We start from the raw sequence: 72,089 nt of genomic DNA on the forward strand, positions 1-72,089 counted from the left end.
AAATCAAAAAACATTTTCAAAGTACAGTGGTACCTCGGGTTACATACGCTTCAGGTTACCTACTCCACTAACCCAGAAATAGTACCTCGGGTTAAGAATTTTGCTTCAGGATGAGAACAGAAATTGCACGGCAGCGGCGCAGCAGCAGCGGGAGGCCCCATTAGCTAAAGTGGTGCTTCATGTTAAGAACAGTTTCAGGTTAAGAACAGACCTCCGGAATGAATTAAGTACGTAACCAGAGGTACCACTGTACATAATAGGACAATTTATAGTCATTAAAACAGCAGAACAGCGAATATTGAAATAATTTAAAGTGGGGCTGAGATTTTTTTAAAAAGAATTTCCTGCTGCCTTAAAGTCACCAAAGTAGGAGACAGGTGAAAGGTTTTTTCCTTCATGGGATGAGAACTCCATAGATGGGAATGCAGTGATTGAGGAGGCCCCCATCCATCTAACCTTCAATTGCAAAATAGGGCTCTGCTAAGAGGAAAACTGGAAGACCGGCATGGTCAGCATTGGTGGCTGTGTGCTTGCACTGGCTGTGAGCTCTAGGGCCAGATGAGGATTGCATTATCTCCATCATCTAGCTTGAGAACTCCATTTGTGGTACCAAAATGCCTCAATGAGCCCAGGATGCCATCCTGCGGCTTAGTCAACTGTTGTATCAGTTTATAATTTATCCTGCAGGGTCTTCTTGGATCTCCTGCTGATATATGACTCTTCCTCTCCTCCTACCTTTCCATCCTTCTCCTTTCTTCTTCTGCTCTTGAACTTTTCTGTGCACATATATTTCCCATTCGTGCTTGTGAATACTGCAGGATTTGACCAAGGCAGTGCCCATGAGATCTGCTGCTACACTGCGGTGACAGGAGTCATGGGTTGAGCTGACCACATACATACAAGCTTGCATTACTTTAGTTTATGTGCAACACTGATGGTTCAGATAAAAGACTTCCATGCAAGGAAAGCTTTGATAATGGGCAATACTCCTGAATGAAGGGACTCCTGAATGTTGATTACAGGCCAATTAGTGTTCGTCTGTATATTTTTTTTTTAAATGGCATGGTAATTATGCATAGGTTCTGCATCACAGATTTCTCCTTAGCTCTAAAGTTGTCCTTGAAGGCCATGGAAATCTGCTACTATTTGGCATATTAAACAGCAATATGGTAGAGATACATGTGTCAGAAATTAAATACTGGTTGCTCAGCAGTTTCATTCATCATGTAGGAAACTTGTGTATTGAGGATATAGATCCCATTCAATTGTGGAATTTTCGTTTATTGATATATTTCCAAATGTTTACAGATGCTAATAAGAAATTCATCAACTGCCTTCCCATATTTTCTATGTTGGATCAAGACACAAGTGTTTAGATACATGACAACAACATGGCGGGTGATTATAACTATTTTCCAATATTGTCACAAATTAGACCATTTTGGCTAGTCAAGCATGTTTCAGATCATCAGAACCTTGACTGCAACAGGATTCACACTGCAAATAATAAAATGCAAACTGTTTCACAGTGTTCCTTGGGTTATCTCCAGCAGTTGTTTTAAGCTTGCTGCCTGCATAAACAATGAAGGAATACATTTCTGAGAAAGTGAAATTTTTGAATGATGGTGACAGTGGCCTGGAGGAAGAAATTATGCTGTTATAGAATGTTAAATGTCATGGGGAAGATGAATGTGCCTAAGTCTTTGAAGATTTAAATTGGGCCGATAGAAAGAAAGAAGTGATTAAATGCACTGTTAGTCAGCCACCCACTTTTGTTCCAATGAACATTTAAGTAGGAACTTCAAACAGACAGAGGGACAATGGATTTTCCTATGAGCAATTGTTTGTAAATCATGCATGTGAATTATTTTTGTTGATACATTTGCGATAAGGCACCCTGAATATTCAGATTTGGACTGGCATTTTCTAAACTGGTGCCCTTCAGATGTTTTGAATTAGAACTTTATTAGCCCCAGCTAGCATGGTACTTCTGTCAGGAGTCGATAAATATTTTAGCCCCAAACATCTGGAGGGCATCAGCTAGAGTTGTAGAAAGTTGAGCTAGATCATTGGTACATAAAAAACAAGGTCAAAGTTATAATGGATGCTGGCATGGAGGAGTGAAGCAAATGTGGTTGAAAAAGATAATTAATTGATCCTCTAACAAAAAAGTTTAATTTCTTAAATTGTTAAGACATTTATCTGCTTGTTATTATGACAAAAATGTGGTTGAAAAAGATAATTAATTGATCCTCTAACAAAAAAGTTTAATTTCTTAAATTGTTAAGACATTTATCTGCTTGTCATTATGACAAAAATAAAATCATATAGTCCCAATAAGATATTTAGTGTCTGAAGCAGACTGTCCAAATCACACAGTGCTGGTGGTAAAAAACATAGTAAAACTAGCAATGCCATGGTACACCTGCATCAGCACAATTGGATGCTGTCATCTGCCGCAGTTGCAACAAAACATGTTTCTCCTGTATTGGTCTCCACAACCACAGCAGGTACTGTAACTCTCCAATGGTTTGACTTTATCTCCAGAGGCTTACTCTTCCATTATCTCCCGAGACAGATGGATGCCAACCATTCAACGCACGGGTACAAATACCCCTAACCATTTTGTGAATCTTTGTACTTTTGTCCATTTCCTGTATTTATTTTTCCAGATCTGAACTATAAAATGGTGGTTTTCTTAAGTCAAAATGAGTGTACCCCTAAACATTTTTTAAGAAAAAAAGCACTGCTCCTTTCCCCTCCCCCCAAATCATCAACTTGAAAATATTGCTTAGGTAACTAACTGGCAGAGAGGAGACAGGAACCATGCTCACAAACCTTTTTTTTTTAAAAAAAAGCATTCCTACTAGATTCTTATGTATGGAAGTGAGAGCTGGACCATAAAGAAGACCATTGCCAAAGAATTGATGCTTTTGAATTATGGTGTTGGAGGAAACTCATGAGAGTCCCATGGACTGCAAGAAGATCAAACCTCTCCATTCTTAAGGAAATCAGCCCTGAGTGCTCACTGGAAGGACAGATTGTGAAGCTGAGGCTCATGAGGCCACCTCATGAGGAGAGAAGACTCCCTGGAAAAGACCCTGATGTTGGGAAAGATTGAGGGCACAAGAAGAAGAGGACGACAGAGGACGAGATGGTTGGACAGTGTTCTCGAAGCTACCAGCATGAGTTTGACCAAACTGCAGGAGGCAGTGGAAGACAGGAGTGCCTGGCGTGCTCTGGTCCATGGGGTCACGAAGAGTCGGACATGACTAAACGACTAAACAACAACAACACTGGATTCTTGGGTGGGGTGGGGACCCTTGCTGCTTTTCCACAGGAATGCTTGAAAACCCCAATGGAATTTCAGGGCAAGCTGGAGGAGTCTTTCACATCACTAAGTGAAAAAATTGACAATTTGCTGTTCTTTAATGGAACACAAAAACTGCTTCCTGGAATGACTAGTTTCATGTAGCCTAATGGTAGAGGTGCTACTTGTTTGTTGGTTCCACCCAATGTACACATAGGCTACTCATTAGACAATACTCCTTGTCCATGTGGAACTATGCAGAGAGAAAGCTGTGAAATTCCTGAACTGTGTGCACAAATTATCTTTATCATACATTGATTATGAATGGAAGTTAAACTATTGTATTACATTATTTACCTCCATGTTTTCTAGCCACAGTGACACAGGACTGTGAAACATTTGAATAAAGGCAAACAAATGTATTAACACTTCAGCAGAGGTACTTGGGATTAATTAGTTAATGTTGACCTCAAACAGGTTCAGAGAAAAGGCTTTGAATAAATTCCATGGTATGAATATATTGAAATTAATCTCTTCCTTGGGGATTACTTTGCATTATGCCTCTAAGATAATCACCTTATACACATGCAGCTCCCATAAACCCATATAAAATCTCCCTCTACTTAGTAAAATAACAGCTTCCAATTCTGTTGGTGTCAAAAGCAAAACTTTCAGTGGCTCTGTCTTGGATTTTTATGAGCTTGCAAGAATCACAGAATCTTTCTCAGGGGCTCCTATGGCTTTGTCCACCAACAGTACCCAAGACATCTACAGATGTCATTAGCAACACAAATTATGCTCCAGTGCACTTCTAAATAGGAAATAAACATTGGGAAGTAGACATCTCCATGTCTACACTGACACAGGCGTGCGTGCACAAACAGTTTTCACAAATCATTTCCTCTTTAAAGAGTAACATTGGCAAATAAAAATCAGATAGGGATGAAAGGAAGCTGAATTTACCCATTGCCCCCCTTTTGCTGCTCTTACTGGCTGGGTGGGGGAAGACCTGCAGATCTCCCCCCTCCCACAGTGAAATCTGTGAACTCTGGAACTTGTCAACTAAGTTTGGAATCCATAGAAAAATATAACTGAAACCTGAAGGGTAATCTACATGAAGGGCTTCCATAGAATCCTGTCCTTTTGCCTGCTGGATGCAATAGGATCTCATCCAAATCCCCCTTGTACACTAAGTTGCACATGCAAAGTGAATGTATGCATTGTGATGATGTTGCACTTCTGGACCTCCCTCTCTCCATACTGAGCACCCTAGGGTGCATGGGCTCTGGCAGGGCTATGGTGAGTGTGTGATAGAGGCAGGGGAGATGGTGGTGGGCCCAGGAGAGAGGGCCACCAGTTTATGGGGTTTAGTGCCACCTGTGAGGGAGGAGTTGGAGGGAGGGTCTCAGCAGTGAGAGATGGAGGTGGGGATGAAGGACAGGTCAGAAGTGGAGGAAGAGGCTGTTCAGGCAAGGGCCAGGCTGGTCAAATCCCTACCATCACCGTACCTGCTGGTTCTTAGAACCAGGAGGGGCTTGAAGCGGGAAGCACAATGTTGACTTCAGTGCAGGAGAAGTCTCAGGTTGCGTGCACACACTCCATCGGATGATGGTACGTAAGTCTGGCGGGCACGGTACAGCTTTTGCTATAACAGCTCTGCTGAGCACAGACCTGGAAATGTTTGTGCCAGCTACGTAGATACCTGTGTGTGTGTGTGTGTGTGTGTGTCATGTGCACCTTAGGATAGGGTTGCCCAGTGCTTTTTTTTCCTAAAAAAAGTGTTTAGTGGTACTCTGATTTTGACTCAAGAAAATCACTATTTTGTAGTTCAAATTGGGGAAAATAAATACAGCAAATGGACAAAGTACAAAGATTCACAAAATGTTTAGGTCAGGGGTATGTGTACCCCTGTGTACCCCCAGAAAAAAGCACTGGGGTTACCATATTTCAAATCCCAAAGTTCTTGAGCCTTTTTTAAATAAAACACCAAAAAACCATGATTTTTTGACTGGCCTGCCTAAGATCCAGGACAAAGCGCTGCCTTTCAGAAAGTAAAGGATTAGCTACCTGTCATTTGCTTTCCTTGGCTGGGTGTGCCCAGGACAATAGGCTACTCATGACCACAGGGTTTCATAGTCTTTCCTTGGAGGAGACAGTCCCCCAAGCTGAGCAAGTGATACCTCAATTCCTTTATCTCTGCATGATAATTCCCTGTACTGGGAGCTTTTATATATGTGTTTATCATAAGAGAGGAAAGACAAGATGTGGCGGCAGCAACTTTTTGATTTTTTCCTTCTAATTATAAACTTCATTGTTCTGTCATCTCAAGCAGCAACAGAGCAATTAAATTTAAAAATATAAGTGGAAGAGGAACTGCTGCTTTTTACTAGGTAAGTTCCTTGATTCCTGCAAATTTTATGAATTTCCCTCCCCACCCCAAAACGGCTTAAGATGCTTCTCCGCTTTTGCCACTTGTGAATGGAGCTGTGAGAGGAAGCATTTTCAGTTCAATGATAGACCTTTTGCACTTGTGCTTTAGGAACTGTAATCCTGGGGACCAGCATGGCTGAGAGAACTGCTTGGAAATGCTCCACTTCTATGATTTATGTTCTAAATGAACCTGCGTCTCTGATTGTCTTAGCCTCACTCTCCCCATCCTTTCTCTCTGAAGATTAAATTGTTTTATGGTTCAAGAATTCTTCACTGTGGAAAATTAACTAAGCAGGTGTAAATTGAGCAAAAACTTTAAAAGACTGAAAGGTGTTCCCAGTAGCATCTGGCTTCTTGCTTGCTTCAGTCTGTCTATGAGCCAGCCGCGAAACTAAGACAGCTGTAGCCAACATTTTGGATGACTTCCTTGTGGCATTTGGCAGAGGTGAGACAATATTTCTGAATTTATGTGACCTCCCCGTCAACTTTAATACTTGGCCATTTAGATATTCTAGTAGGAGCTGACAGGCAGATACCAGGCAGCCTCTTCTTCCCAACTGTCTATAGTCCCTTCTATCCTGGGAGCTGCTCTGTCTTATTATTGCTTCTCTGTAGCCTCAGCCGTAACCCCTTTCTTGCTGCATGTTTTACGTCATTAAGAGATTTAATTATTTTCCACACTCAGCAAAACAACAAGAAAAAGACCCAGCAGTCACAGACCCTCTAAGTGTCCCTATTTTCCATCCCTGATTTAGAGAAGCTGTCCTGGTTTCTGATTTGATCATGGAATGTCCCACTTTTCCTTAGGAGTTATCCAACCCCCGAGCTGTCTGAAGGCAATCCTGTATAGGGAAGTTTTTTAAAAACAATGTTTAATGTTTTATTATGTTTTTATATATGTTGGAAGCTGCCCAGAGTGGTTGGGGCAACGCAGTAGGATGTGTGGGGTATAAATAGTAAAATTATCATGATGGAATAGGATGTCCCTATTTTCTTATTTTCTTTTTTCCCCCCTTCTTCGAGCAGTCATCCTCGAAGAAGGCCACGCTCCAATAGGTCTTATTTAGAATAATAAATAATAATAAATTTTATTTATACTCCACCCTCCCCAGCCGAAGCTGGGCTCAGGGCGGCTAACAACAATCAAAATAATCCAACATTCTAAAAACCTTTCATTGTAAAAATTAATTAAAATCAAATTGAAGGCAACCACTAAGCAAAATTCTGTGCAGATTGCCAGAGGAGGGGGTCAGGCTGCGCCCTGACCAAAGGCCTGGTGGAACAGCTCTGTCTTACAGGCCCTGTGGAAAGATGTCAGGTCCCGCAGGGCCCTAGTCTCTTGTGACAGAGCGTTCCACCAGATTGGAGCCGCGGCCAAGAAAGTCCTGGCTCTAGTTGAGGCCAGCCTAACCTCTCTGTGGCTAGCAAGACCAGTGGTCAAGGATGATGGGAATTGTAGTCCAAAAACAGCTGGAGGCCCAAGGTTGGGGAACACTGCTGTACTCCACCAGGAGCCAGTGCAGCTGGTATAGTACCGGATGATTGTGATCTCGCAGCGAAGACCCCATAAGGAGTCTCGCCGCGGCATTCTGCACCCACTGGAGTTTCTGGGTCAGTCTCAAGGGCAGCCCCACGTAGAGCGAGTTACAATAATCCAGTCTAGAGGTGACCGTCGCGTGGATCACAGTGGCTAGGTCAGGGCGAGAGAGATAAGGAGCCAACTGCTTAGCTTGGCGGAGATGAAAAAATACCGCCTTTGTTATAGCTGTAATCTGCGCCTCCACAGAGAGGGAGGTATCAAAGATTACACCCAAACTCTTAACGGATGATGCTGGCACTAATTGCACCCCCGCAAGAGATGGGAGTTGCCCCCTCAATCCCATATCGCCCCGTCCCAGCCAGAGGACCTCTGTCTTCGAAGGATTTAACTTCAACCGGCTCCCACGTAACCATCCAGCCACAGCTTCCAGACATCTGGTCAGTGTGTCTGGGGCCGAGTCAGGATGGCCATCCATCAACAGATAGAGTTGGGTGTCATCGGCATACTGATGGCAACCCAGCCCAAAACTCCGGACAAGCTGGGCGAGGGGGCGCATAAAGATGTTAAAAAGCATCAGGGAGAGAATCGCACCCTGAGGCACTCCACACACCAAGGAGTGGTGCGATGACAATTCCCCCCCAAGCGCCACCCTCTGTCCCCGACCAGAGAGAAACGAGCGCAGCCATTGAAGGACTGTGCCCTGGATCCCCACGTCGGCAAGGCGGTGGTCCAGGAGTTCGTGATCGACCATGTCGAAGGCTGCTGACAGGTCTAGAAGAATCAGCAGCCCTGACCCACCTCGATCCAGCTGCCTGCGGAGATCATCTGTTAGGGTGACCAGAGCCGTCTCGCTCCCATGACCAGTGCAGAAGCCAGACTGGAATGGATCGAGAGGCGATGTTTCATCCAGAAACCTACCAAGCTGTTCAGCAACCGCTCTCTCAATCACCTTACCCAGGAATGGAAGATTCGAAACCGGGCGGTAATTGGATAGATCTAAGGGATCTAATGATGTTTTCTTTAAGAGCGGGCGCACCACTGCCTCCTTCAGTTTCCCTTGGAATATCCTGGTGCCAAGGGACAAATTGATGATATCACCCAGGGGAGCCCGCACCTCGTCTGGACACGCTCTAACAGCTGCAGGTGTTAACGATTTAAACTAGAGATGAAATACAGTAGCTCACAAATGGTCATTATGACAAATTTGTAGCCACAATTCAAATGCAAGTGATTGGTTCTTTTTGATGGCAGATCAAATCAAATTTGGGGAGAATGCCAAGATGGAATTCCCTACCTGTAGGTTGAGGTGGTATAGTCTGTGGTAATATCTCAGGATTCTGCTACATAAGGAGACCAGGCCTAAGCCTAACATATCTAAAACCAATACAGTCTGCTATTTAAATTTGTATCTTGCTGTTCCTCCCAAAGTATCCCAGGAAAGCAAACCACAAAGCAATTTATATTATATTATATTATATTATATTATATTATATTATATTATATTATATTATATTAATTTATCCCTTCCTGCACCATAAGGTCCAAGAGTTGGTTACAACAATTAAAACACAATATTAAAAGCAAAACATCTTAAATAATAGAAATGGGGGGCAGTCCTAAAAATATACATCTCAAGCACCAAAAGCCAAGACAGGTGTGTCTTCAGCATTGACTGAAAGTGGCAACATGAAGGTGTCAGGTGCACCTCTGTGGGGAGGAAAATCTACAATTTAGGGGTTACCAGGGAAGATGTTGTCTAGGTCACCCCACTGAGCTTCTGAGGGTAGTGAAACAACCAAGAGGAAACATCTAAAAAGCAGTCACATATCCTCACAGCTGGTATCTTTCAGCTAGGAAGGTTTTAAATTCCACAGGCAGAATGAAGGATATAGACTTATTTCACCAGGGAGGGCATTCCACAAATGAGTAAGGATCCATTCCACCAAGGAGGACCAACTTGACAGCACTGTGCCATGAAAAGGCATGAAATGCAAGAGTAACCTACCTTTCCTGGGGCATAACCAAAACAATGTTGACATTTCACATCTACAGATATGAAATGCTACTGTATTCAGGTGCTAAGGAGTTGAGGAACAGGGAGACCTCTGTCTTTTTCCTCACTTAATGGCTGCTTGCCAACACTAACTGTGCCAATGGGGACTTTCTCCAGGGAAAGAATGCAAAGCAGGGGTAGCCAGATAGTGTTGTTCTCTAACTCTAGGGATGGAAAATAAATTATAGTCAGTTTGCATTTAAAGGGGAAGCACCCTAATTCACACTTTTGAAAGCAATGCACAAACGAAAAACACATCTGTCTTTCAAAATTTGCACTTCTCTGAAATTTGAGGTACAGTTCACTAGCCAAGTAGTCTACATGAAAATGCAAATGCTAGGCTGAAGTGTGCACAATCATGCATATACTCATGGATGCAGCATACAAAGATGTGTTATATTAGACAGAGCTGCTTTGCAAAAATGTGTATATTAAACAAACTTGCATACAAGTTAATAGAGTTTGTTGAGTTAGTGAGCCTGACGGCCAAAATAAGAAATTATGATGAAAAGAAAACAAGAGGCGAGTGGGAGCATTTTGAAGAATGCTTTGAAAAGAGTGGTATTAAGGTTAACTGGCAAGTGGGATAAGCCTGTGAGCAGCAACAGACAAGACAAAGGAATGGAAAAGGGAAACAATAAAGGGGTGGGGGAGGAAACATAAGGAGATGTAGCAAACTAGGAATATGAAATAGGATGACAATGGAAGATAAGCCAGGAAGTCTATATAAGACATGAATGGATGTAATATGTAAAACAGAAAATGGATAAATAAATATTAGGATAATTTTCATGAAGACATTTTTTTTTTTAAATCCCCAAACTGATACAGAAATGTGGAGGGCTGAATTGTGGAGGGAAAATGAAAAATGGAGAGAAACCAGAATTGACAGAATTTCCATCCCTATCCAGTTCCCATCAGCCTTGGTCAGCATAACCAATGGATAGAATGATGGAATTTATTGCCTAGCAACAACTGGAGGTCAGCAGATGTGCTACCCCAGGTACATAGGAGTGCAGGCTTAAGCAGCTAGCAGCAGCTAGTTATGTCTAACCACAGAGCTGAATCAGCACTGACGGCAATATGAGATACAAATTGCCAAAGATAATTCCAATTATATTTCCAAATTAAGAACACAAGAATTAAATAACTGAACTAGCACAGAGCAACGGAAGGCACCATTTAACAAGATTGTAGAACAAAGGGAATAATTACAAATGTATTTTTTTAAAATCTCTCCATCCATTTCAAAGCAATCTTAAAAAGAAAATATTGATGTTATAATTAAAAGCTGCCAATTCATTCTTCCTATGACCTGTCTGCTCTCACATGCTGTCCTGTTTATAGGGTTTTTGCAAGAATTAGTAGTGGTTGGTTTTAAATGGCTAGCGGTAAGTTAAAAAAAAAAGGATTTAAGATTATTTCATATAGATGTATGAGAGCTTCTTCTAAACAATTATGAAATGTTCCTGCTCCTGACAGGTGCTCATTTCTCTTCAGCTGGTGGAATTTTGAAATGCCAACATATTTTTTTTAAGCTGTTTTCCTTTAGAAAGAGTGGAATGGAAATAGCAACTGCTATATCAGCAAAGCTCCATATTACAGCAGAGAAAATGCAGGATTTTAATAGAGCTTCTGTTCAGCAGTACATTTATAGCACAGAGCAATGAGATTTCCATACATGATTCCGCTTGTGGTCCTTGGAAGTGTGCAATTAAAGTGGCTTTGAAAACTTCCCATGTATTCTATCAGATCAGAAGCACATCTGTTCACACACATTTGGTTAGGAGCACCCACTTATCTTTTGAGTGGTCGCCAGGCAGATGCAGAGGCAATGTCTGTTTGACGTCGGAGTCTTTGCCACTGGCACTAAAACACAGGCTTTCTATTGCTTTTAATTCTACACAGGACTGGTTATTGATCTTTGCCACCCTTCTGTTCCCAAGGGCTCCCAGGACAGATAAAGCGTGACTTCTGATAGCGAAGATACGATTGATTCTGAAATTTATACATTTAATTATAGCGTTACCCAGGAATCTTGATAAGGAATCACTTTACATACACTGATGCTGGCATTTAGGGATGGGGGAGAAGCGGCAGAAATATATATTTCCCTGCTTATCGCTGAACTCAGATAAAAACCTGGAGTATCTCTCTGTCCTCCTGTCAAAAGATGGGGAAACTGAGGCAGTTAGCAAATTGAAAGCTTGAAATAGCAATTGATTCCGCACCCTATCCCATAATTTTTACACATTGATTTTGTACTCCTGCAGGGGGCTCTGTGGCGCAGCCAAACTAAGCAGGAGGTCCTATGTGTTGAGGCTGGGTTTGGTAGCTCTCTGCTACAAACTGTCTTTGGGGACATTGGGGAGGGGAGACGCAAAGCTCTGTTTTGCAAGTGAAAGCAGCAACGTGGAGGAACCCCACTTGCTGCTCTCTCTTGCAAACTGCAATTTCACATCTCCCATCTCCATCCAAGAGCATAGTCTTCTAAAGAGCTTCATGATTTTCACATGGGTTGCCAACAAACCTATGGCCTTCTTTTCTGTTCTGGGACAAAAAAATTGTCCCAGGACAATTTGCATTTTCCTGCCCACGATATCACATCTGCTTCCTCTTCCAACCACACATTGCACATGGGTGATCTGTAAAGAAAATCCATGTGTCAGGGTGCCCACATACCTCAGTTGCCCAGAGCCCCTACATGCAAGCAGGAGCTCATGTGATGCTGCAGGGGTCAGCCACCTAAGGCCCATGGGATGCAAGCTGCCCACGGAGGTCGCTTGACCGGCCCCTGAACGAAGTTGCCCACTCGCTCGCTGCGCTAAACCGGGACTCAATTCCGCAGCGCTGGAAATTGCGTCTGTGCATGTGCGATCTGGCCCACAGAGGGATCTCCGTGGGACCAATCTGGCCCAGGCAAGATAAACCTTGCTAACCCCTGTGTTGGAGTCTCCTTACAAAAAAGTATGGTTGAAAGAGGAAGTAAACAAGGTGTCAGGGATGGGGCAAAAAGAGTGGATATGCATAGGGCTAAATGGTTTTTGAGACTGAGGCAAAGAATCCCCTCTGAAGGTGTATTGGTGCTCATAGTGTGTGTGTGTGTGTGTAAATGCAATTGTGGTATTTTTTTGGGGGGGGATACAGTTTTTTAAAATAAAATACAAATAGCATTTTAAACTTTCCAGGATAACTCATGGTTTATTCATGATTTTGCTGGTTTAAAATCTGTGTTCCTTGTTTATGATGCCATCTGCAGGTGAAAAAATAGATTTCCACTACCATACTTTTATTATCAAGTCAAACCTAATTGTGTATTTGTATAGAGTCTATATGCATAAAGCATTAGGTTCCCCATTAGGATATGGCCTTAGTTTGCCTACTTTTTGTACAAAACCATAAAGGGTTTGTTTGGACAAATAAAAAATTGACCTAAAATTGAAAAAAAACTATTAATAACACTGTGATTCTAAAGTCTAAAGCTGTTATTTTTTTAAATTGCATCCTCATAAGATGAAATAGGAAAAAAAGTGTTAATTTAAACAAAGGTTCTCATGGGAGACCAGTTAACATAACCAAAGTGTCTATTGTAGTTTTTTAATGAGATGCATTCCCTTTTTAATTGGCAATTACTTTATTTTTCTGGGTCGTGGGGCAGGTTAGGGTGGGAGATTTTTAGTGATGGACAACGTTCAGGGTCTGCTTTGTAGTAATGCATACATTTAAAAACGTTTTGCATGGAAAAATAAGTATAAGATTTTCAAAGCTATGCAAGAAGATTAAGCTTCTGCTGACTATGCCGTCTTATCTCCTCTTTGGCTTGGGAAATTTAAGCCCTCCAAGTGTCCATTAAAAAAGCAGCTAATGTAGAATTGATAACATATTTAAGGCATTGGTTGAGTAAAATTCCAAGAAGTTTGGATTGGTTATTACTGTTACCATTATTATTTATTAAATGCATATACCACCCTTAAAACACAAATTAAACCACAAAACATATTTTTATTAAAAAGAATGGCAAACTGCCACATTCAGAACCTTACTTGGATGTGTCTGAAGTCTTGGAAGCTTGACTACCCTACATTCTCCTACAAATGGACCTTGAGCTTGTTTGATGGTTCTAGCAGGGGAGCACAGCTATTGTATATCCTTGACCGAAGCAAAATGGTACACTCTTTCTGTCTGGGATAGTCCTCCTCTTCCACCAAGCTCGCAACTTCAGGGGGAATGCACATGGAGTGGTGAGGGAGGAAGAGGACACCTGCCTATCCAGCCACATCAGCCAAATCAACCCCGGCGATCAATGGGGTGACAGATGTCACAGCCAGATCACCCTCACATTTTAAAATAAAAATAAAAATAAAATAAAATAAAATAAAATAAGAAGCCATAGATTGTTTAATGAGCCAAAGGCCTGGTTGAAAGGCCTGGTGGGATTAAAAACACAATTCCTCATAATACTTCACAAAGAGCTTCCTCTTTCAATTGATCCATGTTTTGAAAACTTTTAATTTCTTTTCCATATGATGTGTACAGGTAAGACACAGCTATCCAGTGCAGGCAAGTACAGTGGTACCTCAGGTTACATACGCTTCAGGTTACATATGCTTCAGGTTACAGACTCCACTAACCCAGAAATAGTGCTTCAGGTTAAGAACTTTGCTTCAGGATGAGAACAGAAATCGTGCTCCGGCGGCGTGACAGCAGCGGGAGGCCCCATTAACTAAAGTGGTGCTTCAGGTTAAGAACAGTTTCAGGTTAAGTATGAACCTCTGGAATGAATTAAGTACTTAACCTGAGGTACCACTGTAATGCAATGAGTGTACGGAGCTAAATGATGCAACAAGGATAATCCAACATCTATAAGAAGAAAATAACAATAGTAAGAAACATTTCTCCCTCCACTAGAATTTGCCTGGAGTCTTCCTTTATTCTTGGATTCTCCCAAATCTTTCGTCCCCTTGACTTTGTCCTTCGGTGTTCAGTAGATCTTTGGACCTGACATCTGGCTTTCTTCTCAACCCTACATTCTGGTTTGTCCTTTGTTGCATACTTACTAACCTAAGAGACTGCCTTTCATTGATTCAGACCACTGGTTCATCTATCTTAGTGCTGCCTGTATTGGCTGGCATTGGATTCTCAGATTTTTCCCATCCCTATCTGGAGGTGCCAGAGATTGGACCTTGGAGATTCAGCAAGCAAAGCATATGCTCAGCCACCAAGACTTATTCTTGCTCCTGACTACTGGCTTATCTCCCAGCTTCTGGCTCACCTCACACAGTGGCCCTCGGCCCACTGGACAACCACACTCTGCGACAGCTTAACTGAAAGTCAGAGTGGGCTAACAAAATTCATGGTTTGCCTGGGTTGAGTGAGGCATGTAAATGGGCTCCGAAAAAGGATAGCAGCAATTTGTTTTTCCTTAGTGAGCGTCTTCTTTTTTGTATTCATCTCTGGGTTCAATTTGCAAAAAGACTGATAGGGGGAAAAAGTAATTTCCAACTCTTTGAAGTGCAATAGTTTGTTGACACAGTTAATTTGCAGCTCAGTGAAGCTATATTGGCTTTGTCTAATAACTGCAAAGAGGATAGAGAAGTATCTCAAATTTCCATTGAGAAGAGTTCTTCTCCAAAGGCTTTGCTTTGGTTTAGAAGACTTAGCGTGTTACAATTTAGCCCTTGATTTATTCCATATTTAAAGTTTATTTCTTAACTGAACTTCCTTTAAAATTTGTGTGTGTGTGTGTGTGTGTGTTTACTGTGGGGAAAGGACATCAAAACTTCACATGACAAAAAAACCTATAGTGTAAGTAGGATGTGTTGATTTTATCTATATCAATAGTGTGCTTTTCTGGTAGTCATCCAGAACACAAAGAATTGAATTACTGTGCATTTCAACTCATTTCAGACCTAGAAAAACACATTTTTGATGTCCTTACACCACAATAAACACACACATACGCACACATCCATCAATACATGAAGTTGCATTGGAACACATAGAAAACCTGTATTTGTGGATGTGTGGATTCTAATTAAACTTGGCACTGAGAAAAGAAAGAATTCGGGCTGACTATTCTGGCAGACATTAAAAAAAATTCTTATCATAGAATTGTAAAGTTGGAAGGGACCCTAAGTATTATCTAGTCCAGCCCCCTATAATGCAGGAATATGCAGCTGTCCTATATGGGGATTGAACCTGCAATCTTGGTTTTATCAGCAACTGAGCTTATCCTAATACATAACAAATATTCAATATTTGTAACTGTTTATACCTGAGGTCCCTTCCATGTGCACAAAACAAGCCTTAATTTGGGGGTGGGAGTGCATGCAGTCCTGTGCTGCCATGCAAGCCCTGTGGGCAGCATGCAGACTTTCCCAGTGGAAAGAGCTTGCCGGTATGGCCATTTGAAATTCTCAAGTCCCTCTGCACAGCAGGCTTTGCCTTGCAGTGGGCAGCGGTTTGGCACTTTAGCCATTAGGGACTGCTTTCCTGCGAGGAACTATGAACAGGCATACAGGCTTGAGATACCTTTGCATGCTGTGATGAAGTTCTACATACTTAGCAGTGCAAAGTCTTCCACTCCTAGTCTGTGTGTGTAACAGTTCACAGAACAGCACGAAGGAGTGAACTTGTTCTGCTCATTCTTTCTTCAACCTGACCTAGCCTGTAAATGAGATAAAGTCCTTTTTGCCTGACATCTGTTTCCAAAACAATGTTTCAAAGACCTGTCAAAAGCACATGCTGTGTCGTACTAATCTGAAAGATGCTGTGCTTGGTCAAGAAGTAGGGCAAGGATAAGTGACTCAAAATTTGTGCTGGGGAGATACCCTATCACAATGACACAAGCTGGGGAAAGAATGACACAGCAGTGAATGACCAAATGTTGCGATGTTCTGATTGCTTTCTCTTCATTTTTCTGCAGGACTAGGTCATCTGTTCCCTGAAATGGTCTCTGCACTTCAGGTGTTCATTCCTGAAGGCCTTTCAGGGTCAGTGTACTGAGAACAGTGTACTGAGAGGGGCAAGTGGAATTTCATTTCTTTTGATGTGGAAATTCATACCCTGACTTTCAAACACTATAACTTGTGGATATCTAGTGAAGCTGAATGTTGGAAGATTCAGGACACATAGAAGGGGGGGAGCAACTTATTCACACAGCTCATCACAGCTCCCACAAAAGGCCGTGATAGCCACCAACTTTGATGACTTTCAAAGATATTAGACTAATTGACAGAGAAGGTTACTACTACTAGTACTCCTCTGCCTCCATGTAATGCTTTTGAATACCAGTTGCTGGAAACTCCATGTGAGGAGAGTGTTCTTGTGCTCAGATCCCGCAGGAATCTGGTTGGTCACTGTGAAAACAGGATACTGGTCTAGATGAGCCATTGGCCTGATCCACCAGGCTCACCTTATGTTCTTAAATCTGTTCTGAGGACAGAGGCAAATGTCAGGCAACCATTAAAGTATGAAGTGTAGTCTCAGGTGTGGTGACATATAGTAAGCAGGTGCATTGATGTTGATCGCCCAACCATTGGCTCTGGCTCTAGTGCTGGTCCACCCGTCCACAGCCCAAGTTGGGTGGGATACTTCGGTGACCAAATATGGTACTGATCCCTAGCACATCATGGGAAATAAATTCCCTGTGCACCACATCCCATAATTTGAAAAGCACTGCCATAGACCAAGCACTCTCCTCCTTCATAACCGTCATGTGTCGCCTTGTGTTTAGAGACATGCCTCTCTTGTTAAACCTTTGTGTTTTTTGATGAAACCATCTTCAAATCTATCTACAATGTAAAATTTGAACTGAACTTGAAAGTCTGGTCTGATATGTCCTTCTGAATGGCCAGTAGGACCTGCAAAAAAAAAAATCACATCTTTCTCTGTGAAGAGGAATCCAGATCTTGAAAGTCAAAGGCAGCATTAATTGCTTGATGAAACAAAATTGTGGCTGTGAAAGTGGCTGGAATGTAGTGCGCTCGCATATGTCTATCTATCCATAATCTCACTTTGCTTATTTGGTTTCTTTCTGCAGTGTACAATTCATTTTTATGTCTATCTGTGAAGTGCAAAAGAACTCAAAATGTCATAAAATATATCAGGCTCACAAGGAATGCTGCCAACCACTTCTGTAAACCACAGGCAGATCTCATCAGAGCTATTTTTATTGCACTTTTATTGGTCAACAACTGGAAGAAAAAATAATTGAGAGATAAATTAGATTTCCTTTTTCTTTTATCTTCTCATATCATGAAGGCTCATTATTCAAGATTCTCTGCAGAGCGTGTGCAAGAGTGATATGTATATAATACATTTCATTATAGCTCAGAATAGTAGCTCACTGATTTACCTCTTAACACTTTTAAAATAAATTCCTTTTGTTTTGTTTTTCAGAATTTGACTTTCTTGCCAAGCCATTCGTACTGAGGCTGGCATCAGTATGTCTCAGAAGACAATGGAAGGGTGTGACTTCAGGGGTGAAGGCAAACCATTTGAGAGATACAGCACCTGCTGTGGCTGTAGAAACCAACATGGGAGAGACATGTCTTGTTGCAGCTGGGGCAGATGACAGCATCTGATTGTGTGGATGCAGGTGTACCATAGCATTTCTTCTTTATGAGCTCCTTCCAGCAGTCATTCCTCCTCTGGTCAGTGCTATGAATACATGATCTGACTGCCTGTCTCCAGGCACTGTGGTCGTCTGCAAGGGATTCCCACATGGTTGCCAACCTTCATGTCACATTTGAAGACATCTTTGTAACACAGAGCTCCCCATAGAGCATGTTTTGGACATCCTGTCATCTTCCATTCTGTGGACTTGGCCAAGCCTGCATAGACATTGCTGAGACAGGACAGTGAACATGCTGCGAACTTGAGTTTGGGAGAGCACATCTTTGTTTGAGACTCTGTCCTGCCACATGATGCCCAAAATTGTCCTGATGCATTGCATGTGGAAAGCGTTGAGGCATTGCTCATGGTGGCTGAAACTTGCCCGTGACTCATTTCCGTAAAGCAGCATGCTCAACACATAAGGCTGATAGGCCGTCATCTTGGTATTGGTTGTTAGCACCACATTCTCCCATGTCCTGTTGGAGTCTCGAGCCATTGCCAACACACTTGACTAGCTCAGCGTCAAAGGAGAGGTTGCTATTCAGCTACTTGGAAATCTAGTGTACAACCTTTTAAATAATGAAATTAAGATGTCCAGATTATTTTCTTGTAGGCTCCTGTGCCTTTAACAGGTGGGCAGAAATTCAACAGGTGTGACTTTACATGTCACTCTTTCCCCTGTCACTGCAGTTTGTTGTTAGAATTTTAGCTTGTTAGGCTAAAGGTAGAGAACCAGTATCAGGGGGGAAATTGTGGCAATTCAAATAAATTTTATTATCTGGGCTGGAGGGGAATACAATTTAATGTTTCTAAAATCAAATGTTCAATAAAAGGAGAGTGTTTGATGTTTATGCCAGCATATGCTTCACTTAATGAAGACAATGGAGATCAAAAGTGTTTGGCTAGACTGAGATTCTAAGAAACATGAAGAACATAAACCCTCCAGCAACATTATCTAACAAACCTTTTTTTTAGAGTTATCTAAACAATTAAGGGCATTTTTAATAATAATAATAATAATAATATCCCACCCTCATAGTGAAAATAGGTGGTGAACATGTCTCTTACAGTGCCATTTTATGCATAGCTGCTTGGAAGTAAATCCTACTGAGTTCAATGAGATTTACTCTGAAGTAAGTGTGTATAGGATTGCAGCCTTAAAGACAATCATTTGGGAATGATTATTTAAAGCTAAACAAATCTCTGACAGGTGGACACTCTACTAAGTAATATCAAACAGTTCTCCTTTCTAATATGAAATATTCATTTTATAAATTTATTTATTCTCTATATAAAGTTTGCTAACCACTCCAAAGACATGAAATGCATGGAGCTGTACACTTGGGACCAGATTGTGCAGTGCCCCGTGTACAAAGGGTGTGCTGTTGTCAGTCATTTTGGGAAGAAAGGGAAAATGGTGATGTTTAGTGGATATGAAAAGGAGACCGTTGATTGCCGGATTAAGAAGCAGATTAAGGGCTGGCTTTGGAGATCTCTTCCATTCAGGTACTGTTTTTGTCATGAGTATAAGGAGCATTACTGAAAGCATACATTTCTTAGTAAGATATCTCCTTGGTATTTCTAGCAAATGCAAGGCTCACTGGTCTTAACTAACTTATAAAACATTCACCAGTAATTTATTAGACTCGCACAGCAGGGACTTAATCATGAAATAGAAGTGTTTTGCTTGATTGAATGGTCTGTCTGAGGGTTGTATAACACAACAAAAATAGCTTTTGATAACAACATGAAGCCGGTCATATTTTGTTTAAAAAAGATAGCAGTGTTCTTGGAAATCCACTGCATATCTAGTTTCTGGAGAACTGGTCATAAATCAAAGATGTATAGAAGGGCATGTCTTGGCTTCTTCAGAGAGATGTAAGATTTTTTAAAGGCTTGGAATTGGGTGGGGTGTGTGAAGGATGTGCTCCAATGCGGGGCGGGGATGTCAAATATTTGCCAGATTCATTATTCCCACTCCAAGTCATTTTAGACAAATCTGAAGGACCATGCACCCATTTATTATTATTTTTTAAGAATCCAATTCATTGTCACTGAACTCGGTTACTGCCAAATATGAAGTGTTGTGACTAATCCAACGAACAACAGCAATGTTCTGGAATTGGAACAGGAAGTTTTCAGCTCCCAAAATCCTAGTGTTGTGGGTCTTTTCTGTTATTCTCTGTGGATGAATGAAAAATGTTCATAGTTCTGTCCTTCCTTTCTTACATGCAAGATGGTGCACAGACAAAGGGATCCAGGGAGTGCTGTATGAATGCAGGTCACTTCTGTTTGCAGAAGACCGACCCATTCTCCAAGTTCAACAAATTCTCTTCTGTTGCAGACTATCCCACACTGTTCTGGCAGCCGCCTGACATGCAGAAATGGCTTTCTTTGGGGACAGCACATAGGCAGCAAAATGGGAGAGGATGCAGGGAATTTGCATTTCAAAAGCTGAGTTCTACTCAAGCTTCTTTAAATTTTGTTCAGTAAATGTAGAATATCCACATATACCTGTGTAGATACATGCAGGCATCCTTAGCTTCATCAAAGGGCTGAGAAATATGGAGTCTGACAAAACATTATAATTTTGAATTAGCAAATATGTGAGTGAATCTAATATCTGATTTCCAGGGGAGCTATGAAAATGAATGATTTAATGCACTTTGTGATTGTTAGTTGAAAAACATGTTGAGAAGCATCACTTTTGTGAAAACTCTGTAGTAATTAGGATTATGTGACATTATGCGGTCGGTTTGCTTCTTTTCTGAAAGCAGGAATAGTCTTAAAGCTCATCGCGTCCAATAGCTTGCCACTTTTTACAACCGTGTCACAGCAGGGAGTTCTAGATCTTATTAGGAAGATAAATGGAAGGTAATGTATCTCCCAGTTTGGTTTCCTGCTGAGAATAAACTTTATTCAGTAACAGCTACAGTGATAAATTTTGAAGAATTATAACTGGAGATCTTGCAACAAGCTTGGTTTTCTTCCTCGTCAATTTGTGTTCCTTCCCTCTCACCTTCTCTATTTCTTGGTTTACTACCTCATAACCTAACAAACTCAGAAAATATATTTTATTATACAAATTGGTGGGAAGGTCCTCAAAATTCACCCAATTTCTGAAGATAGTGCATTTTTCACTCTGCCTGTATTCTCTTTTCTAATAATAATTTTATTGAGTTTTACATTTTTATCATAGTAACAACGTATCAAATAACCAAAAAAATAAATAAATAAAATTCCAAATTTCCCCCTCCCCCTCCCCTGACTTCCCTCAACTTCTTCTTCTGGTTTTTTACATACTAACTTTTCTTGCTTGCTTTATTGTATCTCAACCTTAGGTTCTTTATATTAAATATTGTTATACTCCTATCATTTTAACATCATCTTTATGATTTCTGTATTTGTTTTGTTAATTGTAAGTGTTTACTCAAACCCTGCTAGTGAGTCCATTTCTTTACATTGTCTCTGTAGATACAACACAAATGGTTCCCAGTCTTTTTTTAAGTCTTTATTGTCTTGTATTCTCAATTCTATCAATCCCATGATGTGTGTGCATGTCTTTTAGGTAAGGTTTTGCTTTAATAGATTTCTGTACAAATCCTAGCACAATGGAGTGTCTTCTCAGTTATTTATTTATTCATTTAATCCCAGCTGTCCTCTGAGGAGCTCAAGCTGACACACCTAACTCTTCTCTTCATAACCATCCTGTGAGGTAGGTTAGGCTAAGAAAGTGTGACTGGCCCAAGGTCACCCTGTGAGTTTCATGACTAAAGGCATTTGAACTCTGGTCCCACACGTCCTAGTCCAACACTACGCCACACTAGCGTATATGTTTAAAATATTTTAAGACTGGCTTCTAAGGCATAGTTCTCGCAAGTTGGCTTACAAGACAATCTTCAAAATACATTAAATCCAAAAGGCCAGACCAATTTTATAAACACGTTCATAAAGCAATTTAAAACATCCCAAAGATCTCCGAAACTCAGCAGGATTAAGGTCATTCTTACACTCTCTTTTCAAAGTTGAAGGGAATCAAGAAAACATCTTCTAAATCTGATCCCGCAACACATTCAGCTGCATTTTCGGAATCCCTTAAAGGAACACATTTTAAGGATCACAGTGCAAATCTATTCTCTGTCAATCTGAAGCCATTGCTCTTCAACCTGTAGAATCACAGCAGAGATCACCTTTTTATTTTGTGTTAAAGCAAAAAGGCTCCAAATTTGTATGATGTGTTTCATGTGAATGAGTACTTCTAGTCAACCAATGGCAGACTAGTCAACCAATTTCTAGTCAACCAATGGCAGAATGGTAGAAGATGACTTCAACAGATGGTCCCTGCATAGCAAGCAAAACATTTTTTTACAAACTTCCTTTGTTCCACAAAAGGTTTAACATTTCAGGAAACCTACTGTCTTTTGTTTCTGGTCACACTAGAGAGAACCACTTAAAGAAATATATTAAATAGGTCCTATGTTGCATGTAGCATAGATTGTTGGTCTTAGGTCTACTAAGATTGGCTTAGTCTTTGGCAGCTGTGAGGTGGGTGGCCAGGATAAGATGGCATCCTTACACAGAGCACCAAAAGATCCAGGCCTCACTGAAATACTTTATACTTGGAGCAGAATACGGCACAAAAATAATTCTAATTGAGATTTTTTTTAACAAAAAAAGAATGGCCTTCACTTGAAGAATTATTGATCATAAAGTTGCAGCTGTCTTCCTTTATTTTTATTTTTAGAAATGAATTGCTTTACTCTTATAGAATTGTGGAACGGGGAGCTGAAAACAACTTCCATTGCTGGATCAAAAGCATAACTTTCTCTTTTTAAAAAAATGTTTGAATGACCTTCAGGAGAAGCTGGTTTGTGGCTTGAATATGCTGATGAAATCACTTTGCTTGCTAGTTGTTTTGCTTTGTAATGAAACTCTAAACGACTAGCCATGCTGAACAGATGATGTTTTCTCCCTTGTACCCTAATATTCATTATTACAATCTGGAACCAAAGTTCATGTATGAATATAGATGAAAAATAGGATTTAAAGGATGCTCATGTGATAATCTCCATTTGATTTTCTTTCCAAAGCCATCACGACCTTTTCTTTATACTGCTGTTGGAAAGAAGAGAAAGCAGTATCTCACTATTCACTGCTATACGTTAGTGTGCGTGCGAACACATCTGGAAGCACTTTGATCCTTCACTCATTATGGTCAATTTTCCTTTAAATAAATAAATAAATAGATGGGCTCGTTTTCCAAACTTTATTTAAACCTGATAATATTTCATGATTTTCTCCTGTTTGAGTTCCTAGAATCATAGAGATGGAAATGACCTCAAAGGGCTTCTAGTCCAAACCTTGTCAGTGCAGGAAGCCCACTGCATCCCTAAGTGGCCCAGCCACTTTCTCACCTAGCATCTTCTGAGGCAATCTGTTCCAGTCCATCAGACCACCTATATCATTAGGAAGTTCTTCCTCATTTTTAGTCTAAATCATTTTTCTTGTATTTTGGACATACTGGACCTACCCTCAGAATGACAGGATATAAATTTGATCCATAGTTTATGTGACAGCCCTTTAAATGTTTTAAAATGCCTTTCATGTTGCTTCTTACTCAACTTCTTCACCCTTTCCTCATAGGAAATTTTGAAAGAGTGCTGTGGACACCACCTCTAGTTTCTGTTGTTTGCTTTTCCATGTCTCTGGGTAAGAGCCACATCCAACAGAATTAAAATGGATCTGCTTTAGTTTTATTAATTTAGGTGGGGTCCCCTCTGCCCCTCAAATCAAATGAAAGTTTACATTGGTAGGCTGCACAGTAAAATTAATACATGCATCTTAATGAATTTTCCATAGAATGAAAACAAAATCACCAACAAATCAGAGAACATAACTGTGGACCAAGTGATGACCTGTGATATTCTGGTGGTTTTCCCTCCTACATTTTCAGTTCCCCTACTTTCTGTCAGAGCTTTACAAGGAAATGAAATTGAAACAGGAAGTGTGAGAGAGCATGGCTTTTCTGTGGGTTAAACCACAGAGCCTAGGACTTGCCGATCAGAAGGTCGGCGGTTCGAATCCCTGCAACAGGGTGAGCTCCCGTTGTTCAGTCCCAGCTCCTGCCAACCTAGCAGTTCGAAAGCACCTCAAAGTGCAAGTAGATAAATAGGGACCGCTCCGGCATTTCCGTGTGCTGCTCTGGGTTGCCAGAAGTGGCTTAGTCATGCTGGCCACATGAGCTGGAAGCTGTATGCCGGCTCCCTCGGCCAGTAAAGCGAGATGAGCGCCGCAGCCCCAGAGTCAGTCACGACTGGACCTAATGGTCAGGGGTCCTTTACCTTTACCACCTTCACCCACCAGGGCACACTGAGGGTGAGGCAGCTCAGGGTTTGTGGGTACCATGGGAAGTCAAACACTCCATGATAACAAGGGCACCATGTTGGTGACTTCAGGTTTAAGACCAGCATCTTGACCTGTCAACAAGACAAAGCAAGCGTTTATTAAACTTCCAACCAATACCAGAGGAGTTTCATTTCAAGTGAACCAAAGTACCCCCTTTTCAATAATCAGCAACATTGCCACCAAGCAATGTTATGTCAGACAGTAGATCTAAGCATGCTGTTAGCATTCTAAGGAGTATGTAAGGTCAAATAAGTTTGGAAGTGGGGAGCGATGGTTCATACAAATTCAAATACGAAAAGCATTGTTAGAGTCTTTTATATTTTACTGATTAAAAACATTTCATGCTCAAAAACTTTTGGGGTTTTTTTGGGTATGCACTGTGTCCAAACACACAGAATTTGGGGGAACTAATATTTTCCCCTTACGGACACACCCCTCATTTTAGCTGTGCATTGAGAACCGTGGGAGCACCCTATACCAAATCACATAAGCAATCTGTGATACACATGCAGAGGTTGTTTTTCAGCGATCTAGTGTGAGGACAGGTGCCCCTGGAAAACAAATTATCTTAATTTTTTATCCTTTATGAAGTAGGCCCATTTCCCCCATCGGTTGGGCTTTAAGACTATTGTCAGCCATAATGCAATTATGCCTGGTCTTAGTCCAAACCCAATGAACCAGAGCTTGGCAACAGGAGCTAATGCGCCTTCTATATATTTTAAAAAGTGATCAGTGCATGGGAAAGTGTCTTCCGCTGAAATCTCTTAATCCTTTCTCTTTATCAGGTGTCTTTGCTACACTGTATGTGCCCATGTATGATACAGACTGTCAAAGGAATCGTTCCATTTGTCCAGTCATGCAAACTGTTAATTATGGTTTTCTTAATAGGTATAACAAACTAGGGAGTCTTAACGCATGCTTTATATTTTGCAAGGATTCAGGTGGTTCATTGCGATAACTGCTTTGCTACTGCTTTGCCCAAGACTGCATATTGTTGCCCTGCTTATTTAACTTATATGCAGAATTCATCATGCGAAAAGCTGGACTAGATGAATCCCAAGCCGGAATTAAGATTGCCGGAAGAACCATCAACAACCTCAGATATGCAGATGACACAACTTTTATGGCAGAAAGTGAGGAGGAATTAAAGAACCTCTTAATGAGGGTGAAAGAAGAGAGTGCAAAATATGGTCTGAAGCTCAACATCAAAAAAACAAAGATCATGGCCACTGGTCCCATCACCTCCTGGCAAATAGAAGGGGGAAGAAATGGAGGCAGTGAGAGATTTTACTTTCTTGGGCTCCATGATCACTGTAGATGGTGGCAGCAGTCACAAAATTAAAAGACACCTGCTTCTTGGGAGAAAAGCGATGACAAACCTTGACAGTATCTTAAAAAGCAGAGACATCACTTTGCTGACAAAGGTCCATATAGTTAAAGCTATGGTTTTCCCAGTAGTGATGTATGGAAGTGAGAGCTGGACCATAAAGAAGGCTGATCGCTGAAGAATTGATGCTTTTGAATTATGGTGCTGGAGGAGACTCTTGAGAGTCCCATGGACTGCAAGAAGATCAAACCTCTCCATTCTGAAGGAAATCAGCCCTGAGTGCTCACTGGAAGGACAGATCGTGAAGCTGAGGCTCCGATGCTTTGGCCACCTCATGAGAAGAGAAGACTCCCTGGAAAAGACCCTGATGCTGGGAAAGATTGAGGGCACAAGGAGAAGGGGACGACAGAGAACGAGATGGTTGGACAGTGTTTTCGAAGCTATCAACATGAGTTTGACCAAACTGCGGGAGGCAGTGGAAGACAAGAGTGCTTGGTATGCTCTGGTCCATGGGGTCACAAAGAGTTGGACATGACTAAATGACTAAACAACAACAACCAACAGAATCTTCTGGGCCCAGAACACTATTTGCATTCAATCTTCTCCTCAGTGGGGTGTGATCCTTGCCCACATGACAGCCACCTTGAGTTATCACCTTTGGAGCTCTGGGCTCCCACAATAGTAATAATCTCCCTCCTTTCCACTCATATGCCCCATTTGCAACCCTAGTTTTTTCCATATTCATATAACCAGACTGATGCAATTCTTTCATATTAACGTTAATTTTTATCCATGCAACATGCTAGGAAATGAATATTATGAGTAACTCCATTCAGTTTTACTGGGAAATTTCTTACATTGTAGAAGGAAACTTTTTTATACAGGCCCCATAGGATTCAATTCAAATAAATTTCAGTATGCTCTCATTACTAACTCAGCTCATTAAATTCAATTGTGACTGCCTTGCTCTAGATCAGAGAAGAGAAAACCTTCCCTGTGCAGAATGTCTGGTGCAATCCTACATTTGCAGCACGGCAGTAGTCATTTGGAATGCATATAATTCTCTTGGAAAAAATTGGGAGGGACCCATCAAATGTGGAACCAAAACTGTATAATTGCAGTGACAATATCTGTGAGTTATCAGTTGATATGAATGACACTTTTTAAGTGTTGCTTTGAATTCAATACAGGATGCAGCAGGAATGGTTAGCTCAAAAACTCAAGAAACATGCAAGGTTTTCTGCTTGTGGAAAAGCCCTATCTTATAGTCTTCCAATTGGTGGCAATGACTATTCTTGTGCCTTATGCTTCTACAGGCAGTATCATGTCATCCAAAAGCCTGGACAGCAGACTGTACCCACTTTGGCCTTATATTGTAGATGGAAACTTATTCATGTTTGTCCTGCTACAATTAGTACTTTTGATCAACCATGCATATCAGCATCCATTGCTGACTGGTGGATACATAACACTGCTTTTTTAGGATGATACGTATGCCTTAAATGTATTAATGACTTCAAAGTAGGGTGAATGTTTATCTGATCTTGTATCTTACATTTGGTCTTATCAGAAGCTATGTTTATTACAATGCCTTTTGAATGTGAGTCTCTGAATTTTTTTTAAAACAGCAACATTTAAAAGCAAAAGGTTATAAAATGCAACTTATTCCCATCGGACCTTAAAACAACACATCTTTCATGTATTTTCCAAGTCTGACTAGTCTCAATAAACACTTAGTACTTCCTATCATGCAGAGTAGTATGTTTGAAGCCTTCTTCATGAAATAACATCTGTTTACATATTTCTTCATATAATCCAAAAATTAAGAACCAAATCTCATTTCTATAGTTTTTGATTTTAATTTACATATATAACTTTTGGAATTTTTTGGGTGTTTTTTGGTAATATTTTGGTTTTTCAACCTTTTGCTTTGTGCGGTGGGGATCTCTGTGTGAATTGAGTGTTTGTTTTTTGGCTTTTGGGGCAGGTGTTCATACGGTTGGATAACACTGAGGAGGTTTCCGCAACAATCATATGAGCAGAAATTGGGGTAAAAAGACTCCCTCCTGCAGCCTTATCCAATATTGTTCCTTCACAAAAGCCTGCTTTAAAAGAACCTGGAAAAAAATTGGGTCTCTGGTTTCCCCTCATTAATTGGGTGTCTGTTGCATTTGGGTGGGGAGGAAGGAGGTTCCTAAGTGATCAGGCAACTTGGCCAGGCAAAGCACATTAAAATGGATAAAGGGATTTCCTGACAGTATAAATACCTGCACACGACTTCCCTGTGCACCATAACCCATGTTATGTATATATGCAAGGGAAAGTGGTACAATCAAATCCGGACTGCTGGGAACTGCATAGGGTAGACTTGGGAGAAAAGCAAGGCAAGGCATCTCTTCGTTCTTCCTTTTCTGTTTGCTTGTGGGAATGAGTTGTCAAGCCTTTCCTTCAGCTGACACCTTCATCCCTTTGAATTCAGACTCGTCACCCTCTCTGCCTCTGATAATGCATCACAGTGCTGCAGAGTGCTTACCCGTCTCCAATCATGCCACCAATGTGGTCTCAACAGGTACTTTTTTTTATTCTATCAGTGTTGCTCTTCTCAATGTGCCATGCCTTGGCATCTTTCATATGCTACGCAAGCCCTTGAAGGGAAAACTTTTTAAAGAGATTAGGTTCTCTGAGCAAATGATTCAAACTAAAACTACCAGCGTGCCAGGTTTAATTGTGTATGGTGTAGTCGTTGTTCTTTTTAATTGCCACATTAGCTTTCCAGTAAAATCTTCACAATGGAGAAGCTGGATCATTATAATGCATCATCAAAAGGCTGGTGTCTTATTTATTTATCTGATGTCGCATTTCTTTAAAGTGTTTCTTAAATGTTTCAACAGACGATTCCAGGGTGGTGTACAAATGTGTGAATAAAATCAATTCACACAACGTACAAAATTTTAAACCATTTAAAAACAAGACGAAACATAAATCCAAAATGGTAAAAGCGTATCACAATTCCTAAAACCATTTACAATCTGAAATGTCTTATTTCCTACTTCTCAAAAACTCATACTAAAGAATGGGAAGATGCATTATATGAAGTGGAAAATAAAACCAACCAGTTTGCACATATGCAAGCACTAAAAATCTAAGGTGATACAAATATTAACCAAGCTAATAAATCCTGTTTTCAGTTGCATGTCTAAGTATGGCATTATTAACAATTAATTTTCATTTGGACTCTTCCATATGACATTTTATTTTTGTTGTTGCTGCTACTCTAGGTGGTGGTATATTCTGCAACATGTAATTGACTCGTTTATACTGAATTTGTGGTGGTTTATATTGGAGCATCCACACATCCTTCTGCTTTATTAGATGTTCTGCAATGCTTCTCCAGTGTTACTGCATTATTGTCATCTGGAGCTACACATCTTGAACAAGAGTGCTATAAAAGCTATCTGGGAGTGAAAAACAAAAAATAACTTGGAATGTTTGTGGTATAAAAAATTGAAGGATTTTAGCAGGAACATGCACTGTTTGGGAACAGAAGAGTTTGTCTGCCTCCAAAAGCTTTGCAAACACAAACAGTATTGAAAGTGGGATTGTATGTATAACCTCCCTGATACCAAATAATCATGAAAGCACAATAAAAAGGTTGCTTGGAAGGGCCTTTAGAGTTGATCAAAAGCATCAATTTATTCCAAGTGGCATGAAATGACAATTTCAATCTTAAATAAAATCATTTGTATGCCCATTTTTTTCAAACTCCAGTATGTGTGTTTAAGCAGAAGGGAAAACAGAATCAGAAGAATTTGCAACCTAACACCCAGGGAGGGGCACAAGGAGTGGGAATTAATCTATATTGAAGGTACATCAAAAAGAGGTTTCACCAACCAATAAAAGTTTGATAAGGAAGGAGCCAACAAGCCTCCTAGAGGGAATTCCATAGTCTGGGCTGCAACCATAGATACTCTGTCCCATTTTCCTACTACCAGCATGTCTGACCCCAGCTGGAAATGGCCTCAAAGATCTCAGAAATTGGGTATGATTGCACGATAATCCTTAAAACACCTTGGTCCTAAATCTTTAAAGGCAGTATTTGGCACTTGGAACTGGGATTGGAAACACAGCCGTATCCAAGATCAGTCTAAACTGGAAAAGTGGGCCATGGCTTCTGAACTTTCTGCCACATCTGCATTTGTCTCAAGTCATACTTTCAAACACTTGCAAGGTTTTATATAACCTGCCAGAGAGTTCACAGTTTTAGAATATTTTTTTCCAAAATAAGAATTGTTTCAAGAAGCGCCAGAATTAGGTTTGAGGGCTACCTTGGCAACGTTCTACCTGGTCAACCTCGACTTCACCAATGTCTCCCCACTAACACTACCACCCCCCTCCAAATAATCTTCTGGTAGTGTGGACTCACAACTAAATGCTGCACTATGGTCCCAGTGACTGGCCATGCCACATCAACAACAATAAGACAGACCACTCAGAAGGAGGCAGAGGATGCCTTGTGCTGGTTTAGAATAATAGATGCTCCTTGGGAAGGCAGGGAAATATGATTTTTAAGGTAGAGATCCATGTCCCATTGACAGAGGCTTTTGTGTGGCGTTCCTTCATCGCTCCACATCTGGTTTCTCCCAAATGAGTTATATCAGTGATGCATGAAAGTCATTGTGCTCAGAAACTGCTACTCTCTCCTCTGCCCTGCAGGCAATTTAAGCCAGGCTCTTTTCAGTTCCTTGGGTTTCCTGTGACTTCAAGAGCTCTCCGTTTTTAATTTCAGAGAAGCATCAAGATGTGTATTAAAGCAGATGACCCTGAAAGTATATTATACTGTATCCAACTATTTCAAAGATCATTAAGTTAAAACTTTTTTTCTGTTACATGGGAGAAAACCAATTTGTGGATTCAAAAGAAATGAAGAAAGAAGCAGAACGCTGTGCTGCCGTTTTAATTTAATGTGAAATAGAATCCTTCCAGGAATATAATTCATTTCTATTTCAATGCCTTAAAACAAGAACTGTGGCTGAAAGAATGAAAATAAAAAACGGCTTGGCACACAGTGATTTATTTGCAGTGCATAACCCCCCTGCCACACACATAAACACACTTGCTTTTTAAAAATTTTGTGAATAGTTCATACTGTGGACTTTTGACCAGCCTGCCAGATAAGGATTGGCCTGTGATTAGTACAGAACTATATTGAAACTTGCATGTGTGATATTTAACAACTGGTTCTGTTTTGAAGTAAAACTGAATGTACTGATTTGCTGTCAAGGGAATTCCTTCTGTGTAAAATGGAATCAAACCAAAGAACAATGGGTATATTTGACTAACGCAGAAGCCACTCATAGTTCAAGAAGTAGTCAAATGTTCCTTTGATTCCTTTATCATCTGCCCACATCAGACTTGGCTATTTAAAAAAAAAGAAGAAGTTTTATTTTGTAAAATTTACACGATAAAATAAAATCTCATAAGCATAATTGATATTTTATGTGTCAAGCTTTTCAGTAATCACTATAACTAGCACACGATGGCCTACTTTTACTGGACTTCTGTTCCACCTGCTTTCAACAACTTTGTCCTGCATGGTAAATCTGAGGTGCGTTGAAAGCTGGGTGCATGCAGTTGCTTTCCCTGAATGTACAGCTCAAATTTATGCACTTTCTTAAGATGCTCTCCAAAAGGTAGAGTATAGACTCAAGACAGATCCAAAATGTGAATATAATATATTATTTATTTGCTTGTTTATTTCATAATATTTGTACACAACTTGATTGTAAAAAAAAGAAAATAACAACGCTCAGAGCAGTTTACAAAAAGATAAAACAATAAAATAAAGGGGGGAAATTACAACCATACTTTTAAAGCATACAAATAGAAGGTAAAATACTAAAGCTGAGTAAAATTCTCCACTTTCTTAGTGTCTGGGTAGGCTTGTCGAAACAGGAATTTGTTTAGCAGGCACCAAACATAGAAGAGTGAAGGCACCTGCTTCATCTCAACAGGCAGGAAGTTCCAAAGTGTAGATGCTGCCACACTAAACGGGTCTTGTGTGACACCCGTAGTGCTGCTAATTCTTCAACTGAAGAGGTCAAATGAGCACATGTGGGGCAAGGCAATTCTAGTACACTGGTCCCAAGTTGTTAAGGGCATAGCTGTCAACTTTCCCCCCTTTTTAAGGGAAATTCCCTTATTCTGAATAGGATTCCTCGCAAGAAAAGGGAAAAGTTGACAGCTTTTATGGTTAAGGGTATAGTATGTCAGTTTGCATTTCTTGGTGCAGAAAGTATTGATCTAATGTGTAGAGATCTTTCCTATTCTAATTAATTCAAGAGGGTTCTGGAAGCTTCTCTGTGTGGAAGAAACAAGCAGGAAGTTCCTGATGTTTTGGGTTATTCCTTCAGAGAAGCTGAGTATAGCTGGCTTAAACTTGGTTCTCTTATCTTTTCAGTCAAGGTCATGCTGACGATAAAAGTAGGGCCAGAAGGAGCCTGGATTTCACTTTCTCTTTCTATATCTTTTCCTTCTGGTGTGGTGTTCTATACATAGCATGCTTAGTGTTAAGGTTTTAGACTTATTATAAGTCATTGTAAGTTAATTTAAGTCTGCTGCAGCTGGATTTCTTACGGACAGCGCCAATCCTGAATGTATTGGATTTGTGACCATTATGCTTATTTGCCTTCAGGAGCAGTAAAGCTCGACTGGATGAAATATTAATTGCCTCTGGTCTATTTTGGGGGGTAATCCTGCAACATGTTTAAGGTTTTACTCTGCTAACTATACATTGGGATCTATTCTGGGTCAATATTGAGTAGAATTTCAATGACATATAGTGGTACCTCGGGTTAAGTACTTAATTCGCTCCGGAGGTCAATTCTTAACCTGAAACTGTTCTTAACCTGAAGCACCACTTTAGCTAATGGGGCCTCCTGCTGCTGCCGCGCTGCCGGAGCACGATTTCTGTTCTCATTCTGAAGCAAAGTTTTTAACCCGAGGTATTATTTCTGGGTTAGGGGAGTCTGTAACCTGAAGCGTATGTAACCCGAGGTACCACTGTGGTGTACTTTGGTTGAGTTGAAAGGATGATCTTCGGGTCCTTGTGCATGTTCTTACCGTTATCCTCTGTTTTGTTAACCCCAACCCCTAAATCTTCCTCCATATGCCTCTCCATGCCGACACTGGGGAATGTTCTACCAGGTCTGCATTATTCCATCCCTTCCTGCCATTATGGAAACCAGCAAGCTGCCTACGGCGTGATGGCAGGTAAGAAATGTTCTCTTAAAATCAGTGGGCCCATAAAGTGGGGGGGGGGGGCGAATACATCTGTAACTAATTCAGTTTGTCTCAACTGAAATGGTCTTACTGCACTCTCAACTTCCCCCTCCCCCTTTTTACCCAGGTATCAAGCCTGCAGGTCCAGATATGCTGGCAGCCAGCCTCTCTCAAAGCCGCATTTTGCAGACCTGCAGTATGCCCCATCCCAACATTGTGAATGGTGTTGGCACATTGCAAGGCAAGTCTGTCCTGTTTCATTTTGTTTTGTTTCCCCTAACTGATTAACCTTATTACATAAAAGGCTTCAGTGCCCGAGAGGCATTCCTGTAACAGCAGTAGTTCAAAATCAAAAGGAGCAGGGTTTAAATCTTAATTGCCATTTAAAAACGATGAAAAGCCATACAGAATAGGGATGACTAAAAGAGACCTTGTGGTTGGAGCTAGTCATCATCATCGGGAATGAATGAATAAATGAATGAATCTTTATTTGCATCAGCCATTGGCCATAGCAATAAAACAACAATACGATATACAAAGAATGAAAATAAACAGACAATTATATAAAATGCATTTTAGGGTTTATAATCAGTAGTCAAATAGTGGAACTTACTCTGTTTGCCCCAGCTAAAAACCTTGCAACCTTTGCTGTCACCTGCTCATCTTGATCTGCCAAGAGAAAGGACACTCTGGCAGTGGTTGGGTGACCCAGAATGGACAATAAGAGAGGAGTGATAGTCTTATTCCTCAAGTCTTTATAAAGAGTGCAAGCCAGAAGGGCATGCGCCACCGATTCAGTACTGCCATCTCCACAGGGACATAAGTGTTTTTCGTGTGGAATCTGTTGGAATTGTCCCTCAAGTACAGCCATTTAGAAACGATGAAAAGCCATACAGAATAAGGATGACTAAAAGGGACCTTGTCATCTTCATCGGGAGGGAATTCTGCAAACTCAGGAGCGGCCCCAGAAAAGGCCCCTTCTTGTCTATTCACTAACCAAATCTATTTTTCTGGTGGGAGATACGAAAGGACTTCTTAGCCTGTGGAAAGGTTCATATGGGAAAAGATAGTGTTTCAGATAGCCTGGCCCTCAGCTTTTTAGGGTTTTAGCACCTTTAGTGGGCTTGGAAGCAAACTGGGAAGCCAGCACAGTCTATTTGTTTATTCATTTCCAATATTTATAGGCCACTTTTCACCACAGAGGGCCACAGAACAGTTTACAGAACAATCAATAAGACCAGTGGACATAAGACCTGGGTAATATGAAACGAGAATAAGCTATTAAAACTTCAATCCCATGCCACTTACCTGGGAGTGTGTCCCATTGATCTTGGTGAGGCTGACTTCTGAGTAAAGGTCTGCCTAGGATTGCACTGCTGCTAAATGATGTGAGCTAGGAAATTATAGCATTTGTTTTTGTTCTCCAACAGGTAGCCTCACCCCTTGCCTTTATAAATTCCCTGACCATGCGCTGAGCGCCAGTTCGTGTGCTCTGGGCCACAGCTTTCCTTCCATGCACCCCTCCATCCTTGGAGATGACTCGGTGACTGATTTTAAGCAGGAATTCCGCAAGAAGAACAAGTCAATCGAAGAACCGATAGACATGGATTCTCCTGAAATCAGGGAGCTAGAAAAGTTTGCCAACGAGTTCAAGCTGAGAAGAATTAAGCTGGGTATGTGACTCATTTAACTAAAGATGTTAGGAGATTGCTTTAAAAAAATCTTTTGCTTATGCTAAAGCGACAAATGCATGGATTGTGGCAGACTGATAATGATGAAATGGTCAACTTTCAGCAGCAGAGTAGAAAGGGCAGTGTGAAAGGTCCATGTCTAAGTACTATTGCAAATGAACTGGGTTTTTACCCAATACTGGAGCTTTTCAAGCCTCCCACATTCTTCAAAAATTGGGCAGTGATATAAATGATCATATGCAGGAAATCTAAATGTGAATGTCTTTTCTGAGTAGTAGGGAATGTATAGCGCAATCCTTGTATAGTGCAAGGATAAGTCCCAGGCTCCCTTTTTAATTTGTCTCCTTCTGTGTTAAAATTAAAACATTTTATTTTGTACAAGCAACAGGGAGTCTTGTGACAGCTTAAAAACAAAGAAATTTACTTTGGCATAACTTTTGTGGCATGTGGTGCATAAAGTTGCTGTAGATGCATTAAGCATTATCCATAGATGCAGAATCATCCTATTTACCGATCTCACTGAGGTCGGAAGAAAAAGAAACGCAGAGAGGTACAGGGAGTGCGAATTATGGCATTACCAGTGGCCATTCATGCAAAGTTGATAATTTGGACAGCCTGGCATTGGTTAGCTAATTAGCAAATGCAGTCTTCAAGGTGACACAGGATTCTTTGTTATTTTTGCAGCCACGGATTAATGGCTTCCCCATTGGAAAACCTTTTCTGTGTCTGATTGGTGTGAAATCAAAATCAGATTTGTTTTATTAGATGAAAGAAAAATTCCGGATGAGCATCAAAGTCATCAGTGTATGCATATATATATAGGTGGGTGGGTGGGTGTGTAGACTGATAAATAGATAGATAAAGTGTTCCTATGCCAGCATCTTTCCCTGAGCTTGTAGGATTGTTTTCTTTTGGCAGGTTATACCCAAACTAATGTTGGAGAGGCTTTGGCTGCCGTGCATGGCTCTGAGTTCAGCCAAACAACTATTTGCCGGTTTGAAAACTTGCAGCTGAGCTTCAAGAATGCTTGCAAACTTAAATCCATCCTAACCAAGTGGCTGGAGGAAGCAGAACAAGTAGGAGGTAAAGCTCTTCTTAAAGGAGATTTCCTTGCTTGTGTGCATTGAAACTGATGCGGAGCAGAGAACAATTTTCAGAAAGCACAAGCCTGCTCCAGCAACCCCTTTAGCACATTTAGTCAAGGGAGGAAGCAGGATTGTTCCCACTAGCTCTGTCCCAGGTGCCAATGAACCAGGTGACAAAGTGCCCCCTGGGTCTTAGGTGTGGGTCCTATTTTGAAATCACTGAAATGTGAGTGTTTAGTTCACAGGAATTGCAGGTCGCAATAGCTTTTGATACTGTGCATGTTATCACTGGAAGTCGCTTTCTCTCACAATGTTCTTATACAATGCAGCCTTATACAATGAAAAAGTTGGAGTGAATGAGCGGAAAAGAAAACGCAGAACAACCATAAGGTAATGCGGCTGGATGCTGAACTGGGCTTTTCAGCTTTGGGAAACGCAGGCAGCTAGCACTTGAGTATTCCCATCTGTAGGAATAGTCTCCTAAGGCTGCCATCCTACATACCAGGGGTTAGGGACCTCGGGTCCAGGTGCAAAAGGCAGCCTACCTGGTCTTTCTAGCCAGCCCTCAAGACACGCCCCCTAGGATGAACCCCCAATGGCCCTGCTCCATGCCACCCATGGGTGCTTTTGCCCATCTTACTCCTCTGGATGGATGATGGAGGGGTGTGTAAACCTCTGACTCTTGTGTGGCTAGAATGTAGCCTCCTGTGGAAAGGTAAGAGTCTTCCCCATTGGCCCATTATTGCCTCTGGCCCAGCCCACTAATGCAATGCAGCCCTTAGGTACAAAGAGGGGACCCTTCCCTGCTATAAAACACTTGTTGGAGGCTAAGAACCTAGAATCATAGAATTGTATAGTTGGAAAGCTCCCCCACCCCCGGTGGCTTGTAGAATTAGACTGCTTAGCTTTTTTCCCCTTTAGTTGTTTTGTAAATAAGTGTTTTATAGAAGATGGTTGCTTTGCTGATGATTTGCAATTGTTTTACTGGCGATTTGTTAATTATTCTATGTAATTTATGTTGTAATTGTGATGGTCTGTTATGTTGTTTATTGTTGGAAGCCACTGTGTGACTCACATAAGTGAAAAGTGGCCTGAGGATCATCTAGTGCAACCGAATCCTGCCCACAGCCTTCCCTGGGTGGGCTTGAACCACCAACCTTCTGGTTAATAGCCAGATGCCCTGACCCATTGCACCACTTCCAAATACACATGTATAGGATTGCCTTGTTAATTACATATACGGTCCTTATATTTGTTGGGGGGGGCGAGGTCCAAAACATCACACTATTTTCCTCCATATATCTAGTTACAGGTAGGTAGCCATGTTGGTCTGCTATAGTAGAAACAAAATAAAAAAAAACCTTCCAGTAGCACCTTAGAGACCAACTAAGTTTGTTATTGGTATGAGCTTTCGTGTGCATGGTATCCGAAGAAGTGTGCATGCACATGAAAGCTCATACCAATAACAAACTTAGTTGGTCTCTAAGGTGCTACTGGAAGGATTTTTTTTATTTTGTTCCTCCATATACTTACAGTTGAGTTCATGGTCCCTTTAAAAGACCCGTGCTAATTCAATCTTCTACGATTTTGAATCGATAAAAACCACAATGTTTTGTTTTACTCCACCACCCTGCCGATGCTGATACACCCACACCCACCCACCTATTCCTGGCTTGTTTAACCTCAGCAACACAAATACACTGCAAAGTACAACTTCTCTAAAAAGAAACCCTGAAAAGGGAACATACCATCCCGGCTGTTTTGCATCAGAATCCTACCTGCTTTGCACAGCCCCTTTCATGTCAAACATGAAGTATAATGCCGCCCCCTTGTGGTCAAAATGAAAAATTGTTCCACTACGGAGGGAACTGTTTTTTGTTATCTTTGGAAGAAATACACCACATATCTGAATGTTGGCTTTGGAAGAAATATACCACATATCTGAATATTTTCACAAAATTTCAGTTCGGGCTGAAAAGCACAACAAGCAGCTTGGAGGCAATTTCAACATTCATTTGTAGTTTCCCCAAAGAATGAGGCAATATCGTAATATCGTAACAAGGTTTCCAACTTGTTTTTAAACATTACGCTCTCAGATTAGAACCGCAAATTTAAGCCAATTTAAAAAGTGATTTGGTAAAACACATAATTTTGTGTTAACTGGTACAGATTACCTTTTTTTGCTCAAGTGTTGTCATTTTTATTTTTTATCATGGCTAGGGGCCTCCAAAGGTGGAAGTGGCCGAGGCCTCTCTGGACATGTAGAGATATTCCCAAGGAAGGTTTTCACTAAAACACCTTTGGCAATGTACCGTCCATTTTTAAAGCACCAATTTGAGCCTTGCTTTTCTCTTTGCTCTCTTGAATTTGGTGCTGCTCCTCCGCTAGTATTGAAAGCACAGGGATAAATACGGATGATGCTTCCTATTTGCATTGCACAACCCAGGCTACAAATGACATGTAGATGTCATACTTTTTTTCTGTCATGTATGTGAAACGCCTTGCATGAACTGGCCCATAGTTTCCATGCAGCCTGAGATACCAAGGATATGATCGAATTGTTATGGTTTTCCCTTCTAGCATTGCAGCCAAAGAAGCTCTCGAGAGCCATTTTGCAGAACAAAGCAAGCCCTCATCTCAGGAGATCATGAGGATGGCCGAGGGGCTCAATCTGGAGAAAGAAGTGGTGAGGGTCTGGTTCTGCAACAGAAGGCAACGAGAGAAGAGAGTGAAGACCAGTTTGCACCAGAACACCTTCAATTCCATGATTAAGGACCACCAAGAGTGCCACTAGACTTTCTTGGAGTGAAGTGGGGTTTTTAGACAGCAACACTTTGAAAACTGGACTCCCTCCTTCCCCCCACCCCCCAGGAAAAGAAACGGGCATAAATGCAGGGCATGTAATGCTTACCACTTTTACAAGTTTGTCAAGCTGAATGATAAATAATTTTAGGGATGCTTCATTTAAATACTGTGCAGTTAATACAGCCTAGTGCAGCAGCACCTTGTGCAATTTAGTAATGCCAAAATTCAAAAATAGGCAAAGCAGGAGTGAAGATTGCTTGGCTTATTTTAATACCACTGTCTATAGTGTTGGAGGGTCATGATGACTCCTATGGGTGCAGAATGCAGAAGTTAGGTGGTTAGATATTCACCTTAAAGGGTGGCCTACTGTGGTGAACACTACTTGCATATTTTGGAGGGGATGTTCTCACACATCCAAGTGCTTTGCTTTCTTTATTTTAGGCTAAAATCTTTTACTTAGTTGTTCACTGCTGCCACCATGTATCTAAATATCAAGTCAATTATATATCCCATTTTTTACCCATCAGTAGCTGGCTATGGATCAGCGTGGTACCAAAAGGCAGAGTAACTTATTGTTTATTTTAAGTATGAACAGCTGAGGATCTTAGCTTGTGTAGATACTATATGTTGATCTGTACATTAGGGTTACCAGACGTCCCCGTTTGCCGGGGACAGTCCCTGGATTTGCGAATAAGTCCCCGGACAAATTCCATCCCCGGAATGTCCCCGGATTTCATCTAATGTCCCCAGGAAACACAGCAGCGGCAGTCTCAGCAACCCAGAGCAGTCGGCTCTGGCTGGCTTCAGGAGCTGCTCGGAAGTCCCCATATGATGGCAGTGCAGGGGCTCTAAGATGCAACGTCCGGGCTGCCTCCACCTTCCCTCCGAAATACAGTGTGAAGCCTCGCTTCCCAGCTGAGGGATCCCCAGCCCTCCTGCTTGCACGCAAGTAGGAATGGGATTGGGGATGCTCCGATGGAAAGGGAGGCACCGCGCTGCCCGAGCCTTGCTGCTGCTGCCACTCTTGGCCCTCCTGCTCCGTCTTGTATGCCTGACCCACTGCACACTGCTTCCCCACCACCACCGAAGAACGAACAACTCAGGGGCTGCCCAGGCTCATGGAGAAAGGAGATAGAAGCCTCAGAGGAAGGGGAAACGTGGCGGTTGAGGTCAAGGCGGCAGCCACCCCTCTGCCACCGCCATCGTTGCAGCATCAATGTCCCAAACATGTATTAATTAATTAATTAATTAATTAAAGTGTCCCTGGATTCATTGAAAAAAATCTGGTAACCTTACTGTACATGGTTTACTGTTTAACTCAGAATGGTTACAGCTAAAGTTACTGCTTCTTTAAGAAGAAGAAACTGAGAGATTTAATTTATCCCCTATGGTCAGTTTCCCTGAACCACTCCAACCCAGTTAACATTCATCCATCTAGGTGTGGAGAACTACACTTGCAGTCAAAACACCAAGGCTGCAGGCTGCACCCACATTGCTGCTCTTCAAATTTGTGCCTCCCATAATCCCTTGTCTGTTGAAACAGGCAGGTGGGGGAGGGGGTTTCTGTCACTTGTAATCTGCATTTCAGAAATTCCCTAGATCCTGAAGTGTAAGCTCTGAAACTTACATTGGGATCCACAGACTAGAAAAACGCCATTTAACTTATACCAGCCTAATCAATTTGGACAGAGATTGAGATGGAAGGGATATTTAAAAGCCTGAGGTTATGGGTAAATTCTGCTGACATCTTTATGCTGTAGTCCTTTAATCCAAATATTCTCATTAGCGCCCTAGACATTAATTGAACTAGCTAAATAAGTTACAGCATGAAGCCTTTTCCTCTGCAAGAATGAGATTTCATAGGAGGGGAGGAAAAGATGACAGGAATCAAGGGATTTCAGAGGGGGGGGGGTGTGAAAAAAACTGTCAGCTCCGACTGGGGCAGGCTTATCGGTGGCATTGATGAGGACTCTCCTAGTTGACAGGATCCTTAAACCTAAAAGCTCCTTAAAGCAGCTGTCGCCTAATGAGCAGTTTTAGCAAACAGTGAGGGGCCTGCTGGTTAAAATATTGCCAAGAACTTTTAATATGGGAAAGGCTTATAGGCAGGCATTATCTAACATCTGCATTCTGTACATTCATCTTTAAAGCTACTTCACTCTACCTTTGCATTTTGATTTTTTGCTTTGTGAAGTCCAGCCAGGATTAAAAGCTTGCTGTTACCAAAAGGCAGTTGGCCCAATGAGAGGTATTCCTTAAACTACATTGGAATAAACATGGCAATTACCTCTATCCTGGCTTATACAGGGAAGCCAGTAATGTATTAGTTTAGAGGCCTCATCCTAAAAACAAAAGGATCGTGCTAAAGCACCAGGTACTATAGGGGGGTCTCTAACTGGGACCTTTATTAATACAGTAAGTTAGGTGGCATTTGACCCACATCTTGGAAATGCCCACAGCACGGAATGGGAGACGCACACGGCTTGCTACAAACAAGCATTTGGCAATCAACAAAAAACACAATTTTTTATTTCGTTGCATTTAGATCCCACATTCTTCTCCAAGGAGCACAAGGTAGAGTCATAGAATTGCAGTTGGGTGGGTCATGCAGTCCAACCCCCTGCAATGCAGGAATCTGTTGCCTAACACGGGTCTCAAGCCTATGACCTTGACATTAAGAGTCTCATGCTCTATCGACTGAGCTATGCCTATGGTTCTCCCCATTCTCATTTAATAATGGCCTAGTTCATGTCACTTCAAACCATAGTTTAAAACAGGCATAGGCAAACTCGGCCCTCCAGATGTTTTGGGACTACAACTCCCACCATCCCTGACCACTGGTCCTGTTAGCTAGGGATGATGGGAGTTGTAGTCCCAAAACATCTGGAGGGCCAAATTTGCCTATGCCTGGTTTAAAATAATTGCAGTGGAAAACAGCATCCAGACAAAGTTAAGGGAAAGATTCCGATCATCCACCACTGGCCATTTTGACAGGAGGGTGGAGCCTTCCACTTGTCAATCCCCAGACATCACAATCACATGGTGATCCTATCTATCTATCTATCTATCTATCTATCTATCTATCTATCTATCATTGCAGGCATGGCTTGAGTTGTGCCTGCAGAGGCAGATCCTTTGTATCACCAACTTCACTTCAAGCCAGCGTTGCAAATGAATGTGTGTGCTCATAGCAAGCTGTTTTGGAGCTTGCTATAAAGTGCCAATCCCAGCAGGCTAGCTGAAAGCGCCAATCAGCTGGTTGGTGCTGACAGCAAGGCTTGCTTGCCCAGGAACAGTGAGGAGTGCACTTTAAAGAGCTCACCTGTTCCTTGGCAGCTGTGTCTCCACACCCTGATAGTAGGTGTGTTTGGGTGTGGTTCAAGGAAAACTGCTTTTCAGGCCAAATTGGGGCCCGGCAGACTTGCGGTTCTTCAGCCCTAGTTTAATGTGATGTGTGAACCACCTCAATGTGTTGTCTGGCTATTGTTCAAAGGATAAACAAGCATCAGGAATTGTTGGAAAACACAGCATTATTGCCAAGCTGCGTAATGTTTATTTTGCTGTGTAATTTTTTCTGTAGTATATCAGCCAGTTTAAAACTTTCAGCATTGCATACTTCTACATTTTTGTTTTTTGACAGGGTGGAAGCCTAAGATAAAACGCGTTTTTGGCAAGAACAGGAATTGCAATATACATGTTTTGATATCTATCACTTCTGTTGTCCTGGTATTATTTATCTAGTGTTTTTTTCTTTCAAAATTGCAGTACAGCTACACTTCTAGATGCTATTGAATGAATTTGATGCTCCAGCTTCCATTTTATGGTGATCAACACACTGTTCAGAAATAAAATTCTGCTAAGGAACCTGCACTTTTAACAGCTGCCTGACACACATGCATAGTAGCAGCCTTCTTCCCAAAAACAATGACAACTGTGAAGGAAGAGAGTTGAAACTCTTAGATCTAGCATTATTAGAGAAACTGAAACAAAAGAGGCACTCAGTTAACTCCTGCCTCATTTAGGAGGCATTCCTTCATTCTATTCCCTCCCTCAAATGTTTTTATTCAGCACCCACCATTGACAAAACATTTTCAAATATTGTTTGATTGTCCAGCTTTAGTTGGGCAACTTTCCCACTTGAATAGATGAATTACTTTTTCACTGGTCATTAGCATTAGCATAACCTTCTCTACAAAAACACAAGAATTCTTGGCTACATTTACATTTTGAGTAATATCAAAGCTATGAATGCATATTGGTGTTTTCTTTATGCCTCTTTCACAGCCCAGTCCTAACCACCTCCTTTTCAATTCAGCAGGGCTTACTCTCAGGTAAATGGGATTAGGGTTGCAGCCACAGCCATTCAGGGCAATCCAAACCCAAGCTGGGCAGCAGAACAGCCGTGAAGCCACCATCTCTGTGGCCCTGTCACTCATTCTGGTGGACACCTGCTGACTACACAAGTCCTGGACTGGACTCAATGCTGCTAAGAGATGGGAGTGGGGTTGACTTGGAATCCAGTGGATCCTCAGCTGCTGCCTCACATTTAAGGTGCATTTCAGGGCTTTCCACAGGCTACCGCTGGCAGGAAATCACAAGCAGTCCAAAAAGTAGTGTTGTCATAACCCTGCTGGCAGAACAAGGAAGAGGGAAACCTTTGCCCCATCCAATGTACACACCCAGTTCAGCACTTTGGGGGGTTGTATTGCATACTTAATGACTGACTAGTGGATGCTTTTAGTATTTTTTAAAAACTATTTTTTTGAAAAATCAAACAGAAAAATGCCACTCAAGGAGCTAAAAGCTTTTATTTGATTTTTACAAAATCCATAAAAAGGAGATCTTGCTGAAGGTAGCCACATAGAGTCTATTTTATGTAATTACAAAACCAAATTGTAAATCAAATTGTGTATGTACTTGATTGTTTTGATACTATGTTTAACCAGAAAAATCATAATTCTATACTAAAATGAATACCTAGGCTGCTGTTGCCTTATTCCTATGGCATATCTTGTGAGTTGATAGTCACAGTAATTACTTTCTTTTTCTGTTCTTCATAAACAATCAGCAGACATTTTCGTGTTAATTTACATTCTCACAATTAGTACCAGGGCCACAAAGAAGTTCAGGAACAGAAATCCCCTTTCATAACTGGCAGTAATTCACAATGTGAATTATGTTCCCTATAATACATCAAGTTACCCACTGTTTTACTATATTAGGCGCAATTTTATAACCAAGTGAACCTATTTCCTTTAAATAGTCAAGCATACATAATTCCAATTAGTGTGTAACAACTGGATATAAAACAGAACAAACATACTATATGGACAATAAAGTATATTTTCAAAGGTAACACTTGTTCAATGAAAAAATGCATAGCAATATGTACAATGCTATTCAATGAAAAATATGTAATTTCAGGTGTTGGTAGTAGATTACATACTTTGTAGCAGCGGTTGCAGTTGAGTTCACATAACTCTTTCAGTGCTATGTAAGTTGAGATAATGGCTTTAACATTACATTATTTCCACAATTCTAAGATTAATTAAAATAAACCAAACACGATGGGCAACATCCAATGATGTTCACCTCCTTGTGCAATGGAAATCCACTTGTGCAACTGAACTTCCTGCTTCTCTCATCACCCTCTAGCCCCCTTGTGCACCCCAGAGCAGATTTTGGGGGCACACAGGAGGCTGCAGGGAGAGTAAGGGAAAGGAGGAACCTCAGTGCATGAAGATCTCACCCTATGTACACAAAGGCACAGAATTCCTTCAAGTTAGCTGTGTTACAGTACAATGGAAGTTATTTAGTACGTTCCTTACAAACCATTTTCCTAGCATAACATATCATTAGACCACAACCTTGATTCCAAGAAGATAATTATATATCAGTATTGTTCTAAAATCTTGGGACTATATTAGAAATGTATATTTTAAAACAAGGCTGAATCAAAAATGATTTCCTAGAAAGGCGCTTTATGAAAAACCCACTATACTTTTAAATACATCTTCTGCTTGAAGAATACAACAGCCACCTTCCAAATGAAAGAAAAAGTGAGGTTTTATTTAATACCATAAATTAAGAAGTCTCTTGGTGTGCTTGCAACAGATGCATAAATGAAATGCCTCCAGAAAGGCTGCTTGCAGTAGCCTCAGAAAGGTTAGAAACCTGAATGAAAAATGGAGTGTTGGTGCTTTTTGGAGAAAAAGCTAATTGTACCCAATCCAAATTTAGATCATATGTAACGGTTGCTCCTGTTTACAGCAGAATCCAATTTGGTCAAATGTATTCACATTCTGCATTGTTTGCATGTTGTGATGTTCTGTCTCAACTGATTCCAACTAATTGTTCCAACTGCTTCTAGAATTCATTGTCACCAAAGATGGCTCGGGCAAGATCTTGCAAAGGAATTTGGTTTTTATTGATACTGGTCTTACACATTCATGTGCATGCCAGCACTGGAGCAATTGCAGAAGGCAGGCTGCTCGTTACCATGGGGTTAATCTACTCCCAGGGCTTTGAGCTGCCGCTCAATCTCTTCATCAGAAATTGTGGCACTTTGGGATGCTGATGCAGATGGCATGCCTCTGGCAGCTGAAGGAGCCTTGGCCATCTATTAGAAAGAAAAATGAGGAAAAGTTACATTTAGGCAAGCAAGATGAGACACAGTAATCAAAATGATAGAACACAGAGACAAAAAGGAAGGCACTACAAAAGTCAATAAAAATGTAAGGACAGGGGCAGATTCCTTTCAAGAGCAATGGGAGATAATTTCTTCATACCTTTCCAGATATTTCAATACCAATTTCATCCAGGACTTGGTTCACAATATCCTGACTTTCCTGTTCTTCATCAGAATCATTGAAAATATCATCCAGGGTATCGTTGACTTAAAGATAAATGAAAACAAAAGCTTCATTAGAACTGTAATAGTATAATGGTTACCTTGGTCTTTCATACCACTTTTACATCCCAGCACACATTAACAGCTTTATTTTGGAGAAAAGTGAAATAAAATAATGTAAGCAATAATATATGTGGGTTTATACTGTTAGAAAGGTAAAGGGGACCCCTGACCATTAGGTCCAGTCATGACCGACTCTGGGGTTGCGGCGCTCATCTCGCTTTATTGGCCGAGGGAGCCGGCGTACAGCTTCCGGGTCATGTGGCCAGCATGACTAAGCCGCTTCTGGCGAACCAGAGCAGTGCACAGAAATGCCGTTTACCTTCCTGCTGGAGTGGTACTATTTATCTACTTGCACTTTGACATGCTTTCGAACTGCTAGGTTGGCAGGAGCAGGGACCGAGCAACGGGAGTTCACCCCGTTTAAAAGTGATTTTGGCCCTCAAGGCAGCTTATGACTTTAAACATATATAATACAAAAACAGAGCCAAAAAGCAAATCCATTAGGAGGGAGAATTTATAATTTTCTAATGCTAGCTCTGAAAGCCAATGTGCTTTTAGTTAGGGATTTAATGCTCGTTTGACTATGAATGCTCCCAAAATAAGCCAAGCTATTTCCCCCAAAGTCAAAAAATAGCTTGGCTATTCGTGACAATTTCACTAATGTTCCCTATTCTCCTGCAACCCACCAAGCTCCCTTCCATCCCACCAACCCTTCACCTGCCCCAGCAGTAGTAATAAAACCATCTGTGTACTGTCAGGAATAATGGAAGTTAACAGGCCTCCACGATCCTTGGCTTGTTTCCCAATATTTAGCATCACCAGCAGACACCCTAGTCAGCAAATCAGGACATCAAAGCCATGATTTGAACCTGATTTCTTTTTAACAATCATAGCTTGAACCAGCCACTGTTTCCAGCTCTTGATGAACTTCTAAAGTAAAAGCACAGCCTTCTATGTGAAGATATCATGAAGAGGGAAGAATGAAAGCATAAGCTTGCGTAGCTTAAACCATGGGTTTGAATTGAATCCAAATCAAACATTTTAAAAAATCTCTATACTGGCAGATAAGCACTTACAAGGGGACACAATAGACTTGCATCAGCATGCCATCACTAGTATGCACATTGTACTCAGGCATCCAGCTAAGACAGTGTCATGGTGCAACAAGATATGGCTTCGTTATGGTGCTGGGAATAGCAGCCATTGCTAGTGCAGAATAGCAACTTCACACAGTGTTATTCTAACATAAAGGTGGGGCGAAAACAACCCAAGAATTGTCAGTTTCCGCTTTCCATTATCCTCAAAGGATTTTGGCTTCCAGAGAATCAGCCATGTGAAAAACCATGTTACCTATTTTACATATGGTGGACATCTACATTATGATATTGGATCAGGCAGAGCACAGCTGGAAAGATTTACCTCACACAAGACTATGGAATAGTTTGCGGAAAGTAGAAATAGAAATAGAAATGTAGATGTAGCTCTTTGTGCTATTAAAGCAGTTTCATTTTTAAGATTGCAGTTTTGATAGCTGGGACAACATCCCCCATGATGTATGTATATTCTGCACCTAGTGGTTCACTTTGTAAGTGTGGAATTCCACTTAAAAAGCAGCACTGGTTAATGTTTCAGCAATGTAATGCGTCATATGTCCTCCTGAAATCTGAATGGGCTGAGCGGGCCAAGGCTTTAGTGTTCCACATGGCTCTTCCCATGACATTAACATTGCCCCTCTATTTCTCGCCATCCATTTTCATGTTTCCTTGTCTCTATTCTCTATGTAGCCCATACCAAAGTAATAAGGAAGGCTATGAAAATGGATGTTCCTGCAATTAATAATTTCAACAAACATAGGTTAAACACAAGCTCATGAACCAATTATTAGTTTGATTTGGTGGTCTTGCCAACCCAAAAAGGAAGCAGGGAACAGTTTTAATCACTGTATGGAAAAGCATAACTTACTCATTTCTTCAGTCATTTCCATTTTCATGTTTTCTTTCTGGAAGTTCTGCATAGTTTGCAGTGTCTTTTGTGGATCCATCTTTTTATTAACAGCTTGCATTGTCTAGCAATAAACAATAACCTTTATGAATAAATGTGGCCAATGTACAGTACAGTAAAACTGCTGAACATGTCATAATATTTGAATACCTTTAAGGTGTTAGAAAAAAATTAATTCCAAGGAATACAAGTTCCCATGTAACGTGGGGTATACAACAAAACCTTTAGTCTTTGCACATCGAGAACTATCAGAAAAAGAGTAGAATGCACTATTGCGTAGCAGTCATTTCTTCATTAAATCCATCTGATGTATACATTTTCCAAAATCTAATCTGCTGGTGGGTCTTCCTGATATTGACCTGATTTGGATGTAATACCAAATTATAATTTAGCATTACATTAACAACATCTCAGCTGGTGTTCTTCTCCCTCCAGTGCTGTTTTCAATTAACTGCAGGTCAGTGTCAAATCCAAATCCTAAACTCTGCTTAATATTAATTATGGTTTTATTGGAACAATCATACACCTTGATTTAGAATTGGCTTGTTTCTGTGAGCTATAGTTAAGACCATCAACAGTTTGTTTAAAATGGAAGTGAAAGCTTCTATCATGGCTGTGCCAGATAAGGGAAGGAGGGAGGCATGGGATGAGTCACATTGTTCATGTAACACTAAGGTATTGTTTAGCATTATGGCTGAACACAGCTATTGTGAGAAGGGTGAACCCTGTATGATTGGCGTAAAACCTCTACTCTTATGCCTACACAACTTACAATTTAGAAAACCTCTTCCTGGCCCTATAAAACTTTATCCTTCATCAAGCATGTAGTAAACCACTTGCCTCACATGAAACTGACTTATATCAAGTCAGGCCATTAGTGTGTCTACCCCAGCGCTGCCTATTTTGACTAGAAGTCAGGCAGTGGATCAGGAACAGCAACAAAACATGTTTTTGTTCCCAGCCTACCACAGGGTCACCCACTGCCCATCAGTTCCTCTCCTGCTGCTCCAATGACTCACTGTGAGGAAGGGTTTTCAACTTTAGACAGCATCTGCTGCTGCGGCTAAGCAGCCGATGGCTTTCCTCTGGGGCTCTCTTGAAGTCATTTTGCCTCAAAATCTCAAAAGCGCTTAAAGAAAGGGTAGGAGGAGGAAGATGTGGCAGTGATTAGCATTTACTGAGCTGCCTCAGGAGGTTTAATGCCGGTCAGCCCATACTGCTAACTGACAGTGGCTCTCTAGTGTTGTTGGCAATAGGTTTTAATCAGCACTACCAACTTTTAACTGGAAATGTTGCAGATGAAACATGGCATCGTCCGCATGCAAGGAATACATACTACCAGAAAGCTATGTCCCCTCTCTGCGTATGAACTGGTTGAAATGCTTTTATAAACTGGAAGAAAGGGGTTCTACCAGTCCTTTAATACCACTTCACATGCCCCAGAATCAATTGGTAAAATTTTGAATTGTACAACAAACTGTATAACTTCAGAATGTGAGTGGAGAATAACTTTTTTCTTTCCCCCCACATATGCCCTAAACTATCTGTAAGCGTATCAGGTAGAAACCATCTATTCCAGCCCGCTTCCTACTGTGCTAGGTTTTCAGCTGCAGAGTTTTGTTTTGGTTTTTAATGCAGTAGAGCATTCAAAAGCCACATAGACCCAGTGATGAAAGCCAATAAACTGAAGCTCGATTCTGATAAGGAGGTTTTGAAGGTGGATAGTTTGGGTCTAGTCTGGGTCGATGATGTACAAAATAGTTACAGACTTATTTGCAAGGTTGCCCTTCTCTACATGCTATTATGATACCCTCCTTTAATTATACATTCACAAAATTCTTCTAAGATTATTTGACAGCACAGAGAAATCAGAGTTTGAGGTAGAGTTTTCATTTTAAAATAGTGTAACAGAACATAATGGCTATGCATTTCTACCAGGAGCTGTGGAGATACTATGCTGGCACTGTTTCAAACAGGAGATGATTACATGAATGAGGTTTCTGTCTTTATAAAAAGGAGCCAAGGCATCAGAATCCAGTAGACTCTAACTGGTGAGTTTGCTGACATTCTGCTTCGTCCTATTGGATCAGTTATAGGCCAATGAGAGGACACAATTCTACTCAAATTGAAATGATTGGCTATGGGGTGGGTGGGCTCTGACTGGAGCGAATAAAAGGCCAGGCTCTAGTCAATGAGACAGCAGACTAGGCTCGGCTCTGACTGTTGGTTAGTTGATAGAAGAGCTGAAAGCTGAGGTCAGACAGGGCATATCAAGGGGCTTAAGAAGCCAAAGAGAAGCCAGGAGCTAATGCCACTAATCTAGACCTGATGTTAGGTTTGTGGAGAAGGGCATGTGACTCTAGCAGTAGCCTTCAGGGGAGTTCAGCTGTCAAGCATCAGTAGGATTGCTGAGAACTTGAGGTGACAGGGATTGATGGACTCTGGCAGAAGTCCTGAGAGAAGACTGAAGAGTCAACTTAGAGGAAGAACTCAAGGACCTGACAGAAGAGTGCAAGTATAGACCTCAGTCCCTAGTTCCTAAGTGTTAACTGATAGACTATTATAGTGAAATGGATTTAGGTTTGGATTTGGGGTGGTGTGGGGATGGGACTGAAGTTTGCATAACTTTCCTCTTAAAAGTGGCAGGAATCCTACTGTGTTTGATACATAATTTTGAGTGATTAAAAACTAACAGTGTATACATTTTTAAGGTAACAGTAACAAAGTAATCACCTAGTTTAAGTACGTAGGGATGAATATATACATGCTTATTAATGTAACAGTTTTAAGTAAGATATACTATACTTTGTTTTTACTTTATATTTTGAGCTCTGTGATGTTTTGCCCTATACTTAACCATAGCTATTGTTGGGTAAACCGAAGAAAATAAATGGTATTCATAATAAAGGATTAAGGATTAAGAAAAATGAAATATAAGTCACAGCAAAGTGTGAGATGTGCTTTTTTCTAAAAAAATGTTTAGGGGTACTCTCATTTTCTTACTCATATTGAAATACTGCCCCTCAGTGAGGCCAAACTTAGATTCACAAAATGTTCAGGAGTATGCGTCCCCCCCAGGAAAAAGCACTGGAGATGATGATAATAAAGGTTTTGCCACAGACATCCTTACTCCTAAATTGTCACTTGAACTTAAAATATTGTGACAAAAATGAAAAATTAACTGTTTATTTGTACTTTTAGTAATATTTTTCTATAAGTTCATAACTACATAAATATTTAAGATACCAAAATATACAAGAAATAGAAATTTACCTTCTATTTGAAGTTCTAAATTGCTTCCAAATTCCTTTAGAAGCAGCAGAAGGACCATTGCTTAGTCGCAATTTTTCACTAAGTGATTTCACATACAAGTCGCTCTCTCACTAGAATATCAGGCTGTAATCACAACGTGAATTTGCAAAGCTAAAATGCAACATCCCTGTGTACTCTGCCCTAATTCCTCATATGAGCTATGGGATGCATATGTGCCAATATTCTGCACAAGTCTATGAATCCATATAAATACAAACAAGCAATTTAGAGATTGACAGCTCAGCTGGGGGAGCAAAAGCTCTTGGATCAGCATGAGTCAAAACAGAACATGCGTAAGCTTAGTCATCCACTTTACTCATAACACTGCTTCCATACGTACACAACTCAATATAGCACTACAGTGTGCTTACTCAGCTGCAAAATGACAGTGAGGGATTGGGTCAGGATAGGAACCACAGGCAAAAGACTCCCTAAACATTTAATTACATGGTAGTACAAATGCCTTCAGTGTGTTACATATTGCCCTTTTTTCTTTTGTGAGAAGGTATTTGCCAGCTAATCAGTTTAGTTTCTTTAGACATGCATACTCTATAAAAGCCTTGACTATTTTCACCATAAATTGCAGATTACAGTGGTACCTCTAGTTACGAACTTTATTCATTCAGGAGGTCCGTTCTTAACCTGAAACTGTTCTTAACTAGAGGTGTGCTTTCGCTAATGGGGCCTCTTGCTGCCACTGCACCACCGGCACACGATTTCCATTCTCATCCTGGGGCAAAGTTCTCAACTCGAGGTAACTCTTCCAGGTTAGTGGAATTTGTAACCTGAGGCATTTGTAACTCAAAGTACCACTGTACTTTATTGTTTCTCATCTCCCACTTACTGCAGTGCCAGAGGAGGGAGAAACGCACAAGCCTAGATTTGTTCCCATCATGATAAACCACAGTTGAAACACAGATTTGTGTAAATTAAAACCAGAACTTTATTGTCAGATTTTTGCAGAGTACTTGTTGTAACTCATCCTGGGACCTGCTGGTGAAGGGCAGGTAGTAGGCCTGGGCAATATATCAATATATCACCCAGGACCAGTATGAGGAGCAGACCGTGATGTCAGCTTCACTCAGAAGTATATTACTGGTGAAAATGCTGCTATGTTTTAGACATCACAATAGATTGTGGTTTATCTCAACAGGAACAATCCTAGGCTGACATGAACCCCCCCTAAAGTGAAGCTACAAGACAGAATTTAGAAGCTTTCACCCCCCCCCATTTAACTGCAGCTTGTTGTTGTCGAAACCCAGCAAATTGTGGTTAATCTTACATAGTTTGTTTAAAACAAGACAACTCTGACCAGGGTTTATGACCTTGGCTTGCTTCAACAAGCCATAGTTGAGATTAAGTTTCAGAAGATGATGCTAAACTGCAATTAATTAAAAACATAAGTGAAAGTTTCTCATCTCCCACTTACTACAGTGCCAGAGAAGGGGGAAATGCACAAGCCTAGATTTGTTCCCATCATGATTAACCACAGTTGAAACACAGATTTGTGTAAATTAAAACCAGAATCCTATGAGCAATATTTGGGATACTTAAGTTTAATTGCTTACCTTTGCTGTTGTTGACATTGCTCCTGCCATTTTCATCTGTGAGTTCATCAGTTTTGTTTGTGTTGACATGGATGTAACTTTTGAACTAACAGCATAGGTTCGAGTTTTCTGTTTTCGCAGTTGCACAAGCTGTTTTGCTAGAACCTTACAGGCTTCTTTGTTTCCAGTTTTAGCCATTTTCTTTATTTCCAATTCCTATTTATTAAAATGAAAACTATTTTTTAGTTTGTATTCACTTTTTATCTTCCAGCATAAATACTATGATAGTTTAATGAGTAAAAGGTGATTTTTCAAACAAATTCCTATTAGACATGCAAGAAAGCTATCTAAAGAAAAAATACAATATTTCCATAATTAAAAGCTAGGAGTACAGGCAGAAAAATGGTGTTAAGGAAATGGACAAACTATCATTTACCATAACCAGTTTGGGCACTGATTGTGAAAGATGAACTAAGATTCTCCAATTACTTACCAGTTGCTTTTCCTGTCTCTCCAAAGCTACTCGATCTCTTACTATTGCCCTCTGGGTGCCTCGTAGCTCCTTATTTTGTTCTTTAATTATATCTAAGAAACAAAATATTTACAGTTAGTATAATGGATAAGAAAGTATGGTGAATGCATGCATGGTGAAAACATAAGTTTTAGGTGAAAGGTGTTTCGCTCCTAATAGCAGTATCACTGATGTCTCAAAAACAGACTACTGGAATAACTGGAAAACAGACTACTAGAATAGTGTGAGGGACGGAGGCCCAGGAGACTGCTTTCTCTGTAGCAGCCCCTCATTTGTGCAACTCTCACTTCACAGAAGTGCATCTAGCATTTTCATTATACTGCTTATGCTGAACCTTTGAATGCAACCTCTTTACCCTAGCCTTTTGACAATTAAGGTATTTCATTTAGTGGGACGCACCTTTTATTCAGTTTCTGGTGTTTGTTCCATTTGGAATAGTTGTACTTGTTTTATAATTGTATATTACCTGGGAATTACTGTAAAGGGCAGATAAGATAATACAGTGGTACCTCCGGATGCAAACAGGATCCATTCTGAAGCCCCGTTCACATCCAGAAGTGAATGCAACCCACGTCTGCACGTGTGCGGGTCGTGATATGCCGCTTCTGCGCATGACGTCATTTTGGCCTTCTGCACACGCGTCAGCGGCGAAACCCAGAAGTAACACGCTGCACTACTTCCGGGTCGCCGCAGTGTGCCACCTGAAAATACTTATCCCGAAGCTACTTCAACCTGAGGTATGACTGTACTTGATAGAAATACTATAGTCTTCAGTTGCAGGTAACCAATTACATGTGGGGAACAGAATCATATACTGTCTTGACTCCACAACCTACTTGTGTCCATTTGAAGGCCTGCACAGACGATATGTGTTTAAAATCCTCCTAAAAGGATTGTTTCACATGATTGGGTATCCTGCTTTTTTAGGGTCTCAGTCAGAAGGAGAGTATTATACACACACAGCTGCTATGCAGGCCTTCCATTTAATGCACATGGGTCACTGGTCACCTGAGACTGAAGTTGTGAATATGACTTAAACATGAATGCCCCATCTTTATTTTATAAAGACTGAAAAAAGATTACAATGTTTTCACCATAAAATGCATAAAACCACAATAAAACCAATTCATTCTGCCTGTAGATAATTAATATGAAAGCATTCACCAAAGAAACAGGGAGATAAAACTTAACCCACACGAAAAGCTTGGCAAACTTAAAAAGGGCTTAGCAGTTTGATTTCTGCGAACACACAAACTCCAAATGATATCACACATTTTCTGTACACGTAATTTAAAAAACAGCCATACTGGTTTGAATCCACAGGAAAGCAGAGGCTTCCTCTGGATCCAACCCTGAGGAATTTTATATTTCAATTATGTATGCCTTGGAGGAAAGGAACCTTTGGATTCAACCTACTATGTTACTATTTTGACACTATCATTATTGCTTGAACATAAATTCATACTGTTGGTATTATTTGTTATCTCCCTTATTGCATTTTTTCCTATTTCAAAGATGTTCACTGTACATATAATCATAGCCAGATACATTATTAAATGAGTTACATATCAACTTAAGAAAACTGTTACTGTCTCAATGCAGTATAAGTAGACTAGAGATAAACCCATCTTCTGTGCCCAAGTACCAGCACTTGATTGTTCTCATTTTTCTACCCTTCTGATGTTACAGAAAGGGTGCTCTCCACATCACTATTTTTGGGGGGAAAGTTTCCCTTTAATTTTCCTATCAAATAAATTGTAACACAGCATAAACATAATACCACCCACAGCACAAATATTTTCTAGCCTTTTAATAAACCAGCACTTTCTTCCACATAGAAAGAGTGCAAGAATCTGAACCTTATGGAATCATAACATTCAAGCTTTCAGTGGCCTACTTTGTAAGTATATATATTTGTATTGAAATACTATTTGCAAACAGAGTTGGAATTCTCATTTCGATAAGAGGGTTGTTCCCTTAGCTATAAATTGAGAAGTTGTGTTTTATCAGATGAGAATACTTGTAATGACTTTCTAAAAGTCCTTTTAGACCACAAAGATATGACACTTTGCAGGCTGGGAGTGTTTATCCTCTTTTACTCAAAGAGAAGCAAGTGACATTCCCATGAACTAGTGGCTATGGCTTCTAGAGGGGAATGAAGTTTTTAAATTATAGGACTGCCAGTCAATGATTACATTTATCTATTTCTTCATAATAAAAAAGTACGTTTTGTGATTTTTTTTTTTATATGCCTGAGGCCATTTCAAAGTAGCACACAATAAAGTCAAAATAATTTATTTGGAGTTGTTCAGAAGAGAGTCAACCCCCCACCCCCGCGCTTTTACAGAGATTACTTGTCTTATTCTATTAAAAATCCCATTTCTTTTGAAAATGAAACATTCCCAAAAGTAAGTTTCCATCTTGCTTTCACAATCTAAAAAAATCATCTAACAATAATGATAGGATTTTGTTGCTGTTGCTTCCTACAATATAGACTGTCAAAAATGAATAAAGCATGAACTGCAGCCATAGATTTATTTTACATTAATCCTTTCTTCAAAGACTCTTCTTTCCTAGATACAGTTCCAAGACATGCCAGGATGAAATGATTTCAGCATTAAGAAGTCCTGGCAGGAAACATTTACATATATGTTGAGGCATCTATACTGCCCTTACAAATGCATACACAATTAGTCTCATGTAAGTACTAAATACAATGGAATGATTATCATAGGGGAAAATCAAGAGTGTTGCATGAAGAAGTTTGTACAGTGCTACCTGGGTTTATGAACTTAATCTGTTCCGGAAGTCCGTTCTTAAACCAAGGCATGCTTTCCCATAGCAGTGGGGGACTCAATTTACAAATGGAACACACTCAAAAGGAAGCAGATCATGTTCTGCTTCCAAGGCAAAGTTCACAAACCAAAACACCTACTTCTGGGTTTGCAGTGTTCTTAATCCAAGTTGTTCATAAACTAAGCTGTTCTTAAACCAAGGTACCACTGTACTGTACAATCGGGCTTGATTTGGATTGAAATTAATACTTAAGAGTCAAAATTATGGGAACATGAGAAGTCTCAGTTGACAACTCTAAGAATTACTCTGAACTTGGGTTTGTTTGTTTTTTGTTTTGGACAAGAGAATGTGATCTGGGTATTGGGGGTTGTCAAAAAACATTTTAAGTTTTGGATTTGCAGGACTCCTGGTGCAGGTAAGGGGGGGGTGTTACAGAAGGTCTTCCTTCAGAACAAAATGGGCTCAAATAGTTTCCTGACTGCCCTGGGAAAGTTTTCTGTTGCTCCAGTCACTGATCCTGTTGAACACCTGGTCAATATTGGGATAGGGAACTAATCAAGTGGATAGTATTCTGAACCAGACCAGGAATCAGCAGGTCATGAGGGGTAACAAACTGAGGCTTAAACTAGACAAAACAAATATACTCTTGGTGGGGGACGGGGTGGGGGGAGAAATAAAAATCTGGAATAGGGATTAAATGAAGTTTACAGTTTGGGACTATTCTGGATGCAGTGTTACATCTAGATGACCTCATGGTAACAATGGCCAGATGAAACTCAATCCTAATGAATGGGTCTACAAAAATGGCTGTCACACAAAAACACTAAATGTGTTTACACTAACAAAACTTTTCATTCAATATCCCGTGATAATGCAAAAATTTAAGTTCCTTGTTATTTACTCACAAGCACCTCTTCACAGATCAGAGGTAAGGAGGTGGCACTTATCTGCTTACGTCAGACAGTAAATCTAGTGCCCTCTAGATGCCCATTATCCCTATTAAACGTGTTGGATTGGGATAATTGGAGTTGTAGTTCAACATCTGGAAGACACTATGCTGCCTAACTCTGATTAAACAGAAGCATATACCAGAGACAGAGCAGCTTCCAGGGTATAAATACTGAGAGCTTGAAACCATATATTTATTTCTGAATTTGTCAAAGAATGCCAACTTTCCAATCCTTATGACCACGCACTCACACTTAGAAGTTTTTGTCTCAGCTTATACTTTTTATGTTTTCTTCCTTAAAGGCTGAACCTTGAGGTTTCAGGTAGGAACCTCTACCACAAGTAGGAAGCTGACTTATGCCATTATTGGTATCTAGCTCAGTACTATCTGCACTGTCTGATAGTAGCTCTCCATGGTCTCTCCCAGGCCTACTTGGAGACGTAGGGATTGAACAAGATCTTTGAATGCAAAGGTGGCTATCTATGCAAGCCATGGCCCTTCCCTTAAGCCCTGCTCTTTACATTGAACTCCCCACTGAGAACCATAGTGCTACACCTCATTGGCCTTCCAGAAGTGGAGCAGAACACATATCATCCATTGAGTCCAGTTCAATTGTTCAGTTTTAATCACTACTGTTTTTCTGCTTTTAATGGGGTGGTTTATTTGGGGCAGGGTGTTTTGTTTGTTAATGCACTTGGCCATGAGCACAACAAAGGCAGAAGATAAATTATTTCAATTAATAAATATGGAATAGCTTTCCTACCAGATATATTCACCACACATGAAAATACGTGACAGAAAAGAAATTATACCACATTCGTAGTAATAGATTATCAAGCAATCGTGTGATAGAAAACCAAACCATATGGTAACCTCGTTATCTATTCACCCTATAGTAGTCCTGTGTGACAAAAGGCTTCACAAAAGAAGCAACTCCTTCAAATTTATATCAGTGGAAAGCTGAAAAAGCCAGCTGTGCCATCAAATTTTGTACTCAAACTCTTTACCAGGCAAGTTATAGAAAATACTAAATTTATGTTTGATGCACTGCAATTACTGAGTAGTAATACAGTGAGGCAGCAAAGCTGGCAGGACTGGGGATAAAAATTTTATACATCACTACACTACTCAGTTCCTTCAAGAGCTAATGACTATGGGAGTTCTGAGTGCTGGGAGTCATTCATCTTATCTGCTCAGAGATGTACAAACAGGAGGAACAGGAGAGGACTCTGAAGAACATATACCCTCCTCCTAGCCATCAACACCTTTCAGGGAAGAAGAACCAGAAGCCACATGACCATTACCTGGTATTTCAGATTTGTCATTGGGGTGGCACTATCATCCAACTATAGGTCTAATTTTAATATTGTGAACCACTTTGATACCCATTATGGTTGTAAAACAACATACATATAAGATAAATAAAAATGTCACCTTCTCTTGAGAACCCAGTTCTAAAGAAAATGAGTTGTTTTGACTCATGAATGGATGACATAGCCAACAGTAAAACACAGAGGTGGGAGATACGTAATAGTGCATGACACACACAGAAAATTCACTTAGCAGCAATGATCACACAACATTATGCTGCAATAGTCACAAAATATGCTCTTTCCCTCCCAAATATGCCAAATGCTTCAATGTAATTCAAAGCATCCCTTTGAAGTGTCTTTTTCTAAACTAAGAAATACTTAACTTATACTTCTTTAGAAATCAGCAGTAGGTGGAATTTTTGTATAAACACACCACACAAATATAATCCCTAGGAAATATTGAAGGAACACTTTTTAATATCAACCAGTACTGCAGCAATAGTAATAAAGGGCATCATTTTGAAGAGGACACTAAGAGCTTTTGTTACATCAAGGAACCAGCTCTCTGGCAACACTGAAGCACACTGGCAGTTCCTGAGAGGAAAGAATGCTCTTGTTTTAATAAAACAATGCATCTTGTTTCCTTGGTTTTTTTAGGGCTATTGAAATTGATACAGATAAGACAGATAATTATTTATTTTTATTACATTCCTGTACTGCCCTTCATCCAAGGGTCACAGGGCAGTATAAAAACACAAAAATACATAACATAGTAACCAACAAAAACAATAATCCCACACAAAGTAATTATTTATTTATTAAATTAATAGGTGGCTACATACACTCACCTATTGTAACAATTTCTCAAAATTACTGCAAAAAGCAGTTCTTAAGAACCTTGCCATACTTCTAAGGCATTCCCTGCAGCAGCTCCTTCTCCATTTGAGCAGTGCAATCGCCACTGTGTGTTCAACATGGCTTACTCCCAGGTAAGATTGCATGTGCTCACAGCCACAATCCTTCAATAACCTGGTGCTAGCAGTTCCACAAGGTGTTTTTGTGTGTGCTGCTGCTTATTAACATTGTACGTAACACTTCCACACATGATCAGGAGATGAGTCATGCATGTTCTCTCTCTCTCTCTCTCAATGCACAAACAACCACCACTGCCACCCAACAACACACACGGATTGTGCCCAAGCCTACATTCTGAGCTGCATCATTATTTTTATTTGTATTATTAAAATTCAAGCCTGATGGGCCATTTAAGGCAAAGGGCAAAGAACGCAGCGCAGAAGGCACCACGACAGCTATAGGGCAATCAGAAAGGAGAGGGAGGAAGACTTCTATGGGGGGAGGCGAAGTCATCATATTCTAGGGGCAAACTAGGAGCTACTAGGCTGGATCTCCTCAGCTCAGGGGCGAAATGGGGAGCCCACAGGGGCGAGCACTCCCTGAAGTATCGGGAAATACCTCTCCAAAGGGGCGGGGGAGCCTTGGGGTGGAGGGAAATCCCCCCCACCGTTTGCTAGGGTGCGGTGTCGTCAGAGGGCGAAGAGGGGGAAGGGCTGCCCACCCTCAAGGAAGGAACAAGGACGCCCCACCATAGCGACCACCACAGCAGGAGATTTCCTTCGCCCGTCACTCACCGTCCACCGTCTTCTTCTTGAAGAGCGACGCCATGGCGGCGGCGGCGGCGGCCCAGGAACCGAGGCAGGAGAGCGGGGCCACCGGGGCTCCTTCCTGCTCCTCAGGTGACCGACCAGGAAGCGGAGGCTGCCGCTGTTGCTGCCGCAAGCTCAGAGACGAGCAGGAGAAAAGCCCGCCTCCCGCCTTCGGGAAGAGGCTGAGGCCGTAGCAACAGCGGCGCCCAGTGCCGCCACTGGCGCGGAGGGCGGGGCTTGCCGTGAGGGGAGGAGCTAGAGGAGGCCGTCCCTCTCGCGAGCGGAGTCGGCTCCGCGGCCGGCCGGGCAGGAGGGGGGCGGGGGGGGGGAATGAGCGGCGGTTGCTCACGTGACAGCGCGCGGGCGGTGAGGGGGCCGGAACGGTTGGTAGCCGCTGCCATGACACGACCTAGTTGCAGGGGGAGGGGGGTTTTTCGAAGATGATGGCACGCCCTGAGGGTGGGAGGACGTTTGTTTTATTAACTTATTATCCATTTATTTATCTATGTACCGTCTTTCCCCTCACGCAGCAGGGCAGGGTTGTGGGGGTTTTTTTGCGGGGGGGAGGTGAGCGGGTAGTCGTAACCTCTACACACACGCGGGGAAGACGGGCGGGTATACCTCACAGCGCCGCGCCTCACGACAACCTGTTTCCCAAGAGTGTCACCGTCGAGGTGGCAGAGCGGCCGAGCGAGAATCCCGGGCTTGAGGAAATGTAGCGCGCGAGCCTTCTCTCCCTTTCAGTCGAAGCATTTTGGAGAGTTATTTTGAAACAGATGTTTTATTCGAGCTTTACACGCACCATCACCACCTCCACCGAAAGGAAATGGGCTGGGAAAAAGGCATTCAGGTCACGAGTAAATGCGGGTCGGTTAAATCTTCGTGTCAGAGGCGGCTACACAGCGGTGCTTCCCGACGCCTCAACACTGGGCGCACCTGCGTGGTTTGAGGGGGCACCAAAGGCTGCCTCGCTAAATCCGAAATGCAGGGCAGGCGCCATGCCATGCAGTGGTTTTGGGGCGCTCTTAGCATGTGGGCTGTGCCGTCTCTGTGTACGGCATGTGAGCGCCTGCGTTTCCGTGTGGAAAGTAGGGAAGAGGTCGGCGAGGGTTGTACTTGAGCGCAGCCTGGGACTTGCCTGACTCCTGGAATACCAGGGAGAGACAGCTGAGTCTGCAGGTTGGAGGTGGCCCCCCAAATCAGGCCCCTAATAAGTCTTTTAAAGAATATTTTCAAATTGTAAGAAATAGCGACATTGTAAAGTACAACCTCTCACATCTGAGTTTCGTGTGGAATATGCAGATATTTTCGAAAGAAGCCAGGAGGACACATGGTACATGATTGCAAAGCCCTTCCTGATCATGTCAGTGTTAGGACACTGAGCACGCCCAGTCTGGCTCCTGAGATTAGAGAAGTTTGTCATACGTGCCCTAATATAATGTCAGGCTCTCTGTTTGCTTAGAGAAGAATCTTACAGGGTAACATTTGGATATACAGGTTGTCAGGATTGGAGGAAATGATGTTCAGATCCCTTCCAGCCCTACAATTCAGTGTGGCATGCTTCATAAAGCTGGCAGATGCTGTGCAAAATGCCAAACTACTATTTGCAATTGCAGCAGTAGAGCTGTTCCAGTTTTGTGTGGTGTTCGTATTTTATATTGAACATGCTGTTTTGAATGAGCAAGATTACTTGTCTGGATTTTTAAAAATTGATGCTCATTTTGAACATGCACAGTGTCTCCTATTAGGGAATACAGTGTGGATGAGGAGAGGGACCTGCCAGCCCACCAGAGGAACCTGCCAGCTTGCCACTGAGGCTTTTGTCTGCTGCCTCCTTGCTCCATGAGTCTATACAACCAATACATTACACAACAAACCAATTGACATGACAAACCCTGTACAGCAAATAAATCAGTGTGCAGGGCACAAAAGGATGGTATGCCAAAAAGCATGATCTCTGCATATTAAAAAAGGCAGTTTGGGGGGTAAGCAAAAGTAAAATTTAAAAGATGACAGCATAAATATTACATCTTTTCTTCTTGTTTAAATAAATTGTTTCTTAATAGTTAAAGAAAGTATGCAATACGTTATATGTAGTTATTAACTAAACAAGATCCAGATCATTGCTGAAAGATAATTATGTTTCATGCTATAATATTCGTTACAAATCTCACACAGAACTTTGCTGTTGTAATTTCCCATTGTAATCTCATTCAGTGATGTATTCCATTTCCCAAAAAATGTCATACAGTATAGTCTTGTTTTCTTTTAAGCAGTATAGCATTGATTTTGTAAAAATAAAATAAAATCAAGTTTTGTTAACAAAAAATAGTAATATTTAGTATTACTAATAGTAATTTAGCTGCCACATTCAAAATATACTAAATAAAAATAAATACTAATTGGTGCACAGAATGTCATAATTACCTTAAAAACTACAGATAGACTGTTAAGTAGGCATCAGTGGCTACATCTTTTTCATATTCTGATATCTTGCTGCATTCTTAGTAAGAGTATCCGGCATTTTTGTTAGCCTGAGTGTCTGTTGTAGGAGAAAAGCTCTTTGTATCAGTGTTTTGTCTTCAGTGGAATTTAGAGAACAGACACTACTGCTCCATAGACTCCCATCTTCTGGCTGTTTTATCCGTCAGTCCTATTTTTAAGTCTCTTCCTTACACATAAAGCTTGTAGATCCATGTAGCTGCAACCAGGCATGATGAAGTGGCATACACTGAGGTAGCTACAATGATGAGATAAGTGGGGCAGGTCCTACTGCACATCACTTGCACTCCCATTAGAACCCTTTATTGCTGTCGTGTCTCAGACACGTAGAGCTACTCTGTGCTGACTGAAGTGCCTTGAGTGCATCATAGGCTATATCTGCATTTTCATGTAATTGTAACATGACTTGAGTCCCAGAATGCAGCAAACTTCACATTCAAGTGAAAAATGAGTTGCTTGTTCCTAGTTCTGCACCATCTACATTCAGTGATGCCACTCACTGCATGAGGCAGTAGAGCAGTGGGTGGACAACTTTTATTCCCTGTGAAGTAAAAGTAATCTGTAGGGATTTGTGTGCTGGCAGTGGGACCCTCCTGGGCCTCCACGTCCTAAATGTCTGAGGGCAGTGGAATTTCCCAGAGGGTCTTCTGCCCAGAGCTTAACACCCATGAAAGTTTATGGGGAAGGAGGTGGTATTTCAGATATTTGGGGCTTGAGTCATTTATGGCTTTAAAAATTACCATGGTCAATTTGAATTAGGCCCAGAAACAAACTGATTACCAATGCAGCTATTTTGAAATAGGGTTTATATGAGATCTCAGTGGAACCCCAGCCAGTATTCTGACCGCTGTATTTTGGACTACTTGACATTTCTGATCATAGGATTGTAGAGTTTGATCATAGAATCATAGAGCTGGAAGGGACCCAAGAGTGGTGTAGTCCAACCCTCTACTTAAAAACCTCCAGGGAAGGAGAGTCCACAAACTCTTGAAGGAGACTCTTCCCCTGTAGAACAGTTCTTACTATAGGGAGTCACCTATCACCACCACATGTCTCTTCCTCCTCTGGGGAGTGACAGGAATTGTTCTATGCACTGTGCCTTCCGAAGCCTGCTTGGAGTGCTCTTAAGTTCTGCACCTGCTGATCTTGCCTTCCCCTCTTGCCTACTGGAGCTTATTTGGGTGTTGTTGGGATAGTTTACAAAGGCAGGAATCTTATGGTTTTAGTACAGTGGTACCTCTGGTTACATACTTAATTCGTTCCAGAGGTCCGTTCTTAACCTGAAACTGTTCTTAACCTGAAGCACCACTTTAGCTAATGGGGCCTCCTGCTGCTGCTGCGCAATTTCTTTTCTCATCCTGAAGCAAAGTTCTTAACCCGAGGTACTATTTCTGAGTTAGCGGAGTCTGTAACCTGAAGCGTATGTAACCCAAGGTACCACTGCACTTCCTACTCCTTCCTCTCAGCTGGCCATCTCCAGGCTCTAATTCCCTTTCTCCAATATCTCCATGGAAGGTAACAAGTGGGTTATTGGCATACTCATCCATGATCAGTAGCCTTGGATCTGAAAGGGGTTAGGTTAATAATGGAAAATAACATGGTATTCAATGTGGCTTACCATCTTCACAGTGTATAGGATTACTGGCTTAGAAATAAATTCTAAATAAAAAAAGAAACTTATGGTAAGAATTGTAATTTAATCCTTGTGTTTTGGGGGGAAATCCAGATGTGTGGATTCTTAATTGTGATGAATTAACACTTTTTTAAAACACCAGGCTGTTCATATTCCATTTTCAGATTTGCAGGCATATGAACATCCTTTCCAAATTACCTATTGGCAGGCAACTATTTCTTTTCTTTCATCTCATGACATTAATATGCTTGTGCAGGTTTCCCTGCAGCTGTGTAGCTTTATTCCAAGGTATTTTAAAGATAAACGCATCATTTGAAGAAGTAAAAAAGTACATTATTTTAAGGACTGTAGATTTTATTTGTCAGAAATATGTTAGCTAGCTATTAGCAAAACAACAGTAACATTGAAATATGCTTCCATCATAGGTGCCCCCCATTGGTACATTTTTCATTATCTTGTACCTGTGATATAAGCATAAGCTATACCTATGCTTAAAAAGGCAAGGAAAAACTAAAAAGCAATTATTTCCACCATAAATTTCATCCATGTAGCTAAAGGAGAAGATTCTGTTGGTAGCAACCTGCCCCAACAAGCTGTCCTGTTCTCCAGTGATTACTGCTTCTTCATTATTATTTATGTCATTCGAAGGTCAGGGGTGGTTTACAACATACTTTAAAAAGTATTCAGAGTATCTCTGTTTAGAGCATATTGCAGTAGCAGCCTAGTCGTAAAGCTATGAATGATGACTGCTAAGCATGGGGGACGGGGTGCGGGAATGATTAGGTGGGACACAAATAATGACAACACTAACAAAATTTGAACTGGGCTTCTTAAAAAGACTAACTTAGAAGCTCAACATCAAAAAAACCTAAGATCATGGCCACTGGTCCCATCACCTCCTGGCAAATAGAAGGGGAAGAAATGGAGGCAGTGACAGATTTTACTTTCTTGGGCTCCGTGATCACTGCAGATGGTGACAGCAGTCACAAAATTAAAAGATACCTGCTTCTTGGGAGAAAAGCGATGACAAACCTAGACAGTATCTTAAAAAGCAGAGACATCACCTTGCCGACAAAGGTCTGTATAGTTAAAGCTATGGTTTTCCCATAGCTTTGGAAGTGAGAGCTGCACCATAAAGAAGGCTGATCACCGAAGAATTGATGCTTTTGAATTATGGTGCTGGAGGAGACTCTTGAGAGTCCCATGGACTGCAAGAAGATCAAACCTATCCATTCTGAAGGAAATCAGCCCTGAGTGCTCACTGGAAGGACAGATCCTGAAGCTGAGGCTCCATGCGGTCACGAAGAGTCGGACATGACTAAACAACAACAACAAACAACAAAATCTTCTGGGCCCAGAACACTATTTGCATTCAATCTTCTCAGTGGGGTGTGATCCTTGCCCACATGGCAGCCACCTTGAGTTATCCCCTTTGGAGCTCTGGGCTCCCACAACAGTAATAATCTCCCTCCCTTCCACCCATATGCCACACACACACACACACACACACACACACTGTAGCAAACAAGGCATTTCATTTGGTCAGTGCTCTATAATACAAAGAGGCCTTCTGTCTTGCTTGTAGCTGTCTGTCTTGCCTCCAGGAACAACTAGAAGTGTTTCTTGCCATCTTTCTTTTTAGTGCTGCACATCACTCCAGGTTAATCTTTATACTGTGACTGATAAGTTGAAACAAAACACTCATCAGGGAAACACAATTGAATTCTATACCGGTGACTCAGAAAATGCAATAGATCTCTTTCACATTTAGTTAAACTTTTTTGCCCTTTGACAGGGATGGCAGGCAGAGAAATTGCTTTCTACAGGTTTTCTTCGGATGCTTTTTATGCCAAGAAAGAGAATGAAAAGGAAGCTCTAACAATACTTCTTACAGGCATTCTGGCTAGGCTTTTTCTGAAATTGTTTTTTAAGAAATTAGTTGATAAAATTGAATCATAGAATCAAGTACAGTATATCAAATAACTGCTCTTTCCCGATCTTCTGCAAAGGCCAGAGTATGTACTGGAGAGCATAAATGTAACAGGATAGGAATTCATTTTCTTCATGTGCTTTTAATCCACCATGCACACACTTTGAATGTATGTCTCATTGAATATTTACATTGAAGAGAAGCAGCAAGCTATTAAAAGTGTTCTTGGTGTAACCTTTGAGCTACCTGCAAGTTTCTTTGGCCCTATTTTTTAAGGCACTGCTGTTAGTCTTGAGCAAAATCTTCTGATTCTCACTGAACTGTGCAGCTGCAAGCTCCAGTGAAATAAATGGTGCCTGGCATGATGATGAGGTTGTTTGAGGCTTTCAGCCAAAGTCTAGCTTCATCAACCAAGTATAGTAGGTAAATGACTGCATTTCTTAAGGGTGGTCATAAAACTACTGCTTATATTTTGAAGTCATTTAACTTGTAAACTCTGCATCTTTAAATGACTTTGCCCAAGGTTGAACAGATATCGGGGGTATCACCTAAAAAGCAAAGGCTTTTGGTACTTTATCATGAGCTTCAATATTTCCTTAAGGCATGAAGTTTAAAAAATATGAGAGAGATAGATTAGATGAGGGTATTTATTATTGCAAACTGCACAGTCAACTGGGATTGCTGCTAAATGCTCTTACTATCATAATAGCCAATCTTATGTTAATTCTAGCCTGAAGCTTCTTGACTTTTTATGTGCAGAGATAATGGGGGGTAAAACTACAGCTTTTTTGGTTGTACAGCAAATTCTTTCCAACCATGTCAAATAAATTATACTGGCTTGCAAACTAAAAATGGTTTGGGCATTGGAGGAATTCCCAGCAATAATATGCAAAGGTTATTACCCCTGATAGTTAGAGGGTGTTATATTTTATAGTTGATGCTATTTGAATATTTCCTTCATAGGATGCTATCAAATCTACATTCCAGCCTTGTACTTTAGTAAACTATAGGCGAATTCCTTCCTGATAGAATTCGTTTTAGTCCTTGTGCTATGTAGGTATATCATGTTTTGTTAATGAATTCTGGCATGTTTAATATACACATGTGTATATACGGTTATTAATCTTGATCTTATACATTTCCTTTAGGTGGGTGATTATTTGTTATAAAATTATATAGCTCTATTAATGCCAAATCTTTTAATCTGCTTTGCCCTTCATTATCAAAATTGCCTCTAATTACTCCCTAAGCCAAACAAAATTTCAATAACACAATTATTTAAGTCCTGACTATTTAATTACCAGTAACCTGAACATATTAAACTGTAGAATAATTCTTAAAGAATTTGTGAAGTTAAATTAAATGCTTTCAGGAATTTTAAACAGCAGCCAGATCCCAACCACGAGAACTTCTAGGTACCGTAGATTCCAGCATATAAGATGACTTTTTAACCCTGAAAAAGAGGTTTAAAAGTCGGGGGTTGTCTTATATGCCAGGTATGGGAGGTGCGGAGCGGAGCCCGCCCACTGCTGCTTCAGAAGCAGCAGCAGCCGGCGGCGGGCTCTGCTCCACGCTGGGTGGCTTTCTCCCAGCACGGAGCTGCTCAGCGTATTAGGCGACTGGTTTTATAAGACAAACCCCCAAATTGCAGCTGCCAATTTGGGGGGTCGTCTAATACGTCCAGTCGCCTAATACGCCGGAATCTATGGTAATTTTGCCTCCTTGATAAATTAAAAATAATAATAAATAAATTATAGCTATAGATATATCACTTAAGTAAAGCTGAGATCTACACTAATTGGAAAACTAGTAAGAACTTTACAAAAATAAAATTCCTAGCAGTCTTAATATTTAAAACATAGCAACCAGGATTGGGTTGTTGTTTCTGATCTTTAATTTCTTTTGTTTCCCATGTAAGCTGATGCTCATCATTTTTACAGCCTGTCAAGTGTACAAAAAAGCTTCCTGAAGAGCTAGTCTGACAATATTATATTCCATGTCTTTCCTGAAAACTTGATGCGTAAAGTCATGGAAGTCTCTAAAATTACGCTCCCACGGTATGTGCAGTCAGAAAGCAGGATATATTTTAAGCTGGATTGGGCCCTAAAGTGTTATAAAAAATAGCTTTTCCTCATTTTTTTATCACTGCAAGTCCATGCAGGCAGAATCAAATTGTTTATGTGAAATCTATTGTTCATGCCTTGCAATATGGTTTCTCATTGGGCCCTTGAGTGTAGTTTACTTTTTGTAGTATCATGAAATATCTGTTAGTTTGGGCTTTTTTAAAAAAATCCACCCTTCCTTTGTTCTCTAGTTTGAGTTCACCTATTTTAAAATTAAATTTAAGAACGGAAATAAAACTGGAACAGATTTACCTTTATCATCAGTCATGCTATAATGTTGTTTCTTAATTCTGTTTCTCTCATCTCTATTTGTGTTGAAAATAAATGCATAAGTAAAATGTAAGAACTGTGTTCCAATATTTCTACATATCAGTAAAATGGAATACTAATTTGTCCCTTCAGTTTTAATGAAACATTAGAAAGTATCAGGACAATTCAGATATGTTGCTTTGAAATCAATTGCCTTGTATTTTGACCTTTAAAATTATTGAACATGCCTAAATTAGGTCCATTAATGTTAATACACCTACTCTAAGTAAAACTTAGTTGAATACCACCCAGTATTGGGAATAACTACCATTGAGTAGAAGTGCATAAGATCCAGCTGCATGTCCTATTTATTTCATGGTACTTGTGTTCTTGCCGCTTTCAATGAGTTTTCAAATTGGTGATGGGCTGTGGCCAAGGTCATATAATTTTAGTCCTTGCCCCAAGCACATTGCAAGTCATCCTCCAGTGAACTCCATATGTATTTTCACTGCTGATTGTAATGCTGTGAGTCCTCCATCATAGGCTCAGGTTGCATATATGTGTAAATAAACCATATATTATAAAGACACCACAGTCTCTGCTGTGTTTCATTTCCAAAGGTAACACAAACCCTCAGTAAGTGCCTGGAACCCTTGGAATCTGACAACCCTTGTGGAGATTTAGGGGGTGTTTGACAGTATGTCTGTTCATTTCTAATATATGCAGGAATTCCTGTTTCTGCTGATCTGTAGCTTATGGAATTGCGAATCATTATGGCTTCACATATTAGACTTCATGTTTAAGAAAAATGTTAACCAAGTCTGGTGCTGAGTTCATTCCACGCTAACCACAGAGATAGCTTAAGGATGGATGCCATAATGGCATAACATTCACATTCTCTATTATAAGAGTCTGTGTAAATGTTTCAGTTGAATATGTAGGCTGCCTAATTAAGATTTTTGGTCATAATGTTTTCCATGGTTGTCTTAAAACACTAGTGGAACTGAACATTTCATTCACATTTCTGCTGAGCGCAACATTTAACACAATAGTTCTCTTGTTGATAATTGCCTAATCAGCATCATTATAATTTGCTACGCTAGCAAAATCCTGAAACTAGAGGTGGTTCAAAACAGTTAGTACTAGTTTTATTGTGGCTGATTCCCATGTTCATTCTCATCCATTCTCTTATATTAAGGGGTGGGGGATAAATGACAAGATGTTCATATATAGTTGCTGTTTAGGTCTTTCCAAATGATAGAATACAAAATTTTATCTTTAGTGGTGTATTTACATAGGCATAATTCCAGTGCATCTATTGTCCCTGTGTAGTGAGTCATTTAATTTCCAGTAAGTGCCTTGGACAAGCACAGTGGCCTTATATCTTGGCAAATTCCCTTATTCATCTTCTTAAGGTTAACCCACTAAATGAAGTCTGGTGGGTGGTTACTAAAGAAAGGTTACCAATTGGCAGTGATGCCCCAGCTGTGGAATGCTTTCTCCAGAAAGGCTCACCTGGTACCTGTGTTATGGTCTTCTTGGCACCAGGTGAAAGAGGCCTTTCCCCCCCATGCATGTTAATATCATTATTTATTAAATTCTATCCTGCCCTTCCTCTCAAAGGAGCCCAGGGTCGTAAACAGCAAATTAGTAAAAACAATACAATTAAAATAAAATAAATAACATTTAAAACAATTGTGAACATCTAAACATATTAAGAACACCCAAAATCCTCTAAAATTATTTTATTACAGTGGTACCTCGGGTTACATACGCTTCAGGTTACAGACTCCGCCAACCCAGAAATAGTGCTTCAGGTTAAGAACTTTGCTTCAGGATGAGAACAGAAATCGTGCTCTGGCGGCACGGCAGCAGCAGGACGCCCCATTAGCTAAAGTGGTGCTTCAGGTTATGAACAGTTTCAGGTTAAGTATGGACCTCTGGAACGAATTAAGTACTTAACCCAAGGTACCACTGTATTGTATTACTACAATTTATAACCCACCCCTTACCCTAAGGTATTAAGAGTGTGTTACAACATGTAAACACAATCTTATAAACAGTTTAAAGATCTTCAGGGTATTAAACTGCTGTGCTGATTGCTACAGATGGTTTTATATATTTTCATTTTATACTGTAATCATTTTACACTGTATAATATTTAGTGTTTGGGGGTTTTAGTCAACTAACTTTTACACAGTCATTGAAATTAATGGCAATGGCTAAATTAGGTCCATTAATTTCACTGAGCCTACTCTGAGTAAATGTTATGCAAATACATCCCTATGTTTGTTTTTATGTTTGTTTTTGTCTTATTAACAATCCAGTGAACATTGTTAAATGTGTGCTATACAAATGCACACCATCTATATATTGAGAAACCAAGTTATTTTATTCTGTGAAGGTTTCAACTTGTCTGGTGTAAAGCACTGCATCAAGAAAAATATTTTAATTTACATATTATGGAAGGAATATCCTATATGTACAGTAATCTACCTACTCTTCTGGAAAAGAACATGTATTCATATAATGAATTAATATTTGCAACAGAATCATTTATAAACTTTGCAGCAGTCTATCTCAACACAGAAATTCAACTATATACAGAGAAACAATTACTGGTGCTGTTTGTGAGTCATAATGAAAGCAGGCACAGAGAATGGGCTATGAACAGGAAGCCCTTTATCCCAATTTCTGAATTGATGTATGACCTCGAGCAAGTGAGTCCAACCTTCTGTTTATCTCTACAGCTTTAAAACAAGAACATTGTTCTTCACAGGGGAATTATGAAGAGTGAAGCAGTTACTATGAATTTTTGAAGTGTGTAAGTGTTTTTAAATTACATATTTAGATCATATTAATTGCCTGAGAAAAAACATAGGAAAGCCGTCAGTGTTAGCTTTTGGTATGTGCTAGCATCTAAATCCAAAGAGACAGGAAATAAATATAATCAAATAATTTATTAGGCACATCTGCTAAAATGCTCACAGCTAGACAACCTGTAGCTTAATTGTTCCTTGTACAGGACTGGATTTATGGATAGGCTTTCTGGCCCCAGTATCGAAAGCAGGAAGCCCTGCCTCAGGCAATGATAGTGTCGTACAAGGAACATAGGTAGCACTATTCAGCTGTGTCAAATTAATGTTCCTATCATGGGACACGCAAGCATAATGAAGGAAGACTAAGGGCATTAAGGAGAGCTAGTCCTTCACTAGGACATCCCCTTAGATTTCATCTTGAGTGCACAGAGAAATAATTTCATTTCCCCCCAAAGTGAAAACAGTGGGTTATAGATTAGCTTTGGTGAGAAATGTGACCCAAAGGGACTTGGCATTGCATATTGTTTTTGCAGGTGTCATCTAGTTTGTAACTGGGATGATTTAATGAACATAATAATTTTCTGAAACTTAATGGCACACTAGAAATTGTAGACCAAGAATAATTCACAGTTTGTACCTTGTTTGCTAGGGCTTTCCCTCCTCTGGCCCGTGAAAATTATGTAAAGATAAAGATAAATTTAAAGAAAATACTACCTCCTTTTTTCCTATCAGTAGATCATAATCAAAAGGATCTCTTTGTGTACTTTATTTATAAGATACAGTGGTACCTGAAGGCAAAGGAGCATAATGGTCACAAATCCAATACAGTGGTACCTCAGGTTAAGTACTTAATTCGTTATGGAGGTCCGTTCTTAACCTAAAACTGTTCTTAATCTGAAGCACCACTTTAGCTAATGGGGCCTCCTGCTGCTGCTGCACCGCCGGAGCCCGATTTCTGTTCTTATCCTGAAGCAAAGTTCTTAACCTGAAGCACTATTTCTGGGTTAGCGGAGTCTGTAACCTGAAGCGTATGTAGCCTGAAGCGTATGTAACCCGAGGTACCACTGTATAGGCATCTGATTGTTTTCTTTGATTTTGTTCTTCATAATATGATTTTTCTCTTCTACTTACTTACATAATAATGTAATTCTCACATACATCCTGCAACTGGCCATATTAATGCTGTACACTGGATTTTCTTGGATTTGTGTGCAGATTTACCTTACAAAAAAGTGATAATTACCTAAACCTGTTGTAAGGTTGTGT

General features: G+C 40.6%; 2 protein-coding genes across 2 annotated transcripts; one reads left to right on the forward strand and one right to left on the reverse strand.

The window, feature by feature from the left end:
• Window positions 1-28,108: 28,108 nt before the first annotated feature.
• POU1F1 (POU class 1 homeobox 1) lies at window positions 28,109-38,596 on the forward strand. The gene is made up of 7 exons (XM_053385262.1): window positions 28,109-28,273; window positions 31,697-31,722; window positions 32,850-32,950; window positions 34,390-34,632; window positions 35,569-35,733; window positions 36,065-36,125; window positions 38,316-38,596. Exons 1-7 carry the CDS (start codon window positions 28,109-28,111, stop codon window positions 38,527-38,529), a joined length of 975 nt encoding a protein of 324 aa, XP_053241237.1. The 3' UTR covers window positions 38,530-38,596.
• A 4,733-nt stretch (window positions 38,597-43,329) lies between these two features.
• Window positions 43,330-59,805, reverse strand: CHMP2B (charged multivesicular body protein 2B). The gene is made up of 6 exons (XM_053386456.1): window positions 59,553-59,805; window positions 52,807-52,898; window positions 52,335-52,529; window positions 47,416-47,518; window positions 45,329-45,435; window positions 43,330-45,159 (listed from the first exon to the last, which is right to left on the reverse strand). The coding sequence occupies exons 1-6, from the start codon at window positions 59,584-59,586 to the stop codon at window positions 45,046-45,048; spliced, it is 645 nt and encodes a 214-aa protein (XP_053242431.1). The 5' UTR covers window positions 59,587-59,805; the 3' UTR covers window positions 43,330-45,045.
• Window positions 59,806-72,089: the final 12,284 nt, after the last annotated feature.

The sequence above is a fragment of the Podarcis raffonei genome, chromosome 4 (assembly GCF_027172205.1).
Source record: "Podarcis raffonei isolate rPodRaf1 chromosome 4, rPodRaf1.pri, whole genome shotgun sequence".
NCBI classification, from domain to species: Eukaryota; Metazoa; Chordata; class Lepidosauria; order Squamata; family Lacertidae; genus Podarcis; species Podarcis raffonei.

What these genes read in the sequence shown, in the direction of transcription:
- POU1F1 (XM_053385262.1), top strand. Translation starts at nt 28,109, where the DNA reads ATGAGTTGTCAAGCCTTTCCTTCAGCTGACACCTTCATCCCTTTGAAT. An exon ending in GCTGAGAAGAATTAAGCTGG is followed by an intron (nt 34,633 to 35,568) that starts GTATGTGACTCA and finishes TTCTTTTGGCAG; the next exon opens with GTTATACCCAAACTAATGTT. An exon ending in GGAAGCAGAACAAGTAGGAG is followed by an intron (nt 35,734 to 36,064) that starts GTAAAGCTCTTC and finishes TATACAATGCAG; the next exon opens with CCTTATACAATGAAAAAGTT.
- CHMP2B (XM_053386456.1), bottom strand. Translation starts at nt 59,586, where the DNA reads ATGGCGTCGCTCTTCAAGAAGAAGACGGTGGACG. An exon ending in CAAGAAGAAGACGGTGGACG is followed by an intron (nt 52,899 to 59,552) that starts GTGAGTGACGGG and finishes TTTGTTTCTTAG; the next exon opens with ATATAATTAAAGAACAAAAT. An exon ending in CAATGTCAACAACAGCAAAG is followed by an intron (nt 47,519 to 52,334) that starts GTAAGCAATTAA and finishes GTTTATTGCTAG; the next exon opens with ACAATGCAAGCTGTTAATAA.